Raw genomic sequence first — 72,089 nt, 5'->3', positions numbered from 1 at the left:
ACATCACAAAGCTGTTTCACAGATAACTTCTTTCTTGTTTTTATCAGGAGATATTTGTTTTTTCCCTATAGGTCTCAATGGGCTCCCATGTGTCCTTTCACAGATTCTCCAAAAAGAGGGTTTCCAACCTGCAGACCTTAATATGCTCCCAAATGTACCTTCACAGATTCTCTAGTAAGATGTTTCCAACCCACTGAATCAAAAGAAAGGCTTAACTCTGTGAGATTAATCCAAGTAAAACAAAGCAGTTTTTCAGGTAGCTTTATTTTTGTTTTTTTCCTTAAAACATTACAAAGAAATTTCACTGAGAGTCTCTGTCTAGATTTGTCTGAGGATATTCTTTGTTTTTCAAGTAGACCAATATGGACTCCAAAATGTCTATTCCCAGATTCTCCAAAAAAAAGTGTTTCCAACCTCCTGAGTCAAAAGAAAGGTTTAACTCTGTGAAATGAATGCACACATCAAAAACAGTTCTACAGATAACTTCTTTCTAGTTTTTATCTGGGATATTCTGTTTTTCCCCATAGGCCTCAATGGACTCCCAAAGGTCCCTTCACGATACTACAAAAAGGGTGTTTCCAAAGTACTGAATTAAAAAATGTTTTAAATATGTGGGATATTTCCACACATCACAAAGCAATTTCACAGATACATTCTTTACAGTTTTTACCTGAGGATATTCCATTGTACTGCATAGGCCTCAATCTGCTCCAAAATGTCCCTTTGCAGATTCATCAAAAAGTGTGTTTCCAACCTGCTGAATCAAATAAAGTTTTAACTCTGTGAGATGAATCCACATATCACAAAGCAGTTTCACTGATAACTTCATTCTAGATTTTATCTGGGGATATTCAACTGTAAACATACGCCTCGATGGACTCCCAAATTTCCCTTCACAGATTTTACAGAACTGATGTTTCCAACCTGCTGAATCACAAAAAAGTGTTAACTCTCTGAGATAAATTGACACCTCAAAAAACAGTTTCACAGATAGCTTCTTTCTAGTTTTTATCTGGGGATATTCTGTTTTTCCCCATGGAACTCAATGAGCTCCCAACTGTCCCTTTGCAGATTCTCCTATAGAGTGCTTCCAACCTGCTGAATCAAAACAAATATTTAACTCTGTGAGACGAATCCACACATCACAAAGGAGTTTTACAGATAGCTTCTTTATATTTTTTATCTTTGGATATTCTGTTTTACCTTTTACACATTCATGGGCTCCCAAATATTTGTTCAAAGATTCTCCAAAAACAGTGTTTCCAACCTGCTGAATCAAAAGAAAGGTTCAACTTTGTGAGGTGAAATCCACACATCACAGGCACTTTTACAGATAGCTTCATTTTAGTTGTATCTGGTGTGTTTTGTTTTCCCATATAGGCCTCATTGGGTTCCCAAATGTCCCCTCAAAGATATTCCAAAAAAAAAGTATTTATCTTCTGCTTAATCAAGATAAAGTTTTAACTCTGTGAGATGAATCAACACACCAAAAATCAGTTTCACAAATGGCTTCTTTCTAGTTTTTTTGTCACTTTTTTTAATCACTTGGCAGAGGCTCAAAAAAGAGTGTTTCCAACCTGCTGAATCAAAAAAGGTGCAACATTGTCAGAAGAATCCACACATCACAAAGCAGTTTCACAGATAGCTTCTTTCTTGTTTTTATCTGGGATATTCAATTATTCCCCTCAACCTCTATTGGCTCCCAAATGTTTCTTCACAGGTGGTACAAAAAGAATGTTTCCATCCTGCAGAATCAAAGGAAATTCTAAGCTCTGTGACATGAATCCACATGGCACAAAGCAATTTTACAGATAGCTTCTTTGTAGTTTTTCTCTGGGGATATTTTGTTTTTCCCCTAGGTCTCAATGGGCTGCAAATGTCCCTTCACAGACTCTCTAAAACAAGTTGTTACAAGCTGCTGAATCGAAAGAAAGGTTTAACTTTGTGAGATGAATCCACACATCCCAAAGCAGTTTCACAGACAACTTCATTCTAGTTTTTATCTGGGGATATTCAGTTTTCCCCCTTAGGCCTCAATGGCCCCCAAATGTCCCTTCACATATTCTCCAAAAAGAGTGTTTCCAACCTAGTGATTAAAAATAAAACTTTAACTGTTGGAGATGAATTCACGCATCACAAAGAAGTTTCACAGATAGCTTCTTTCTAGTTTTTCCTTGAAGATATTTCTTTTTTTCCTAGGTGTCAATGGGCTTCCAAATGTCCCTTCACAGATTCTATAAAACAAATGTTTCCAAGCTTCAGAATCAAAAGAAAGTTTTAACTCTGTGAGATGAATCCACAAATCCCAATGTAGTTTCACAGATAACTTCATTCTAGTTTTTGTCTGGGCATATACAGTTTTTCCCTTAGGCCTCAATGAGCCAAAAAATTTTCCTTCACAGATTCTATAAAAATAGTGTTTCAAACCTGCTAGATGAAAAAAAAAGTTTTAACCGTGTCAGAAAAATCCACACATCACAAAGCAGTTCCACAGATAGCTTCTTTCTAGTTTTTATCTGGGGATAATCAGTTTTTCCTTATAGGCCACAATAGGTTGCAAAATGTTCCCTTGCAAATTCTCCAAAAACAGTGTATACAACCTGTTGAATTATAACAATGGTTTAACTCTGTGAGATGAATCCACACATCACAAACCAGTTTCAAAATTTTATCTGGGGATATTTAGTTTTTTCCCTTAGCCCTCAATGGGCTCCTAAGTATTTTTTTCACAGATTCTGGAAAGGGAGTGTTTCTAACCTGGTGAATGAAAAAGAAGAATTAATTCTGTGAAAAGAATCCAGACATCCCTAAGCGGTGTCACAGATAGCTTCTTTTGAATTTTTATCTGGGGAAATTTTGTATTTCCCCACTGGCTTCAATGGGCTCTCAAATGTCTCTTCACAAATTCTTCAAAAATAGTATTTCCAACGTGCTGCATCAACAGGAAAACATTTATCTCTGGGAGAGGAAAGCACACATCACAAAGCAGTTTCTCTGATAGCTTCGTTTTGGTTTTTATTTGGGTATATTCCGTTTTTCCCCATAGCAATCAACAGTCTCACAAAAGTTCGTTTGCATATTCTACAAAAGAGTGTTTTCAACCTGCTGAATCAAAAAAATGTTTAACTCTCTGAGATAAATCCACACATCAAAAAGCAGTTTCACAGATAGCTCCTTTATAGTGTTTATCTGGGGATATTCCATTTTTCACCATAGGTCTCAAACTACTCCCAAATATCCCTTCACAGATTCTACTAAAAAAGTTTTTCCAACCTGCTGAATCATAAGAAATGTTTAACTCTGTGGGATGAATTGACACATCACAAAGCAGTTTCACAGATAGCTTCTCTATAGTTTTTACCTGGGGATATTCAGTTTTTATCCATTGGCAAGAATGGGCTCCAAAATTTCCCTTAGCAGATTCTCTAAAATGAGTGTTTCCAACCTGCTGAATCAAAAGAAAGTCTTATTTCTATGAGATGAATCCACAAATCCCAAAGTGATTTCACAGATAGCTTTCCTCTAAGTTTTATCTTGGGTTATTCAGTTTTTCCCAATGGGCTACCAAATGTTCCTTTGCAGATTCTCCAAAAAGAGTGTTTCTTATCTGATGGATCAGAAGAAAGTTTTAACTCTGTGAGATGAATCTCCACAACACAAAGCAGTTTCACAGATAGCATCTTTCTGGTTTTTAACTGGGAATATTTGGTTTTTCCCCAGAGACTTCCATGACTACAAAATGTCCCTTCTCAGATTCTCCAGAAAGATCATTTCCAAATTGATGAATCCAAGGAAAGGTTTAACTCAGTGGGATGAATTCACACATCACAAAGCATTTTCAGCAATAGCTTCCTTGCAGTTTTTACCTGGGTTTATTCTGTTTATCCCCATGTGCCTCAGTGGGCTCCCTAATGTCCCTTTGCAGATTCTCCAAAAAAGAGTGCTTCCAACTTGCTTAATCAAAAATAAGATTGAACTTTGTGAGATACATCCACACATCACCAAGCAGTTTCACAGATAGCTTTTTTCAAGTTTTTGTCTGGGGATATTCAGTTTATCCTTACAGTCCTCAATAGGCTCCTAAATGTCCCTTTGCAGATTCCCCAAAAAGAGTGTTTCCAGGCCAGGCAAGGTGGCTCATGACTGTAATCCCAGCACTTTGGGAGGCCAAGGCGGGTGGATCACGAGGTCAGGAGATCGAGACCATCCTGGCTAACATGGTGAAACCATGTCTCTACTAAAAATACAAAAAATTAGCCAGGTGCAGTGGCGGGCACCTGTAGTCCCAGCTACTCAGGAGGCTGAGGTAGGAGAATGGCAAGAACTCAGGAGGTGGAGCTTGCAGTGACTCAAGATAGCACCACAACACTACAGCCTGGGAGAAAGACCGAGACTCTGTCTCAAAAAAAAAAAAAAAAAGTGTTTCCAAACTGCTGAATCCAAAAAAGGTTTACCTCTTTGAGATGAATCCACACATCACAAAGCAGTTTCACAGATAGTTTCTTTCTAGTTTTTGTTTGGATATATTTGTTTTTTCCCAATGGCATTGATGGGCCCCAAAATGTCCCTTCACAGATTCTACAAAAAGAGTGTTTGCAACCTGCTGAATAAAAAAAAATAATAATCCTGTGAGATGAATCCGTATATCACAAAGCTGTTTCACAGATGGCTCTTTCTAGTTTTTATCTGAGGATATTTTGTTTTTTGCCATAGGCGTCAAACATCTCCCTAATATTTATTTGCACATTCTCTAAAAAGAGTGGTTTCAATATGCTGAATCAAAAGAAAGATTTGACTCTGTGAGATGAATCCACATATTACAAAGCAGTTTCACATACAGCTTCCTTCTAGATTTATCTGTGGATATCCTGTTTTTCCCTGTAGGACTTGATGGGCTCTCAGATGTCCCTTCAAGGTTTCTCCAAAAACAGTGTTTCCAACATGCTGGATCAAAAGAATAGTGTACCTCTGTGAGATGAATCGACACAACACAATGTTGGGAGAAAAGCTGAGTGTTGGGAGAGAAGCCGAGGCAGGGCTTGCATGTCTGCTAGTCTTGCTTGCTCCTTGCTTTTTGCACTCCCATTATCTCAAGCAGAAATATGTTTCTCATTCAGTTGATATGCTGTTTCATTTCAACCCCCACATCCTTACCACCTGTTGGTTTGTTTGTGCACCAGTCAATAGCTTGGACTCCCAGAGCTTGGGGCCTTTGCAGTCTTTGCACTTACGATAGCCCCCTTGCCACACTTTGTGTCTCAAATTGACTTTCTCTCATTTATTTGACTCTGCCAGATGTCGTCACCCCCATGGCCTGGTTTTAGGTCTGATCACCCCAGCATTCCTGCCTAAAAAACGTGGGGTGACAAAGACCCTGATGAAGGAATGCTAGAGAGTGTGAAAGCAGAGGACACATCTTCAAAGGACACCTGAAGACATCTAACAGAATGTCGGTGGCAAGCTGAGCACTTGGAAGAATTAGGGTATAAAAGGGAGAAGGTGAAAGCAGACATTCTGCTTATTTAAATTTCTTAAGACATTTATTACAAAGAAGGGGAGTGAAAGTTAGTAATCAGAAATTTTTATCACTCTTTAGTACAGTAAAGCAGTTTTGCCAATGGTTTCCTGAACAAGTAACTATGGAGATGGATGAATGGGAGAGAATTGTAAGATATTTTTAAAAAGCGTGTAAAGATGGAGCAGAAATTCCGGTTGCCATTTGGTCAATGGGGGCACTAACAATGACAGCTCTTGAGCCATTTCAAACAGATGATGAGGCAGATTCCAATTATCAAGAGGAGGATGAGTGTGAAAAACTGACTTCACACTCTGAGCATCAGGAACAGATACTGGAGGAGATTAAAGAAAAGAAAGGCAAACTAAAAAAAAAAAGCTTGTTTTACTAGCCCGTCAGCTACACCCAGTGAATTAATTGAATGGCCACCTGCTCTCTCTCCCCTTAATGGGTGAGAAAATAAATTAGCTGAAAAACTTACTGCTCCATTAGTTAACAAAGTTAATGAGTTATGATCCAAATCAGATTATAGTTCCATTAACAAAACAAAAAATTCAACAAGCCTATATTAATTTCCAAGAATGTCTGGTTAATTTGGCCAGTTTTGTTGGCATTTTTCATAATCATTATCCTAAGTGTAAAATCTTCCAGTTTCTAAAATAAACATCCTGGATATTGCCTTCTATTACTCAAAAAGCCCCTGTTGAATGGGCCATTATTGTTTTTACTGATGGATCTAGTAATGGAAATGCCTCATTTGCAGGACCTCAACGGCAATATATTTGTTTTGTATATGTTTGTCTCCGAAAAATACATGATCTATCATGAAAACTAGCTAAAGAAATTGTGCACCACTATTCTGCCTGCCAAGTCCTGCATCTGCCACATCAGTGAACAGGAGTTAACTTAGGTGGTGGGGCAATCGATCTCTGTAGTACTATTTCTTTAAGCTTATTATCTGACTCTTGACCTTTAATTGTCCCCACGGAGGTCACTGGCCCTTTACCTCAAGGTTTGGTGGGCCTGGTGTTAGGTAGAGTATCCACTTTTGCTAAAGGAATCACCTTTCATACTGGTCTCGTTAATTCTAACTCTGTTGATGAGATTAAATTTATTGTGTCTTCCAAAGTTCCTGTTTCCATTCCGGCCAGTGAGTCAATTGCTCAATTGCTTTTACTATCTAATATCGTTTTAAACAAAGGAGATAAGACACGTGGCCCTGGGATGAGCTCAAGAGGTGAAAAGGCCGCTTATTGGATTAATATAATTTCTAAACAATGGCCCACCTGCACCGTACACATTCAAGGAAAAAAGTTTGAGGTCCTGGTAGATACTGGGGCTGATGTTTCTATTATTTCCTCTAATTTATGGCCTTCCTCCTGGCTTAAACGTTCTACTAACATGGGACCAGTAGGTGTTGAAAAAGCCAAGGAAGTTTATAAGAGCAGATTATCTTGCCTTGCATTGGCCCTGAGGGTCAAAAGGGTACAATTCAACCTTGTATCACGCCAATCCTCATTAACCTTTTGGGTAGAGATTTACTAGCACAATGTGGGGCTGAAATTACTATTCTACATAAGTCTTATAGTGCTCCCAGTAAGCATATGATGGAAAACATGGGATTTGTTCCTGGACTCAGTCTCAGTCCAAAACAGGAAGGGATTACTAAATCCCTCCCAATTACTGTAAAAGAAGAAAGGGCTGCTTAGGTTATCCTTTTTAATGGCAGCCACTGCCAAGCCTCCTGATCCTATCCCTTTACAATGGAAATCTGAGACACCCATTTGGATTCAGCAGTGGCTGCTCTCTTTATTATTATTATTATTATTATACTTTAAGTTTTAGGGTACATGTGCACAATGTGCTGGTTAGTTAACTGGAGGATTTAACACACTTGGCTTCTGACCAGCTACGACTTGGAAACGTGGAACCTTCTCTTTCCCCTGAAATTCTCCTGTGTTTCTAGTAAAAAAGGAAACAGGCAAGTGGCAGATGGTAACCAATTTAAGGGCCATTAACCCTGTAATTAAACTTATTGGGGCCATCCCACCAGGCATGACTGTCCCTCCTTTAATACCTAAAAATTGGCCTCTCATAGTTATTGATCTTAAAGATTATTTTCATATTGCTTTACATAAATTGGATTGTGAAAAATTTGCTTTTACTATACCATCTATCAATAATCAGGAGCCTGCAGCTCGTTATCAATGGAAAGTACTACCTCAGGGAATGCTAAATAGCCCTACAATCTGCCAGGTTTATGTTGGAAAAGTGCTTTCACCAGTTCGAGCCCAATTTCCCTAGGCCTATATTCTTCATTATATTAATGATATTTTAATTGCTGCCTCCACAAATAAAGGATTAATTGACTGTTATCAAATTTGAGCTGCTGTGTTACAGAGGCTGGATAACACATCACTCAGGATAAAATTCAACAGACAACTCCTGTTCAATATTTAGGAATGGTGGTTGATATACAACGTATTCAACCTCAAAAAGTTCAAATTAGGAAATATTCATTAAGAAATATAAATGACTTCCAAAAACTTTTGGGTAACATTAATCACTTAAGACCTACTTTGGGCATTCCGACCTATGTGCTGTCTAACTTGTTTTCTACACTGCGGGAAGATTCCAATCTCCACTGTCCCAGGACTTTGACCCCTGAGGCTTCACTAGAACTGGAATTCATAGAGGAAAGAATCTAGACTGCCCAGTTATCTGGAGTAGACCCTTTTCAGCCTTTTCAGCTTCTAGTTTTTGCTTCATTTCACTCCCCTACTGGGCTAATAGTACAACATAATAATTTAGTGGAGTGATGTTTTCTTTCTCATTCTGTGTCAAAAACGTTGTCTGTTTATCTGGAGCAAATAGCCATCTTAATTGGACAAGCTCAGTGTAGAATACTTAAAATTTCCAGATTTGATCCAAATTTAATTGTAGTTCCTTTAAGTCGGCTCGAAGTTCAAGCCACCTTTCAACATTCCGTACTGTGACAAATTCACTTGGCTGATTTTACTGGTGTTATTGACAATCATTATCCAAAGAGCAAATTGTTTAATTTATAAAAATGACGTCTTGGGTGGTCCCTCAATTAACCAAAGATCAGCCCATTCCTGAGGCCATTACAGTGTTCACTGATGGCTCCAGTAATGGCAATGCTGGTTATGTAGGTCTTACAAACAAGCTTATTTCTACCCCTTATACCTCTGCTCAAAAAGCAGAGTTAATTGCTGTAATTACTGCCTTACAAGATTTCCCCGAACCTTTAAATATTTTCTCTGATTCTACTTAACGTGGGAAAGAGGATACACTTGTGTTTCACCAGGAGATCATCAATCCCCTTTCTGGATACCCACTAGGAGACTCAAGCTTCTTGTGAATACTGATGACAAAAACCACAAGGAAAAGACGTTCATGTCAAAAACCACCCTCAGATGTGGTGAGATCTGTGCTGATTCCTTAGAAGCTGGCACAACAAATCACATTGGATCTGATTCAATCCTCCCTGATGGAAACACAGACCCATCTAACCAACCCCACTTCTCCTAATTTCCTTTCTTTTTCTCCTTACACACCTAAAAATCTCAACATTTCTATTAGCCTGAAAATAACATCCCTCTGTTCTTCTCTTCCTCCTCAGCACTAACTCTCACTTACAATAGGTTTTACTTTATCATTCTCCTCCTTATACTTTCTGTCTCATCAGTTTCCTCTCACAATGATTTACCTGCTACACAAAATTATTCTTATTGGGCTTAAGTGCTTTTTCCTCCACTTATTCGACCTCTTACCTGGATAGATGCTCCTGCAGAAATCTACCCTAACAATAGTGTGTGGATGCCTGGAGCCACAGATGACAATTGCGCTGCTCAACCAGGAGAAGAAGACACTGCATTTAATGTTACCATGGGCTATAAATACCCCCCTCTGTGTCTCAGACATGCTTCTGGTTGTATCCATCTAGAAACTCAAATCTGGGCTGCTTATCTTCAAGAGAGATCAGCTACAGAAAAACTGGGACATTTGGTCTCTGGCCTCTCCCTTTCTCCTTTAAAACAAATGAAAAGGGGAGTAATGGGAGACACCCCATACTTTCCATACAAACCTGCAGGAAAACCATGCCCTAAAAATTTTGAGGGCCCATCTAAAACCTTAATTTGGGAAGACTGTGTTAACTCACATGCAACAATATTAAAAAATGACTCATAGTGTTTAATAATAGATGGGGCACCAAAGGACTATTTAAAAAAACATTGCTCCTCTGGCAGAAGGGAGTGCCTGGAGGCTGCTTATTCTATTTCTTATCGAGAGAAAAAGAATCATCATTCTACTTTGCATAGGCCATTCAACTCATTCTTTCCCTTAAAATGTGAACATAAAAGACATTATCCCTCTGAGGCCTCGTAAGATATTCCCAAATCTGAGCCCAGAACACCCAGAACTTTGGAAATTGGCTATTACCATGTCTGGACTGCCAGTATGGGAAGAGGAAACTATTCTGTCTGTTGTCCCTGCTACTGTCCCCCTCTCTCAGTATCAATGTGGATCCAGACATTCTGTTTTATTTACCTCCAACCTGGCAGTTCCCATACAGAGTTGTGTTAAGCCCCCTTACATGCTCTTAGTGGGAAAGGTCAAAATTTGGATGAACAATCAAACTGTCCAATACATTAATTGTCATTTATACACTGTATTAACTCCCATTTTGACTCTAGGAAAAGTGTAACATTGATTTGAGCTCGAGAAGGAATCTGGATTCCAGTAACTTTGCCCAGACCTAGAGAATCCTCCCTCTGATACATTTAATTAATGAAGTGTTACAGAGAGTTCTAAAAAGATCTAAGAGATTTGTTTTCACTTTAATCACTGTGATCATGGGCCTAATTACAGTCACTGCAATGGCCACAACCACTGGAATGACATTACATCGATCTATTCAAACGTCTCATTTTGTTAATGATTGGCAAGCCCATTCCACCCAAATGTAGAATTCTCAACACGCCATTGATAAAAAATTGGGTAAGCAAATTAATTATTTAAGGTAGTCTGTTATTTGGCTTGGAGATTAGGTAGTGAGTCTCAAACACTGCATGCAAATGCAGTGTGATTGCAATACTTCAGATTTCTGTATCACCCCATATTTCTACAATGAGACTGATCATTCATGGGAAATGGCCAAAGGACACCTTCTGGTTAGGGAACATAGTATATCATTGGACAAAACTAAATTAAAGAAACAAATTATTGAAGGCTTTCAAGTTCATTTATCCATTGCAACTGGAGCTGAGGCGTTAGATCAGGTGGCAGAAAATCTTTCTGGACTAAACCCCACCACTTGGATTAAGTCTAATGGGGGCTTAACTCTAGTAAATTTTGGAATTATGCTTCTCTGTTTAATTGGCTTGCCTTTAGTGTGCCAGAACAGTCAAAGAATCCTGCATCAAAATCGAGAGAACAAATAAACCTTCATTACCATGGCACATTTATATAAAAAGAAAGGGAGAGATGTTGAGGGAACTCAGGTACCCTGAATGGAGGGACCTGTTGAAGCTGTGACAGAAGAACATAAATTGTGAAGATTTCATGGACATTTATTTGTTCCCCAAATTAATAATTTTATAATTTCTTATGCCTATCTTTACTGCAATCTCTCAACATACATTGTAGCTTTCATGGATGTTTATCACTTCCCCAATCAATACTCTTATAATTTCCCATACCTGTCTTTACTTTAATCTCTTAATCCCATCATCTTCATAAGCTGAGGATGTATGTCACCTCAGGACCTTGTGATGATTGCATTAACTGAACAAATTGTTCATAAAGCATGTGTGTTTGAACAATATGAAATCTGGACACCTTAGAGAAAGGAACAGTATAACAGCAACGTTCAGAGAACAAGGGAGACAACAATTAGGTCTGACTGCCTGGGAGCCAGGCAAGACAGAGCCATATTTCTCTTATTGCCAAAAACGGGTAAGAGAAATATCACTGAATTCTTTCCCCAGTAAGGAATATTAATAATTAACAGACCAGGTAAAAGAATGCATCCCCAGTGGGGGCCTCTAAAGTGGCTGCTCTGGGAGTATCTGCCTTATGCAGATGTAGATAGGGGTGAAACACGCCCTAGTCTCCTGCAGTGCCCCCAGGCTTATTAGGAGTAGGAAATTCCTGCCTAGTAAATTTTAGTCAGACCAGTTGTCTGCTCTCAAACCCTGTTTCCTGATGTTTATCAATGACAATGCGTGCACAGTGGAACAGGGAATCTCAGTAGTAATTCTAGTTTTGCCCTGGCCTTGTGACCTTGCCCTGCCCATTTGCCTCATGATATTTTATTGCCCTTGAAGCATGTATGTGATCTCTGTGACCTGCATCCTATTTTTCCACTCCTTCCCCTTTGAAAATTGCAAATAAAAACTTGATGGTTTTATGACTCAGGGGGCAAAATGGAACCTGCCTACATGTGATGACTCCCCCGGACACCCAGGTTTAAAATGTCTCTCTTTTGTACTCTTTCTCTTTCTTTCTCAGACTGGCTGACACTTAGAGAAAATAAAAAGAACCTGCATTGAAATATTGGGGGCTGGTTCCCCAACAGACCTTGAGGCCTATAAGTAAAAACAGAATATCCTCTGATAAAAAGTAAAATGAAGGCATCTGTGAAATTGTTTTGTGTTGTGTGGATTCATCTCACATAGTTAAATTTTTCTTTTGATTCAAGAGGTTGGAAGCCATTTTATGAAGGACCTACGAAGGGACATATGGAAATCCTTTGAAGCCTCTGGGGAATAACTGAATACCCCCAGATAAAAATTACAAAGAAGGTATCTGTGAAGCTGGTTTCTGATGGGTGGATTCATATCAGAGTTAAACCTATGTTCTGATTAAACAGATTTCAAACACTCTTTTTGGAGAATCTGTGAAGGGAAATTTTAGAGCCCATTGTGGCTTATGCAGAACAATCGAATATCCCCTGATACAATCTCAACAGAAGCTATCTGTGAAGCTGCTTCATGATGTGTGGATTCTTCTCACAGAAATAAATCTTCCTTTTCATGCAGCAGGTTGAAACACTCCTTTTCTAGACTCTGTGGAAAAAAAAATACAAAAATCAGGAGCCCATTGAGGGCTAAGGGGAAAAACTGAATATTCCCAGATAAAACTGTGAAACTGCATTGTTATGCGTGGATTCATCTCACTGAGTTAAACCTTTTTTTTAATTCAACAGGTTATAAACACTCTTTTTGAAGAATTTTCAAGGGACCATTTTGGAACCCATTGAGGCCTATAAGGATAAACCAATTATTCCCAGATAAAAACTAGAAAGAAGCTATCTGTGAAACTTCTTTGTGATGTCTGAATTTTTTTTTCACAGAGCTAAAACTTTTTTTTGATCTGGCAGGTTTGAAACACTATTTTTGAAGAATTTGTGAAGGAAAATTTTTGGGACCATTGAGGCCTATGGGAAAAACTGTATATACCCAGATAAAAACTAGAAAGAAGCTACCTGCAAAACTGTTTTCTGATGTGTGGATTCATCTCACAGAGTTAAATGTTTCTTGATTCATCAGGATGGAGCAGGCTTTTTGGATAATCTGGGAAGGGACATTTGGAGTTCATTGAAGCCTGAGGCGAAAAACTGAATATCCCCAGATAAAAACTGAAACAAAGCTATCTGTGAAACAGTTCTGGGATGTGTGGATTCATCTCACAGAGATAAACATTTCTTTTGATTCACAGGTTTGAAACATTCTTTTTCAAGGATCTGCTAAGGGACATTTTGAAGCCCATTGACGCCTACGGGGAAAAACCAAATGTCTCCAGATAAGACCTAGAAAGAAGCTTTTTATCAAACTACTTTGTGATGTGTGGATTCATCTTACAAAGATAAACGTTTGTATTGATTCAGCAGGTTGGAAACACACTATTTGTGTAATCTGTGAAAGGGCATTTAGGAGCACATTGAGGCCTGTGGAGAAAAATCGAATTTCCTTATATAAAAACAAGAAAGAAGCTATATGTGAGACTGGTTTGTGATGTGAGGATTCATCTCACAGAGTTAAATTCTTCTTTTGATTCAGGAGGTTGGAAACACTTTCTTTGTAGAATCTGCAAACGAATATTCGAGAGCCTATTGAGGTTTATGGGGAGAAACTGAATATCCCCAGTTAAAAATTAGAAAGAAGCTATGTATGAAACTGCTCGTGATGAATGGATTTATATAACAGATTTAATCTTTCTTTTGATTCAGCTGTTTGGAAACACACTTTTGGAGAACCTGTGATAGGATATTTGAGAGCCCATTGTGGCCTAAGGGAAAAACAGAATATCCCAAAGTAAAAACTAGCAAGAAGCAATCTGTGAAAATTCCTTGTGATGTGTGGATTCATCTCACAGGGTTAAAGTTTTCATCTCAATCAGTAGGTTGGAAAAACTCTTTTTGGAGAATAGGTGAAGGGAGATTTGGGGGTCATTGAGGTGTAAGAGGAAAAATTGAATATCCCCAGATAGAAACTAGAACAAAGTTATCTGTGAAACTGCTTTGGATGTGTGGATTCATCTCAGAGAGTTAAACCTTTCTTTTAACTCAGCAGCTTGGAAACACTTGTTTTATAGAACCTGAGAAGGGACGTTTGGAAGATCGTTGAGACCAAGGGGAAAAACCAAATGTCCTCAGAGAAAAAGCTATTTGTAAAACTGCTTTGGGATGTGTGGAATCATCTCACAGTGCTTAACTTTTCCTTTGATTCAGCAGATGGAAAGATTCTTTTTGTACACTCTGTGAAGAAACATTTGGGTGCCTATAGAGGTTCAGGATATTAATTGAATATCCCAGATAAAAACTAGAAAGAAGTTATCTGTGAAACTGCTTTGCAATGTGTTAGTTCATCTCAGAGACTTAAACAATTCTTGTAATGCAGCAGGTTGTAAAAACTCTATCTGTAGAATCTGTGAAGGGAAAATTGGGTGTTCAAATATGCCTATGGGGAAAAACTGAATATCATCAGATAAAAACTAGAAAGAAGATATCTGTGAAACTGCTTTGTGATGTGTGGATTCATCTCACAGAGTTAAACTTTTCTTTAGGTACAACAGGTTGGCAACACTCTTTTTGTAGTATCTGCAAAGGAACATTTGGGAGTCCATTCAGGCCAAGGGGAAAAAAACAAATATCCCTATATAAAATCTAGGGAGATGCTATCTCTGAAACTGCTTCCACTCTTTTTGGAGAATCTGTGAAGGGACATTTGGGATCCCATTGAGGCCTGTGGGGACAAATTGAATATCCCCAGATAAAAACTAGAAAGAAGACTTTCTGATGTGTGTATTCATCTCACAGATTAAGCCTTTCTTTTAATTCAGCAGGTTGCAAAAACTCTTTTTGTAAAATGTGCATATGAACATTTGGAAGCTTTTTGAGGCCTGTGGGCAAAAACAGAATATCTCCAGATAGAAACTAGAAAGAAGCTATCTGTGTAATTCTTTTGTGATGCGTGGATTCCTCTCACAGAATTAAATCTTTCTTTTTAATCAGCAACTTGGAAACACTCTTTTGGAGAATCAACAAGGAGACATTTAGGAGCCCATTGAGGCCTATGGAGAAAAACTGAATGTCCCCCAATAAAAACTAGAAAGACGCTATCTGTGAATCTGTTTTGTGATGTGTGGATTCATCTCACATAGTTATACCTGTCTTTTGATTCAGTATGTGGAAAACACTTTTTTTGCAGAATGTCTGCACGTACACGTGGGAACCCATTGAGGCCTATGTGAAAAGACCAAATATCCCCAGATAAGATCTAGAAAGAACGCTTTGTGATGTGTGGATTCATCTAACACAGTTAAAGTTTTCTGTTGATTCAGCAGATTGGAAAAACTTTTTTAGGAGAATCTGTGAAGGAACATGTTGTCATGAATTGAGGCCTAATGGGAAAACACTGTTTTTTGAGAATCTGCCAAGGGACACTTGGGAGTTCATTGAGGTCTATGGTGAAAAACCAAATATCCCCAGGTAAAAACTAGAAGGAAGTTATCTATGAAATTCCTTCTTGATTTGTGGGTTCATCTCAAAGAGATAAACCTTTCTATTGATTCAGGAGGTTGGAAAACTCTTTTTTGAGAATCGGCAAAAAGGCTTTTTGGAACTCATTTAGGCCTATGGGGAAAAACAGAAGATCCCCAGATAAAAGCTAGAAACCAGTTTTCTGTGAAACTGCTTTGTGAAATCAAAAGATTTTAAAGAGTGGGAAAGGACTTGAAAAAAGCACATAGAGAAGGGAAGAAAATTTATTTGCCTGTTTTGTCAGTTTGGTCATTGGTTCATGCAGCACAGTAGTTTTTTCAGACAGATGATGAGGCTGAGTTATATCAGAAGAGAGAGGAGTTTGATAATCAGCACTCTGTACCATCTCTAACAAGTAATAGCCACAGGGATAGTCCAGAAGTCATTTATGGCAATCTCCTCAGTCTCCCTAAAAGTGCTCAGAAAATTGTTCAACCCATGGCCTCTTCAGAGGAATGCCCATTATATCCACCTTCTCCTCAGCTGAGTGAGTGCTGGGAGAGGGATTCCAATACTAGGCTCTCTGAGACTCAGCTCACCACACCCATTATTGCCCAACCTGCATTTCATTATGGTTAAGGACAAATTTCCCTTAATATGGATGCCCTTCTGGGTCAAACAGTAGCCACTCCCTAAGGAAAAGTTGTGGGTGCTACATGAAATAGTTAAAAAACCTACCAGAAAAAGGACATGTTTCACCCACTTTCTCTCCTTGGAATTTCCCAGTATCTGTAAGTTTTGACAAAGTGTGGTAGATGGTGCATGCTAACTGACTTGCTAGTGGTCATCATTGTAATTCAACTGATGGGAGCCTTACAACGAGGGCTTCCATCAGCCACTATGCTCCCTAAAGCCTGGCCGCTTGCTATTATAGACTTAAAAGACTGCTTTTTACAAATCCTTTGGCAGAGGCAGATTTCAAAAAATTTACCTTTATCATCCCTGTTGTTAATAACAAAGAAACTGAAACCAGATGTCATTGGAAGGTTTAGCCCAAGGTATGTTAAGCAGTCCCAAAATTTGTCAAACTTTTGTAGGCAAAACCAGCCAGCCTCTTAGAGATCAATTTGCAGATTGTTACATCATCCATTATATGGATGACATAATATGTGCAGCAAAAAATAGAGACCAACTTATTCAATGTTATTCATCTTTACAAAAGAAAACTACAAATGCTGGGTTGCTTACAGCACCTGAAAATTTCAAACAACCACTCCTTTTCAGTATTTGGAGATGCAAGTACAGGATAGAGCCATTAAGCCTCCAAAGGTTCAAATTAGAAGAGATACTTTAGAAACCATAAATGATTTTCAAAAATTGTTAGGAGATATTAACCGGATTTGGCCCACCTTAGAAATTCCTACTTATGCTATGTCTAATCTTTCCTCAATATTGAGGGGAAATTCCAACCTACACAGTAAAAGAGAACTAACAGCTGAGGCCATAAAAAAGAGAAATTGAAGAAAAATTCCGCAAACCCAGGTCAGTATAATTGGCTCAGACTTACTTTTACAATTCTTTGTGTTCCCTACTTCACATTCCACAATGGGAGTGATTGTTCCAAATGATGATTAAGTTAAATGGTCCTTTTTGCCACATAATACCATAAAAACATTTACAGCATATTTAGATCAGATGGCAATTCTAATTGGACAGCCTTGTATATGAATTATTAAACTTTGTGTCAGTGAGCCCAATAAGATTATAGTTCAAATAAATAAAAATCAGGTTAAACAGGCATTTATTAACTCAGTTACATGACAAGATAATTTAGCAAAATTCATTGGAAGTATTGATAATAACTATCCTAAAAATAAAAATTTCCAGTTCTTGAAATTAACTACATAGGTTCTTCTGAAAATTACTCATGATGCCCCTTTGGAAGGAGCCATGACTGTTTGTAATGATGGGTCTGGTAAACAAAGAAAGAACAGTCTGGTGGAGACCACAAAATCCAATAGCTTGATCTCAATTTACTAGCATTCAGAGAACTGAGGTTATTCTGTTTATTTATTAAAGAACTTTTACAGCCTTAAGTTCACTCTGGAGCCCACTCTGTGTGCTCTTTTCTTCAACTTCAGCAATTGCTAGACAAAGATACGCATCCTATTTTTATTACACACATTTCAGCCCACAGTTCGCCACCTGGCCCATTGGCTTATGGCAATAATCAAGCAGAGCTTCAGGTTATGACATAACTGCTTGACCAAGCCACCCAATCACATCAGTTTTTCCACCAAAATTGGAAAAACTTACCTAAATAACTTCAACCTACACAGAGGCTGACTAAGCAAATTATCCTACAATGACCAGATAACCATCTCACAGGCACGTTCCCTCCTTGAACAGGTGCTAACCCTAAAGGATTGGAACCTAATCATCTGTGGCAAACAGATGCTAAACACATCCCTACATTTTGGAAATTAACATATGTACATATATCCATTGTTACCAACACTCATCTAATTATTGCACGTTAAAAATAAAAATAGAAAAAAGTAAGAAAAAGGCTAGAAGTGACAAAAATCTGAGAAAGCTATAAAAAGAATAACTAAAAAAAAAATGTAGGAAGAACGGAATGGAAATGTTAAGAAAGTTATAAGAATGTACCGTTAGTGAGAAAAGTTATAAAACATAGAAAGTTAAGGCATCTTGTAGACTGTCTGTGAAAGCCATGAAAAAATGTTATAAAAAGTAATTTATGCAAGAAAGGTGGTATAATTTTTGTTTTTGAGGTTCTAAGCAAGTTTTAAAATGATAATTGTAAAAAAAGTGTGTGTAAACATATTTGCTGAATTTAAAAAATGTATCAATTTTTCTACAAACTAAAAATTAAAATAAAGCACAAATTTTTCTGAAAACACTAACCTGCTCTTAAAGATTGTAAAATGTCTCTTGACATAGGCACCATCCCTAGAATTTCCAGTAACAGCCTGAAGACTACGTCCTAATCAAAGTATTAAAAAAATGCAAGCCAGCTTAAAAAGACCCTCCAGGAACTACAGCCACAACAATGCAGCTTCCACAAACAACTCAGGCCCCAGACATTATGCTGAAGAAGCAGAAGACTAAACTAAATAATTTATTCATTTTTAATTCTCTCATTTTCCTACTACCTATACCTGCTACACTCTAGTAAGCTCATATCTTAAGTTTGTCTTTCTTCTGCCCTGTTATTTTAGCAAACACCCTCTTCTCAGCTACCAATAACATAACTGCTTGGCTAAAATAAATTAACATGCCTCAAGTGGGATTCCTTCAGGTTGGTGGCTATGACTGTGGTAATTTCTATGGCTGTAAGTCTCCCTGTGGCTACAGCAGACCAAAATTATACCTATTGGGCATATGTCCCATTCTGGCCTTTTATTAGGTCTGTCAGTTGGATGGAAACCCCAGTTGTGGTTTATGTTAATCATAGTGTTTGGATGCCTAAGCCTAGAGATATTCATAGACCCTATGATCTAGAGGAGAAAGAAATTTTAATAAATGTGTCCGTAGGTTATCAGTTCCCCCAATCTTTACATAGGGCTGGCTATTGCTTGTCAAAAAGTATACTGACAACATTGGCTAGTTAAAATTCCAGGTCATAATCAAAGACCAGTATCCCATCATTTACTTTCTGGATGGAGCCTAGATCATTCACAGAGCTCGGTCAAATTGGAACAGTTTAAGTCCAGAAAAGAGAGGTGTCAACAACCTCAACAATGATGAGAATATTTAGAAATATTAACTTGGAAAGATTGCATCTCTGGTCACACTGAGGTACTGCAAAATAATTCCTATGGAATTGTCATTGATTGGTCCCCTAAGGGGATCTTTGCAGTTAATTGTACCAATCAAAATGATAGATGCAAAACAAAACAAAAAGAGGAACTATACTATCAAAGAGATGACACTACTTACACTAAAAAATGTGCCCATTTTCCCATAATTTGCACCAATTTTGGTATGGCTGGCCCACATCCAAAAATGACTAATCCTATAACAGGCCCTGACATCCCTAATTATGGAAGTCAATGATTGCCCAAACTCATATTTGGGTTAGAAAAGAAAATTATCTTAAGAGAAAATCTGAGAGACTTCAATTTGTGTATCAGTTTTCTTCCAACCAAACAGTACCATTTAGAGTTGTGTCAAGCCTTTTTTATCTTGATGATCAGAAATATTAATAATCAACCTAATTCTCAAACTATTACTTGCCAAAATTGTCAGCTTTTCACCTGTATTGATTCCACGTTTGGTGAAAAAACATCTGAGTTGCTGATGAGGGCTACCGAAGGCGTTTGGATACTGGTTTCCTTCAGTAGACCTTGGGAAGCCTCTCCTTCTATTCATATCATCACAGAAATGTTAAAGGGAGTGTTTACCATAGCAAAAAGATTTATTTTTACCCTTATAGCAGTCATTATGGGACTTATTGCAGTCACAGCTACTGCTGTGGCTGCTGGAATTGCTTTACACTCCTCTGTTCAAACTGCAAAATGTGTAAATAATTGGCAAAATAATTCCTCAAAATTGTGGCATTCTGAGACCCAGATAGACCTACAGTTGACAAATCCAATAAATGATCTTAGACAGACTATTTGGGGAAAAGATCACAAAATGAGCTTAGAAAATCAATTGCAAATGCAATGTGATTGGAATACTTCTGATTTCTACATAACTCCCCTTTTATGTAATGCTACCGAACATCATTGGAAAAAAGTTAGACACCCTCTGCAAGAAAGAAATGAAAATTTAACATGGATATAGCCAAATTAAAAGAACAGGGTTTTAAAGCGTCTCAGGCTCATTTAACTCTCCTGCCTGGGACTGACATTATCGCTGGAGCCACTTATGGACTTTCAAACCTAAACCCTCTTAAATGTGTATTTGTTTATATTGTTTGCTTTTAGTCTGCAAATATGGAAGATGCCTCTGGAGAAAAACCAGACACCACAAAAAAGCCTTAATAGCAATCGCAGTTTTCTTTTCTTTTTTTTTTAAAGGAGGGAAAGTTGGGAAAAAGGCTTGTGGGCTGCCTATCAAAACTGGCCATAAAAATATGGGACAATAAGTTGTGGAAAATCAAAAGAGGCCTCTGAGCAGGAAAGCTTCCTAAATGCCATCATGTTCCCACGCTCTGACTGAGACTTGCTCTCTCATCTGTAAACACTGTGTTAAAGGAGAAAGACACTCATTTGAAATATTGGAATCTAGACATATGTGCAGGCTCCTATTTAAGCCTGCTCCCACTAGCTACTCTCCATAAGTTAAAGATGTGCTGTTTGAGCACATAGGAGATTAAACCATGACTGCTATAGATTATGCCTATGAGGCACTACCACCATTTCACTGTTTTGCCCTAAATATGTGGTTGTTAGATCTAAGTGATGGTACACAATAAATAATGTTGGGACCAGAGCTCTGTGCCTTGTGCAGCCTCCTACCTTTCATCTGGCCTCCTGGCCCCCACTTTTACTCTTAACTTGTCTCTGATCAATATTGTGTCACCACAGGGCTTCAGGTACACTACAGGTGGTCTTGAGGCTGGTCCCCAACACCAGACGAAAACTAGAAAGGCACTATCTGTGAAACTGCTTTGTGATGTGTGGATTTGTGATGTGAGATGTGTTGAAAACACTGTTTTTGGAGAAAACATGAAGGGATATTTGGGAGCCCATTGGGTCCTATGGGGAAAAACTGAATATTCCCAGATGAAAATATGAAGAAGCTATGTGTGAAGCTGCTCTGTGATGTGTGGATACATTTCACAGAGTTAAATCTTTCTTTCAACTCAGCACACTGAAAACACACCTTTTGGAGAATCTGTGAAGGGACATTTGGCAGCCCTTTGAGGCCTGCGGTGAAAAACTGAATATCCCCACATAAAAACTACAAAGATTAAAGTGAAGCTGATTTGTGACTTGTGAATTCTTCTCACAAAGTTAAGTCTTCTTTTTGATTCATCAGGTTGGAAACACTCTTTTTCTGGAACATGCGAAGGGACATTTGGGAGCCCATTGACGCCTATGGGAAAAAAGAGAATATCCCCAGATAAAACGAGGAAGAAACTTTCCGTGAAACTGATTTGTGATGTGTGGATTCATCTCACAGAGGGAAACCTTTCTTTTCATTCAGCAGTTTGGAAACACTCTTTTTCCAGAATTTGCAAACAGACATTTTGGAGCCCATTGAGGCCTACAGGAAAAAACTGAATATCCCCAGATAAAAACTAGAAAGAAGCTATCTGTGAAACTGCTTTGTAATGTGTGGATTCATCTCACCAAATTAAACCATTCTTTTCATTCAGCAGATTCAAACCACACTTTTTGGTGAATCTGCAAATGGACATTTGGGAGCCCTTTGATGCCTATGGGCGAAAACTGAATATGTCAAGATAAAAAGTTGAATGAACCTATCTGTGAAACTGCTTTGTGATTTGTGGATTCATCACACAGAGTTAAACCTCTTTTTTTGATTCAGCACATTGGAAACAATCTTTTTGAGGTAACCATGAAGAAAGATTTCAAAATCCATTGAGACTTAAGGTAAAAATAAAAGCAAATATTTCCAGCTGAAAGCTAGAAAGGAGCTATCTGTGAAACTCATTTGTGATGTGTGAATTCATCACAAAGAGTGAAACCATTCTTTTAATTCAGCATGTCCAGATAAAAACTCGATAGAAGCTATCTGTGAAACTGCTTTGAGATGTGTGGATTCATCTCAAAGAGCTAAAACTTTCTTTCGATTCAGCAGGACGAAAACACTCTTTTTAGAGTGTTTCCTCTGTGGAGGAAAATTTGGGAGCCCATTGAGGCCTATGGAGAAAAACTTCATATCCCAAGACAGAAACTTGAAAGCTGTTGAAAAACTGATGTGATGAGTGGTTTCATCTCACAGAGTTAAACCATTCTTTTCATGCAGCGGTTGGAAACACTCCTTTTGGAGTATCTGCAAAGGGACATTTGGGAGCCAAAGGAGTCCCATGGAGAAAATTGGAATAACAATGGGGAAAAACTAGAAGGAATCTCTCTGTGAAACTGCTTTGTGATGTGTAGATTCATTTCAGGGAGTTAAACATTTCTTTTAATTCAGCAGATTGGAAACACTCTTTTTGGAGAATCTGTGAAAACACTCTTTTTGGAGAATCTGGGAAAAGGATATTTGTGAGCTGATTCTGACCTATATGATAAAATGAAGTATCCACAGATAAAATCTAGAAAGAAGGTATCTGTGAAAAAGCTTTGGATGTCTGGATTCCATTCACAAAGTTGAACTTTTCTTTTGATTCAGCAGGTTGGAAACAGTCTTTTGGAGTATCTGTGAAGGGACATTTAGAAGCCCATTGAGGTCTATAGGGCAAAACAAAATACAACTAAATAAAAACTAGAAAGAAGCTATGTGTGAAACTCCTTTTTGATGTGTGGATTCACTTCACAGAGGTAAAACTTACTTTTGATTCAGCAGATTGGAAAAACTCTTTTTGGAGAATCAGTGAAGAGACATTTGGGAGACCATTAAGGTCTATGGGAAAAAACGAATATCTCCAGATAAAAACTAAAAATAAGCTATCTGTGAAACTTCTTTGTGATGTGTGGATTTATCTCACAGAGTTAAACTTCCTTGTGATTCAGGATGTTGGAAACACTATTTGTGGAGTATTTTTGAAGGGACATCTGTGAAAGCATTGAGGCCTATGGGGGAAAACCCAATATCCCCAGATAAAAACTAGACAGAGGCTATCTGTGAAATGGCTTTGTGAAGTGTGGATTCATTTCACAACTTAAAACTCTTTTGATTGAGCAGGCTGGAAACACTCTTTCTATAGAATCTCCAAGAGGTTATTTGGGATCCCATAGAGGCCTATAGGAAAAAACAAACATCCAAAGATAAAAACTGGAAAGAAGCTATCTGAGAAACAGCTTTATGATGTGTGGATTCAACTCACACAGCCCATTGAGGCCAATGAAAAAGAAAAAGATTATCCCCAGATAAAACTAGAAAGAACCTATCTGTGAAATATCTTTCTGATGTGTGGGTTCGTCTCATAGAGTTAAACCTTTTCACTCATTCAGCATGTTTGAAATACTTTTTTTCTAGAGAATCTCTGAAGGGACATTTGGGAGCCCATTGAGGCCTTTCGGGAGAAGCTGAGTATCCCCAGTTAAAAACTAGAAAGAAGCTATCCACGAAATTCTTTAGTGAGGTGTAAATTCATCTCACAGAATTAAAAGTTGCTTTTGATTCAGTAGGAAGCAAACACTCTTTTTTGAGAATCTGCAAAGAGACTTTTGGGAGCACATTGGAGCCTAGGAGAAAAACCATATATCCCCAGATAAAAACTAGAAAAAAACTATCTGTGAAACTGCTTTGTGATGTGTGGATTCATCTCACAAAAATAAACCTTTCTTTTGATTCAGTGGGTTGGAAACACTGTTTTTGGAAAATATGTGAATGGACATTTGGGAGCCAATTGAGGCTTATCGGTAAAAACAGAATATCCCCAATAAAAACTAAAAGAAGCTATGTGCAGAACTTCATTGTGAAAGGTGTAGACATCTCACAGAGTTAAAAAGTTTTTTTTTAATTCTGCTTGTTGAAAACAATCTTTTTGGAGAATCTGTGAAGGAATATTTGGGAGCCCATTAATGGCTATGGAGAATAACCAAATATTCCCAGATCAAAACTAAAAAGAAACTACCTGTGAAACTGATGTGATATGTGGATTCACCTCACAGAATTAAACCTTTCTTTTGATTCAGCTGGTTGGAAACACTCTTTTTGTACAACTGCAAAGGGGCATGTGAGAGCCTAGTGAGGCCTCTGGGGAAAAAACAAATATCCCCAGAAGAAAACTAGAAAGAAGCTATCCATGAAATTGCTGACGTATGGATTTATTTCACAGCATTACACATTCTATTTGATTCAGCAGGTTGGAAATATTTTGGGAGAATCTGTGAAGGGATATATGGGAGGCCTTTCAGGGCTATGCAGAGAAACAGAGTATTGCCAGATAAAAACTAGAAAGAAGCTATCTGTGAAACTGCTTTTGGATATGTGGATTCAAATCACAGAGTGAAAACTTTCTTTTGATTCAGGATTTTGGAAAAACTCTTTTTTGAGAATCTGTGAAGGGACATTTGGGAGCCCATTGAGGCCTGTGGGGTAAAAACACATATCCACAGATAAAAGCTAGAAAGAAACTCTCTGTGAAACTGCTTTGTGATGTGTGGATTCATCTCACAGAGTTAAACTTTCTTTTGATTCAGCAGGTTGGAAACACTCTTTCTGGAGAATCTGCAAAGAATCATTTGGGAGCCTATTTAGGCCTATGTGGAGAAACAAAATGTTCCCAGTTAAAAACCAGAAAGACGCTATCTTTTAAACCTCCTTTTCATGAGTGGATTCATCTCATGGAGTTAAAACTTTCTTTTCATTCAGCAGGATGGAAACAGACTTTTTGGAGAATCTGCTAAGTGACATTTGGGAGCCCTTTGTAAACTATAGGGAAATATTGAACATCCCTAGATAGAAACTAGAAAGAATCTACATGTGAAAATCCTTTGTGATGGGTGGATTCATCTCAAAGAATTAATTTTTTTTTTAATTCAGCAGGTGGAAAACACTGTTTTTGGAGAACCTGCAAAGGAACATTTGGGAGCCCATTGAGACCTATGGGGAAAAGTTGAATATACCCAGATCAACACTAGAAAGTAGCTATCTGTGAAACTGTATTGCAGTTTGTGGTTTCATGTCACAGAATTAAAACTTTCTTTTGATTTAGCAGGTTGGAAATACTCTTTTTGGGGAATCTGTGAAGGGATAGTAGGAAGCCCTTTGAGGCCAATGAGACAAACTGAATATCCCCAGATAAAAACTAGAAAGTAGCTATCTCTGAAAATGCCTGTTAATGTGTGGATTCAGCTCACAGAGTTAAATCCTGGTTTTCATTCAGCAGGTTGGAAACACTCTTTTTGGAGAATCTGCCAAGAAACATTTGAGAGCCCATTGAAACCTATGGGAAAAAAACAAATATCCCCACATAAAAACTAGAAAGACACTATCGGTGAAACTGCTTTGTGTTGCGTAGATTCCTCTCACAGAGTTAAAACTTTCTTTTGATTCAGCATTTTGGAAACACTCTTTTAGGAGAATCTGTGAAGAGACATTTGGGAGCCCATTGAGGCATAAGGGGAAAAACAACATATCCCCAGATAAAAACTAGAAAGAAGCCTCGTGTGAAACTGCTTTCATATGTGTAGATTCATGTCACATAATTAAACCTTTCTTTTGATTCAACAGGTTGGAAACACTGTTTGTGGAGAATCTGCAAATGGACATTTGGGAGCTGCTTGAGGCTTGTGGGCAAAAACAGTATACCCTGGATAAAAACTAGAAAGAAGCCATCCATAGAACTGCATTGTGTATTCACCTCACAGTGTTAAACTTTTTTTTATTCTTCAGGTTGAAAACAATCTTTTTGGAGAATCTGTGAAGGAATATTTGGGAACCCATTAACAGCTATGGAGAATAAACAAATATTCCCAGATGGAAACTAAAAAGAAAGTGTCTGTGAAACTGATGTGATGTGTGGATTCATCTCACAGAATTAAACCTTTCTTTTGATTCAGCTAGTTGGAAATACTCTTTTTGTAGAACAACAAAGGGGCATTTGGGGGCCCAGTGAGGCTGCTGAGGAAAAATCAACATCTCCAGAAAAAAACTAGAAAGAAGTTATCTGTGAAATTGCTTTGCGATGTGTGGATTTATTTCACAGTGTTACACATTCTTTTTGATTCAGCTGGTTGGAAATATTATCTTGGGAGAATCTGTGAAGGGAAATATGAGCGGTCATTCAAAGCTATGTGGAGAAACAGCGTATCCCCAGATAAAAACTAGAAAGAAGCCTTTTAATCCATCTTGAATTAATTTTTGTATAAGGTGTAAGGAAGGGATCCAGTTTCAGCTTTCTACATATGGCTAGCCAGTTTTCCCAGCACCATTTATTAAATAGGGAATCTTTCCCCATTGCCTGTTTTTGTCAGGTTTGTCAAAGAACAGATAGTTGTGGATATGTGGCATTATTTCTGAGGGCTCTGTTCTGTTCCATTGGTCTATATCTCTGTTTTGGTACCAGGGCAATGCTGTTTTGGTTACTGTAGCCTTGTAGTATAGTTTGAAGTCAGGTAGCGGATGCATCCAGCTTTGTACTTTTGGCTTAGGATTGACTTGGTGATGCGGCCTCTTTTTTGGTTCCATATGAATTTTAAAGTTGTTTTTTCCAATTCTGTGAAGAAAGTCATTGGTAGCTTGATGGGGATGGCATTGAATGTCTAAGTTACCTTGGGCAGTATGGCCTTTCTCACGATATTGATTCTTACATCTTAGATCTAAAACCATAAAAACCCTAGAAGAAAACCTAGGCAATGCCATTCAGGACATAGGCATGGGCAAGTACTTCATGTCTAAAACACCAAAAGCAGTGGCAACAAAAGCCAAAATTGACAAATGGGATCTAATTAAACTCCAGAGCTTCTGCACAGCAAAAGAAACTACCATCAGAGTGAACAGGCAATCTACAGAATGGGAGAAAATTTTTGCAACCTACTCATCTGACAAAGTGTTAATATCCAGAATCTACAATGAACTCAAACAAATTTACAAGAAAAGAACAAACAACCCAGTCAAAAAGTAGGCAAAGGATTTGAACACACACTTCTCAAAAAAGACATGTATGCAGCCAAAAAACACATGAAAAAATGCTCATCATCACTGGCCATCAGTGAAATGCAAATCAAAACCACAATGGGATACCATCTCACACCAGTTAGAATGACAATCATTAAAAAGTCAGGAAAAAACAGGTGCTGGAGAGGATGTGGAGAAATAGGAACATTTTTCACTGTTGGTGGGACTGTAAACTAGTTCAACCATTGTGGAAGTCAGTGTGGCAATTCCTCAGGGATCTAGAACTAGAAATACCATTTGACCCAGCCATCCCATTACTGGGTATATACCCAAAGGATTACAAATCATGCCGCTATAAAGACACATGCACACATATGTTTATTGCAGCACTATTCACAATAACAAGGACTTGGAACCAACTCAAATGTCCAGCAACGATAGACTGGATTAAGAAAATGTGGCACATATACACCATGGAATACTATGCAGCCATAAAAAATGATGAGTTCATGTCCTTTGTAGGGACATGGATGAAACTGGAAACCATCATTCTCAGCAAACTATTGCAGGGACAAAAAAACAAACACTGTATGTTCTAACTCATAGTTGGGAATTGACAATGAGAACACATGGACACAGGAAGGGGAACATCACACTCTGGGGACTGTTGTGGGGTGGGGGGGAGGGATAGCATTAGGAGATATACCTAATGCTAAATGACGAGTTAATGGGTGCAGCACACCAATATGGCACATGTATACATATGTAACAAACCTGCCCATTGTGCACATGTATCCTAAAACTGAAAGTATAATAATAATAAAATAAAAAAAAGAAAAAAGGCAAAACTAAACTATGATTTAGGTTTGCATTCATCAGTGGCAAAAATATTTTTTAAACAGTGTAGTACCTGTAATTTCTTTTATGATATATTATCTAGCACAGAATATGTTCTCACATATGCTTATTAGATTGAAGTTACTTTAGGCTCTTTGACATTTTATGGTTGAAATTGATGAAAGGATTTTTTCTGCCCTGCTTTACTCTTTAAAAATTAATGATTTATAGTTATCTTTCTGTTATAGTAAAAGTTAATTCTTGAAAAAAAAACTAGAAAGAAGCTATCTGTGAAACTGCTTTTGGATATGTGGATTCAACTCTCAGAGTTAAAGCTTTCTTTTGATTGAGGATTTTGGAAACACTCTCTTTGGAGAATCTGTGAAGGGACATTGGGGAATCCATTGACGCCTGTGGGGAAAAACTCAATATCTGCCGAAAAAAGCTGGAAGGAATCTGTCTGAGAAACTGCTTTGTAACGTGCAGATTCATCTCACAGAGTTAAACCTTTCTTTTGATTCAGCTGGTTGGAAACATTCTTTTTGGAGAATCTGCAAAGAAACACTTGGGAGCCTGTTTAGACCTGTGTGGAGAAACTGAGTATTCCCAGCTAAAAACAAGAAAGACACTATTTTTGAAACCTCCATTTGATGTGTGGATTCACCTCACAGAGTTAAAACTTTCTTTTCATTCAGCAGGTTGAAAACACACTTGGGATAATCTGCTAAGTGACATTTGGGAGACTATTGAAATCTATAGGGAAATATCAATTATCCCTAGATAGAAACTAGAAAGAAATTATCAGTGAAAATATTTTGTGTTTTGTGGATTCATCTCAAAGGATTAAAGATTTTTTTTTCAATTGAGCAGGTTGAAAACACTGTTTTTGGAGAATCGGCGAAGGAACATTTGGGAGCCCATTGAGACCTCTAGGGATAAGTTGAATATACCCAGATCAGCATTAGAAAGTAGCTATCCATGAAACCGTATTGTGATTCGTGGATTCAGGTCAAAGAACTAAAACTTTATTTTGTTTTAGCAGGTTGGAAACACTCTTTTTGGGGAATCTGTGAAGGGATATTTGGGAGCTCATTGAGGCCAATGGGGCAAAACTGAATATCCCCAGATAAGAACTAGAAAGTAGCTATCTCTGAACCTGCTTTTTGATGTGTGGATTCATCTCACAGAGCTAAACCTTTTTTCTTTTTGATTCAGCACATTGGAAATACTTTTTCTGAAGATTCTGCAAGGGGACATTTGGGCATCAACTGAGGTCCATGGGGCAAACCCAAATATTTGCAGACAAAAACTAGTAAGAAACTATCCGTGAAACTGTTTTGTGATATGTGGATTCATTTTATACAATTAAAACTGTCTTTTGATTCATCATGGATGGAAATTTTTTTTGGAGAATCTTTGAAGGGACTTGTAACAGCCTACTGAGGCCTATGAGGAAAAACAGAATATCCCAGTTAAAAACTGGAAATAAGCTATCTGTGACACTGCTCTGTGAAGTGTAAGTTTATCTCAAAGAATTAAACTTTATTTTGATTCTGTAGGTTGAAAACACTCTTTATGGAGAATCTGATGGGACATTTGGGAGCCCTTTGGCACCCATGCTTATAAACTGATTATCTTCAGATAAAAAATGGAAGAAAACCGTCTGTAAAACTGCTTTGTGATGTGTAGATTCATCTCAAACAGTTAAACCATTCTTTTGATTCAGTAGGTTAGAATCATGCTTTTTCGAGAATCTACAAAGAGACATTCAGGAGTCCATTGATGCATATGGGGAAAAATCAAGTATCCTAAGATAAAAATTAGAAAGCAACTGTCTATGAAAGTTATTTGTAATCTGTGGATTCATCTCACAGAATTAAACCATTGCTTTGATTCAGCAAGTTGGAAACACATTGTTCTAAGGAACCTGTAAAAGGACATTTAAGAGCCAATTTAGGCCTATGGGGAAAAGCCGAATATCCCAAGATAAAAACTAGAAAGAAGCTATCTGTGAAACGGCTTTGTGATATATGGATTCTTCTCACAGAATCAGCCTTTTCTTTTGACTCAGGAGGTTGGAAACACATCTATTTGGAGAATCAGCAAAGATACATTAGAAAACCCATTGAAGCCTATAGTGAAAAATCAAATATTTCCAGATAAAAACTAGAAAGAAGCTATCTGTGAAACTGTTTTGTGACGGGTGGATTTATCTCACAGAGTCATACATTTCTTTAGATTCAGCAGGTTGGAACACTCTTTTGGAAATATGTGCGAAGGGACATTTCAAAGCCCATTGAGGGCTACAGGGAACAACTAATATTCCCAGATGGAAATTAGAAAGAAGCTATCTGTGAAACTTATGTGATGTGTGGACTCACTTCACAGAGTTAAAACATTCTTTTGATTCAGCTTGTTGGAAACACTCATTTTGGAGAATCTGTGAAGTGACTTTTAAAAGCCCATTGAGGCCTAGGGGGAAAAACAGAATATTCCCAGATAAACACTTAAAATAAACTATCTGTGAAACTGCTTTGTGATGTGTGGATTTATGTCACAGAATTAAACCTTTCTTTGATTTAGCAGGCTAGAAACAGTCCTTTAGTAGAATTCATGAAGGGACATTTGGGAGCACATTGAGGCCTGTTTTGACAAAAAGAATATCCCTTGTTAAACACCAGAAGGAAGCCATCTGACAAACTGCTTTATGATGTGTGGATTCATCCCACAGAGTTAAACGTTCCTTTTGATTCAGGAGATTGGAAACAATCTTTTTGAAGCATCTGAAAAGGGACATTTGGGAGCCCATTGAGGTCAATGCAGAAAAACCTAGAATCCCCAGATAAAAGCTAAAAAGAAACGATCTGTGAAACTGCCTTGTGATTTGTGGATTCATCTCACAAAGTGAAACCTTTCTTTCAGTTCAACAGATTGGAAACACTGTTTGTGGAGAGTCTGCATAGGAACATTTGGAGCCCATTGAGGCCTATGGGGCAAAACTGAATATCCTCAGATAAAAATTAGAAAGAAGCTATCTGTGAAACTGCTTTGTGATGTGTGCACTTATGTCACAGAATTAAACCATTCTTTCAATTCAGCAGGTTTCAAACACTCTTTTTGGACAGTATGAGAATGGACATTTGGGAGCCCATTTAAACCTATGGGCAACAGCCAAATATCCCCACAAAAAAACTAGAAACAAGCTCTCTGTGAAATGGCTTTATGATGTTGGGATTCATTTCATGGAGTTAACCCTTTTTTAATTTTTTTGATTCATCACGTTGAATACACTCTTGTTGGAGTAACTGTGAAGGGACATTTAGGAGCCCACTGAGGGCTAAGGCGAAAAATAGAATATTTCCAGATGTAAACTAGAAAGAAGCTGTCTATGAAACAGATGTGATGTGTGGATTCATCTCACAGAGTTAAACTTTTCTTTTTATTCAGCAGTTTGGAAACATTCTTTTTGGAGAATCTGCTAACGGACATTTGGAAACCCATTGAGGACTCTAGGGAAATACTTAATATCCCTAGATAAAAACTATAAAGAAGCTATCTGTGCAAATGCTTTGTGATAAGTGGATTCTTCTTAGAGAGCTAAACCTTTCTTTTGATTAAGCAGATTGAAAACACTCTTTTTGGAGAATCTGCAAAGGGACATTTGTGAGCCCATTGATGCCTATATGTGAAAGCTGAATATTCCCAGATCAAAACTAGAAAGTAGCTATCCATGAAACGGCTTTGTGAGATGTGGATTCATCTCCCAGAATTAATACTTTCTTTTGATTCAGCAAGTTGGAAACACTCGTTTAGGAAAATCTGCAAAGGGAAATTTGGAAACCCCTTTAGGCCTATAAGGGAAAACAATATCTCCAGATAAAAACTAGAAAGAAGATATCTGTGAAACTCTTTTGTGATGTCTGTATTCATTGCACAGAGTTAACACTTTCTTTTGATTCAACAGGTTGGAAATATATCTTTTTGGAGAATCTGAAAAGGGATATTTTGGAGTCCGTTGAGGTGTATAAGAAAAAGCTGAATATGCTTAGATAAAAACTGGAAAGAAACTATATGTTAACTGCTTTGTGATGTGTAGATTCATCTCACAGAGTTAAAACGTTCTATTGATTAACCATGTTGGAAACACCTTTTTCAAAGAAACTGCAAGGGGATATTTTGGAGTCCATTCAGGCCTAAGGGAAAAAACCAAATATGCCCAGATAAATACTCAAAAGAAGCTATCTGTGAAACTACTATTTCATTTGTGGATTCATCTCACAGAGTTAAAACACTCTTTTGATTCAGCAGGTTGGAAACACTTTTTGGAGAATAAATGAAGGGACACTTGTGAGACCATAGTGCCCTATGGAAAAAAAAAAAAAGATTACCCCAGAAAAAAACTAGAATCTGTCTGTGAAACTGCTTTGTGATGTGTGGATTTATCTCACAGACTTAAAACTTTCCTTTGATTTAGAAGGTTGAAAACACTCTTTTTATAGAAACTGTGAAGGAACATTTGGGATCCCATTGAGGCCTATGTGTAAAAACCTAATATCCCAAGATAGAAATTCAAAGAAACTATGAGTGAAACTGACATAATGTGTGGATTTATCTCACAGAGTTAAACCATACTTTTCATTCAGCAGGTTGGAAACACTCTTTTTGGAGAGTCTGTGAGGGGACACTGGGAACCCACTGAGACCTATGGCGAAAAGCTGACTATCCCAAGATAAAAACTAGAAAGAATCTATCTCTGAAACTGCTTTGTGATTTGTGGATTAATCTCACAGAGTTAAACTTTTCTTTTGATTCAGCAAGTTGGAAACACTTTTTTTTTGAGAATCTGTGAAGGGACATTTGGGAACCCATTCCAGCCTATGGGAAAAAAAAAATACACTGATAAAACCAGAAAGATGCTATCTGTGAAACAGCTTTGTAATGTGTGGATTCCTCTCACAGAGGTAAACCTTTCTTTCAATTAAGCAGGTTGGAAACATTCTTTTTGGAGAATCTGTGAAGGGACATTTGGGAGCCCATGGAAGCCTATGAGGAAAACCCAAATATCCCCAGGTAAAAAACTAGAAATAACCTATCTTTGAAACTGCTTTGTGATGTGGGGATTCATCTCAAAGAGGCAATCCTTTCTTTTGATTCAGCAGGTTGGTAATACTCATTTTGTAAAATCTGAAATGATATATTTGGGCCCATTGAAGCCTTTGGGCAAAACCGAATATCCTCATACAAAAACTAGAAATAAGCTATCTGTGAAACTGCTTTTTTAATTGTGGATTCAACCCAGAGAGCTAAATGCTTCTTTTGATTCAGCAGGTTGGAAACACTCTTTTTGAAGTATCTGAGGATGAACATTTGTGAGCCAAATAAGGTCTGTGGGGAAGAAAAAACGGATACCCCAGATAAAAACTAGAAAGAAGAGATCTGTGAAACTTCTTTGTGGTGTGTGGATTCATCTTACAGAGTTAAACTTTTTTTTGATTCAGTACATTGGAAACACTCTTTTTAGAGTATCTCTGCAGAATCATTTGGGAGCCCATAAAGGCCTATGGAATAAAAACAAATATCCCCAGAGAAAAACAAGAAAGAAGCTCTCTGAAACTACTTTGTAGTGTTTGGATTCATCTCACAGAAGTAAAACTTACTTTCAATTCAGCAGGATGGAAACATTCTTTTTGGAGAATTGGCCAAGGGACATTTGGAAGCCCATTGAGTCTTATTTGGAAAAACCCAATATTCCCAGTTGAAACCCAGAAAAAACTATTTGTAAAACTGCTTTGTCATGTATGGATTCATCCTAAAGAAGTTATCTGTGAAAGGCCTGTAGGGAAGTACTGAATATCCCTATATAGAAACTAGAAAGAAGCTATGCTAGAAATTGCTTTCTGAGGTGTGGATAAATCTCACAGAGTTAAAACTTTCTTCTGATTCAGCAGCTTGGAAATACTCTATTTGGAGAATGTGCAAAAGGACATTTTGGAGCCCAGTGAGGTCTGTTGGAAAAAAACTGAGTTTCCAAAGATTAAAAACTAGAAAGAAGCTATCTGTGAAACTGTTTTCTGATATGTGGATTCACCTCACAGAGTTAAAACTTTGTTTTGATTCAACAGGTTGGAAACACTGTTTTTGTGTAATCAGCAAGGTGACATTTGGGGGCCTATTGAGGTCTATTGGGAAAAACTGAATATCCCCAGATAAAAACTAGAAAGAAGCTCTCTTTGAAACTGCTTTCTGATATCTGGATTCATTTCAGAGAGTTAAAACTTTCTTTTCATTCAGCAGGTTGAAAACACCCTTTTTGGAGAATCTGCAAAGGGATATTTCACAGCCCATTGAGGCCTAAGGCAAAAAACCGAATATGTACAGATAGACATTCCAAAGAAGCAATCTGTGACATTGTTTTATGATGTGTGTATTCATTTCAGAGAGTTAAACAATTCTTTTGATTCAGCAGGTTGAAAACACTTTTTGGAGAATATACGAAGTGACATTTGGGAGCCCATAAAGGCATATGGAAAAAAATGAATATCCCCATAAAAAACTACAAAGAACCTATTTGTGAAACTGCTTTGTGATGTGTTCATTCATCTTACAGAGTTAAACATTTCTTTTGACTCAGCTAGTTGAAAACACTCTTTTAGAGAATCTGCAAAAAAACATTTGGGAGCCATTTGAGCCCTATGGGGAAAAATTGAATATCCCAAGATAGAAACTCGGAAGAAGCTGTGTGTGAAACTTATGTGATGTGTGGATTCAACTCACTGAGTTAAATCTTTCTTTTGATTCAGTACGTTGGAAACTATCTCTTTGGAAAATGTGTGAATTGACAATTTGGAGCCCACTGAGGCCTATGGGAAAAAACAAAGTATCCCCAGATAAAAACTAGAAAGAAACTCATGTGAAATTCCTTTTTAATGTGTGGACTCATCTCACAGAGTTAAAACATTCTTTTGATTGTGCAGGTTGGAAACACTCTTTTTGGGTAATCTGCAAGGGGACTTTTAGGAGACCAGTGAGGATATAGGGAGAAACAGAATATCCCTAGATAAAAACTAGAAAGAATCTATCTCACAAACTGTTTGTGATTTGTGGATTCATCCCACAGAGTTAAAATTTCCTTTTGATTCAGCAGGTTGGAATCACTTTTTTTGGAGTATCTGCCAAAGGACATTTGTGAGCCCACTCTGGGCTATGGGGGAAAAAAACCAATATCTCTAGATAACAACTAAAAAGAGGCTATCAGTGAAGTTAAACCTTTGAGATGTGTGGATTTATCTTGCAGCATTAAGCCTTTCTGTTGATTCTTCAGTTTGAAACCACACTCTTTACAGATCTGTGAATGGACTTTTGGGAGCCCATTGAGGCCTAGGGTGAAAACTGAATATCCCCAGATAAGAACTAGAAAGAAGCCATCTGTGAAACTGCTTTGTGATGTGTGGATTCCTCTCACAGAGTTAAAACTTCCTTTTGATTGAGCAGTTTGAAAACACTCTTTTTGGAGGATTTGCAAAGGGATATTTTGCAGCCCAATGAGTCCTAAGGTAAAAAAAAAAGAATATGTCCAGATAAAAACTTGAAGGAAGCCTTCTATGAAACTGCTTTGTGATGTGTGGATTTACCTCACAGAATTAAACCTTTTTTTTTTTTTTTGATTCCACCATTTGGAAACACTTTTTGTGGAGAACCTGTGAAGGGACATTTATGAGTCCATTAAGGCTCAGGGTGCAAAACTGAATATCCCCAGATAAAATCTAGAAAGAAGCTATCTGTGGAACTGCTTTTTGATGTGTGGATTCATCTCACAGAGTTAAACCTTGTTTTTGATTCAATAGGTTGGATACACTCTTTTTGGAGAATCTGTGAACGGACATTAGGAAGCCCATTAAGTTCTATAAGAAAAAAGAGAATACCCCAGAAAAAAAAACTAGAAAGATATCTGAGAAACTTCTTTGTGATGGGTTGATTCGTCTCACAGACTTAAGGTTTAGTTTTGATTCAGCACGTTGGAAACACTCTTTTTTGGAGAATCTTCGAGGAAACATTTGGGAGCCCTTTGAGGCCTATGGGGAAAAACCAAATATCCCTAGATAAAAACTAGAAATAAGCTATCTCCGAAACTGATTTTTGATGTGTGGATTCATCTCACAGAGTTAAAACTTTCTTTTGCTTCAGCATTTTGGAAACCCTCTTTTTGGAGAATCTGTGAAGGGACATTTAGGCACCTGTTGAGGCCTATGGGGAAAAACCCAATATCTGCAGATAAATGCTAGAAAGAAACTATCTGTGAAACTGCTTTGTGATGTGTGCATTCATCTCACAAAATTAAATCTTTCTTTTGATTCAGCAGGTTGGAAAAACTCTTTGTGGACCATCTGCATAAGGACATTTCGGGGTTCATTGAGGCCTATGGGGAAAAACCAAATATCCCCAGATAAAAACTAGAAAGAAGCTATCTTTGAAAGGACTTTTTGATGTGTGGGTTCATCTCACAGAGTTAAAACTTACTTTGATTCAGCATGTTGGAAGCACACTTTTTGTAGAATCCACTAAGTGACATTTTGGCACCCAATGAAACCGATAGGGAAATAGATAGAAACAAAAGAAGCTGTATGTCAAACTGCTTTGTGATGTGTGGGTTCATCTCAAAGAATTAAACCTTTTTTTAAATTTACCAGTTGAAAACTCTTTTTGGAGAATCTGTGAAGGGACATTTGGGAGCCCTTTGAGGCCTATGAGGAAAAGCTGAGTATCCCCAGATCAACATTAGAAAGTAGCTATGCATGAAACTACATTGTGATTTGTGGATTCATATCATAGAGTTAAAACTTTCTCTTTAATTAGCAGGTTGTAAACACTCTTTTTGGAGAATCTGTGAAGGTACATTTGGGGACCCTTTAAAACATATGGGGAAAACCCAGTATTCCCAGGTAAAAACTAGAAATATTGCATATGTGAAACTGCTTTGTGATGTGTGGATTCATCACAAACAGTTAAATCTTTCTATTGATTTAGCAAGTTGGAAACACTCTCTGTGTATAATCTCCAAAAGGACATTTGGGAGCCCATTGAGGTCTACAGGAAAAAAACAAATATACCTGGATTAAAACTACAAAGAAGCTATGTGTGAACCATCTTTTGGATGTCTGGATTCATCTCACAGAGATAAACCTTTCTTTTGATTCAACATGTTGAAAACACTCTTTTTTCTAGAATCTGCGAAGCGACATTTGGAAACCAATTGAGGCCTTGGGGAAAAGCTTAATATCCACAGATGAAAACTAGAATAAAGGAACCTGTGAAACTGCTTTGTGATGTGTGGATTCATCTCACAGAATTAAATGTTTCTTTTGATTGACCAAGTTGGAAACACTCTTTTTGGAGAATCTGCAAAAGGACATTTGGGGGCCCCTTGAGGCCTGTGGGGAAAAACCCAATATCCACAGACAAAAGCTAGAAAAAAAGCTATCTGTGAAACTACTTTGTGACTTGTGGATTCATCTGACAGAATTAAATATTTCTTTTGATTAAGCAGGTTGGAAATAGTCTTTTTGGAGAATCTGCCAATGGACATTTGGGAGCCGACTGAGGCCTATGGGTAAAAAAAGAATATCCCCAGATAAAAACTAGAAAGAAGCTATCTGTAAAACTGCTTTGTGATGTGTGGATTCATCTCACAAAGTTAAAAGTTTATTTTGATTCAGGAGGTTGAAAACACTCTTTTTGGAGAATCTGTGAAGGAACTTTAGGGAACCCATTGATGGCTATGGAGAAAAACCAAATATTCCCACATAGAAACTAAAAATAAGCTATGTGTCAAACTGGTGTGATGTGTGGATTCTTCTCACAGAGTTAAATGTTTTTTTTTTAATCATGGGGTTGGAAACACTCTTTTTGTGTAAATGCAAAGGGACATTTGGAAACACATTGAGACCTCTGTGGAAAAACCGAATATCCTCTGTTAAAAACTAGAAAGAAGCCATCTGTGAAAGTGCCTTGTGATGTGTGGATTCATCTTACAGAGTTAAACCTTTCTTTTCATTCAGCTGGTTGGAAACATTCCTTTTGGAGAATCTGTGACAGGACATTCAGGAGCTCATTCAGGCCTGCAGAAAAAAAAAAATATCCCCAGATAAAAATTAGAAACACGCTATCTGTGAAACATCTTTGTGATGTGTGGATTCATCTCAAAGACTAAAACCTTTCTTTTGATTCAGCAGGTTTGAAACACTCTTTTTCGGAGAATCTGTGAAGGGTCATTTGGGAGCCCTTTGAGGTCTATGGAGAAAAACCAAATATTCACAGATAAAAACTAGAAAGGAGCTATCTGTGAAACTTCTTTGTGATGCCTGGATTCATCTCGCAGATTTAAACCTTTCTTTTGATTCAGCCTGTTGGAAACACTCTTTGGAAAATCTGTGAAGGGACATTTTGGAGCCCATTGTACCTATGAGGCAAAACTGAATTACCCCAGAAAAAAACTAGAAAGAATCTATCTCTGTAAATTCTTTTAGATGTGTGGAATCATCTAACAGTGTTAACAGTTATTCTGCAGCCCATTAACACATATGAGATGAAACTGAAAATCCCCAGAAAAAAAATAAAAAGAAGCAATCTGTGAAGCTGCTTTGTAATGTGTTGATTCTCCCACAGAGTTAATCCTTTACTTTGATTTGGCACGTTGGAAACACTCTTTTTGGAGACTCTGTGAAGAAAAATTTGGGATACCATTGAACCCTATTGGGAAAACCCAAATATCCTCACATAAAAACTAGAAAGAAGCTATCTGTGAAACTGCTTTGTGATAAGTAGATTCATCTCACAGAGTTAAAACTTTCTTTTGATTCAACATTTTGGAAACACTAATTTTGGAGAATCTGTGAAGGGACATTTTGGAGTCCATTTTGGCCTAAGGGGAAAAACCAAATATCTGCAGATAAAAGCTAGAAAGAAGCTATCTATGAAACTGCTTTGTGATGTGTGGTTTCATCTCTCAGAATTAAACCTTTCTTTTGATTCAGCAAGTTGACAACACTCTTTTTGGAGAATCTGCAAATGGATATTTAGGGGGTTAATTGAGGCCAATGAGGAAAAACCTAATATCCTGTGATTGAAACTCTAAAGGAGCGATGTGTGAACCTGATGTGATGTGTGGATTCATTTCACAGAGGTAAACCATTCTTTTTTTCCAGCAGGTTGGAAACACTCCTTTTGGAGAATCTGTGAGGGGACATTTGGGAGCTCACTGAGACCTATGGAGAAAAACAAAATATCCCCAAATAAAAACTAGAAAGAATCTATCTATGAAACTGCTTTTTGATTAGTGAATTCATCTCACAGAGTTAAACTTTCCTTTTGATTCAGCAGGTTGGAAAACCTTTTTAGGAGAATCTGTGAAACAATATTTGGGAGCCCATTCCAGTCTATGGGAAAATAAATAAATATTCTCAGTTAAAAACTAGAAAAATCTATCTTTGAATCAGCTTTGTGATATTTGGATTCCACTCACAGAGTTGAAACTTTCTTTTGATTCAGTAGTTTTTAATCACTCTTTTTGGAGTATCTATGAAGGGACATTTGGGAGCCATGGAAGCCTATGGGGAAAACCCAAATATTCTAAGATAAAAACTAGACAGAACCTATCTGTGAAACTGCTTTGTGATGTGTGGATTCATCTCACAGTGTTAAACCTTTCTTTCGATTCAGAAGGTTGGAAACAATCTTTTTGTAAAATCTGTGAAGAGACGTTTGGGAGCCCATGGTGGCCTATGGGGCAAAAGTTAATATCCCCAAATAAAAACTAGATGTAGGCTGTCTGTGAATCTGCTATTGATATGTGGATTCATCTAAGAGAGTTAAATTTTGCTTTTGATTCATCAGGTTGTAAACGCTGTTTTTGGAGAATCTGTGTTGGGACATTTCAGAACCCATTGAGGCCTATGGGGAAAAACACAATATCCCCAGATGAAAGCTAGAGAGAAGCTATGTGTGAAACTGCTTTGTGATGTGTGGATTCACCTGGCAGATTTAACCCTTTTTTTTGATTCAGCAGGTTAAAATCACATTATTGGAGAACCTGCTAATGGACATTTTGGAGTCCTTTGATGTCTAGGGTGAAAAACAAATATCCTCAGAGAAAAAGTAGAAAGAAGTTATCTTTGAAAGTGCTTTGTGAAGTGTGGATTCTTCTCACAGAATTTAAACTTTCTTTTGAATCAGCAGTTTGGAAGAACTCTTTTCAGAGAATCTGCAAAAGGATGTTTTGCAGCCCAATGAGGCCTGAGGGAAAAATTTAGTATGACCAGATAAAAACTCGAAAGAAGCTATCTGTGAAACTGCATTGGGAAGTGTGGATCCATCTCACAGTGTTAAACATTTCTTTGCATTCATCAGGTTGAAAACAGTCTTTTTCGAGAGTCTGCAAAGCAAAATTTTGGAGCCTGTTGAGGCCTATGCATAAAAACGGAATATCCCAATATAGATATTTGAAAGAAACTGTGTGGAACTGATATGATGAGTGGATTCATTGCACAGAAATAGACCATTCTATTGATTCAGCAGGTTGGAAACACTCTTTTTGGTAAATCTGTGAGGGACATCTGGAAGTCCATGGAGTGCCATAGGGAAAATCAAAATGTCCCCAGAGAAAAACTAGAAAGAAGCTCTCTGTGAAACTGCTTTGTGATGTGTGGATTCGTCTCACAGAGTTAAATTTTTCTTTTGATTCAGTAGGTTAGAAACACTTTTTGTGCAGAATCTGCAAAGGGACATACAAAACTAACAAGAAGCTATCTGTGAAACTGCTTTGTGATTTGTGGATTCACCTCACAGTGGTAATCATTTCTTTTGATTCCACAGGTTTGAAACACTCTTTTTCTAGAATCTACGAAGTGACATTTGGGAGCCAATTGAGGCCTATGGGGAATAAAACTAAAAAGGAGTTATCTGTAAAACTGCTTTATGACGTTTTGATTCTTTTCACAGATGTAAAACTTTCTTTTCATTCAGCAGGTTGGATTCATCTCACATAGTTAAACTTATCTTTTGATTCAGCAGGTTGGAAACACTCCCTTTGGAGAATCTGCCAAAAGGATATTTAGGAGCCCATTCCAGCCTATGTGATAAAATGAAATATCCATTGATAAAAATGAAAAAGAAGCTATCTGTGAAACATCTTTGTGATGTGTTGATTCCACTCACAGAGCTAAACCTCTGTTTTGATTCAGCAGGGTGGAAACACTATGTAGAGAATCTGTGAAGGCAATTTTGGAGCTCATTGAGGTCTATGGAGCAAAAATCGAATATTCCCAGATAAAAACTAGAAAGAAGCTATTGGTGAACCTTCTTTTTGATGTGTGGATTCATTTAACAGAGATAAACCTTTCTCCTGATTCAGCAGATTGGAAACACTATTTTTGGAGAATCTGTGAAGGGACATTTGGGATCCCATTAAGATCTATGGGAAAAAATGGAATATCCCCAGATAAAAACTACAAAGAAGCTCTCTGTGAAACTGCTTTGTGATGTGTGGATTCATTTCAAAGAGTTAAAATTTGCTTTTGATTCAGCATGTTGGAAACACTCTTCACAGAGAATCTACAAAATGACATATAGGAGGACTTTGAGGACTTTGGGGAAAAATCAAATATCCCCAGAAAAAAACTGAAAAGAAACTATCTGTGAAACTTCTTTGTGATGTGTGGATTAACCTCACAGAGTTAAACTCTTCTTTTGATTCCTCAGGTTTGAAACATGCTTTTTTTGGAATCTACGAAGTGACTTTGGGAAACCCATGGGGCCTATGAGGAAAAACGGAATATCCCCAGATAAAATCTAGGAAGTCTATCTGTGAAACTGCTTTATAATGTGTCAATTCATTTCACAGACTTAGGACTTTCTTTTGATTCAGCAAGTTGGAAACACTCCTTTTGTAGAATCTCTGAAAAAAACACAAGTGCCCTTTGAGGCCTATGGGAAAAACCAAATATCTCCAGAATAAAATGAGAGAGAAGCTAAGTGTGAAACGTATTCATGATGTGTGGATTCACCTCACAGAGAAAAACCTTTCTTTTGATTCAGCATGTTGAAAACACTTTTTTTTTTTAGAATCTGCCAACTGATATTTGGGAAGAAATTGAGGCCTATGGGGAGAAGCCAAATATCCACAGATGGAAACTAGAAGGAAACTACCTGTGAAACTGCTTTGTGATGTGTGGATTCAACTCACAGAGTTAAACTTTTATTTTGATTCAGGAAATTGGAAACACTCTTTTTGGAGAATCTGTGAAAGGAGATTTGAGAACCCATTGAGGCCTGTGGGGCAAAATCAAATATCCACAGATAAAAAGTAGAAAGAAGTTATCTGTAAATCTGCTTTGTGATGTGTGGATTTATCTCACAGAGTTAAACTATACTCTTGATTCAGCAGGTTAGATACAGTTTTTGGATAATATGCAAAGTGACATTAGGGAGCCCTTTGAGGCCTATGGGGCAAAACTCAATATTGCCAGAAAAATTCTAGAAAGACTCTATCTGAGAAACTGGCTTGCAATATGTGAATTCATGTCACAGATTTAAACCTTTCTTTTGTTTCAGCAGGTTGCAAACACTCTTCTTGAAAAATTCTGCAAAGGGACATTTGGGAGCCCATTGAGGCCTGAGGGAAAACAGAATATCCCAAGATAAAAACTAGAAAGAAGTTATTTGTGAAACTGCCTTGTGATGTGTGGATTCATCTCACAGAGTAAACCCTTTCTTTTGACTCAGCAGCTTATAAACCCTCTTTTTGGAGAATTTGCAAAAGGACACTTGAAATAATTTTGAGGTCTATGGAGAATAACTGAATATCCCCAGACAAAAACTAGAAAGAAGCTGTCAGAGAAACTACTTTGCAATTTGTGGATACATCTCACAGAATTAAGCCTTTCTTTTGAATTAGCAGGTTGGAAACACTCTTTTTGTACAATCTGTGAAGGGATATTGGGATCCCATTGAGGCCTATTGGGAAAAAAAGTCATATCTCCATACAAAAACTAGAAAGAAGCTATCTGTGAAACTACTTTGTTACGTTTAAATTTCTCTGATAATGCTAAACTTTTCTTTTGTTTCAGCAGGTTGCCAACCCTCTTTTTGTAAAATACTGCAAAGAGACATATGGGAGCCCATTGAGGCCTATGATAAAAAAACAAATAACCCCAGATAAAAATTAGAAACAAGCTACATGTGAAAGTGCTTTCTGATGTGTGGATTTGTCTCACAGAGTTAAAGCTTTCTTATCATTCAAAAAATTGGTAACACTCTTTTTGGAAAGTCTGCTAAGGGACATTTTGAAGCCTATTGAGGCCTAAGGGGAAAAACATTATATCCCCAGATAAAAAATAGAAACAAGCTATCTGTGAAACTTCTTTGTGATCTGTGGATTCATCTCATATATTTAAACCTTTCTTTTGATTCAGCAGGTTGGAAGCACACGTTTGGGAGAATATGTGATGGGACTTTTTGGTGTACATTGGGGCCTATAGGGAAAAACCGAATATCCCTAGATAAAAAACAGAAAGAAGCTATTTGTGAAATGACTGTGTGATGTCTGGATTTATCTAACAGCCTTAAAACTTTTTTTGGTTGCATCAGTTGGGAAAACTCTTTTTGCAGCATCTGTGAATGCACATTTGGGAGCCCATTGAGGACTACAGGAAAAACAGACTGTCCCCAGATGAAAACTAGAAAGAAGCTATCTGTGAAACTGCTTTGTGATGAGTGCGTTCCTCTCATACAGTTAAAAATTTTATTGATTTAGTAGGTTGGAAACACTTTTTTTTATTATACTTTAAGTTTTAGGTTACATGTGCACAAAGTGCAGGTTAGTGCCATGTTGGTGTGCTGCACCCATTAACTCATCATTTAACATTAGGTATACCTCCTAATGCTATCCCTCCCCCTTTCCCCATCCAACAACAGGCCCCGGTGTGTGATGTTCCCTTTCCTGTATCCATGTGTTCTCATTGTTCAATTCCCACCTATGAGTAAGGACATGCAGTGTTTGGTTCTTTGTCCTTGTGATAGTTTACTGAGAATGGTGGTTTCCAACTTCATCCCTGTCCCTACAAAGAACATGAACTCATTCTTTTTATGGCTGCATAGTATTCGATGGTGTATATGTGCAATATTTTCTTAATGCAGTCTATCATTGTTGGACATTTGGGTTGGTTCCAAGGCTTTGCTACTGTGAATAGTGCCACAATAAACATAAGTGTGCATGTGTCTTTATAGCAGCATGATTTATAATGCTTTGGGTATATATCCAGCAATGAGATTGCTGTGTCAAATGGTATTTCTAGTTCTAGATCCCGGAGGAATCACCACACTGTCTTCCACAATGGTTGAAGTAGTTTACAGTCCCACCAAGGGTGTAAAACTGTTCCTATTTCTCCACATCCTCTCCAGCACCTGTTGTCTCCTGACTTTTTAATGATCACCATTCTAACTGGTGTGAGATGGTATCCCATTGTGGTTTTGATTTGCATTTCTCTGATGGCCAGTGATGATGAGCATTTTTTCATGTGTTTTCTGCCTGCATACATGTCTTCTTTTGAGAAGTGTCTTATCCTTCGCCCACTTTTTGATGGGGTTGTTTGTTTTTTTCTTGTAAATTTGTTTGAGTTCATTGTGGATGCTGGATATTAGCCCTTTTTCAGATGAGTAGATTGTAAAAATGTTCTCCCATTCTGTAGGTTGCCCATTCACTCTGAAGGTAGTTTCTTTTGCTGAGCAGAAGATCTTTAGTTTAATTAGATCCCATTTGTCAATTTTGGCTTTTGTTGCCATTGCTTTTGGTGTTTTAGACATGAAGACGTTGCCCATGACTCTGTCCTGAATGGTAGTGCCTAGGTTTTCTTCTAGGGTTTTTATGGTTTTAGGTCTGACATGTAAGTCTTTAATCCATCTTGAATTAATTTTTGTATAAGGTGTAAGGAAGGGATCCAGTTTCAGCTTTCTACATATGGCTAGCCAGTTTTCCCAGCACCATTTATTAAATAGGGATTCATTTCCTGATTTCTTGTTTTTGACAGATTTGTCAAAGATCAGATGGTTGTAGATATGTGGCATTATTTCTGAGGGCTCTGTTCTGTTCCATTGATCTATATCTCTGTTTTGGCAGCAGTACCATGCTATTTTGGTTACTGTAGCCTTGTAGTATTGTTTGAAGTCAGGAAGCGTGATGCAGCCAGCTTTGTTCTTTTGGCTTAGGATTGACATGGCAATGCAGGCTCTTTTTTGGTTCCATATGAACTTTAAAGTAGTTTTTTCCAATTCTGTGAAGAAAGACATTGGTAACTTGATGGGGATGGAATTGAATCTATAAGTTACTTTGGGCAGTATGGCCATTTTCACGACATTGATTCTTCCTACCCATGAGCATGGAATGTTCTTCCATTTGTTCGTACCCTCTTTTATTTCATTGAGCAGTGGTTTGTTGTTCTCCTTGAAGAGTTTCTTCATGTCCCTTGTAAGTTGGATTCCTAGGTATTTTATTCTCTTTGAAGTAATTGTGAATGGGAGCTCACTCATGATTTGGCTCTCTGTTTGTCTGTTATTGGTGTATAAGAATGCTTGTGATTTTTGCACACTGATTTTGTATCCTGAGACTTTGCTGAAGTTGCCTATCAGCTTAAGGAGACTCTGGGCTGAGACAATGGGTTTTTCTAGATATACAATCTTGTCATCTGCAAACAGGGACAATTTGATTTCCTCTTTTCCTAATTGAATACCCTTGATTTCCTTCTCCTGCTTGATTGCCCTGGCCAGAACTTCCAATACTATGTTGAATAGGATTGGTGAGAGAGGGCATCCCTGTCTTGTGCCAGTTTTCAAAGGGAATGCTTCCAGTTTTTGCCCATTCAGTATGATATTGGCTGTGGGTTTGTCATAGATAGCTCTTATTATTTTGAGATACGTCCCATCAGTACCTAATTTATTGAGAGTTTTTAGCATGAAGCGTTGTTGAATTTTGTCAAAGGCCTTTCCTGCATCTATTGAGATAATCATGTGGTTTTTGTCATTTGTTCTGTTTATATGCTGGATTGCGTTATTGATTTGCATATGTTGAACCAGCTTTGCATCCCTAAGATGAAGCCCACTTGATCATGTTGGATAAGTTTTTTGATATGCTGCTGGATTCGGTTTGCCAGTATTTTATTGAGGATTTTTGCATTGATATTCATCGAGGATATTGGTCTAAAATTCTCTTTTTTGTTGTGTCTCTGCCTGGCTTTAAGGATGATGCTGGCCTCATAAAATGAGTTAGGGAGGATTCCCTCTTTTTCTATTGATTGGAATAATTTCAGAAGGAATGGTACCAGCTCCTCCTTGTACCTCTGGTAGAATTCGGCTGTCGATCCATCTGGTCCTGGGCATTTTTTGATTGGTAAGCTATTTATCATTGCCTCAATTTCAGCTCCTGTTATTGGTCTATTCAGAGATTCAACTTCTTCCTGGTTTAATCTTGGGAGAGTGTACGTGTCGAGGAATTTATCCATTTTTCTAGATTTTCTAGTTTATTTGCATAGAGGTGTTTATAGCATTCTCTAATGTTTGTTTGTATTTCTGTGGGATCGGTGGTGATATCCCCTTTATCATTTTTTATTGCATCTATTTGATTCTTCTCTCTTTTCTTATTAGTCTTGCTATGGGTCTATGAATTTTTGTGATCTTTTCAAAAAACCGGCTGCTGGTTTCATTGATTTTTTGAAGGGTTTTTGTGTCTCTATTTCCTTCAGTTCTGCTCTGATCTTAGTTATTTCTTGCCTTCTGCTTGCTTTTGAATGTGTTTGTTCTTGCTTCTCTAGTGCTTTTAATTGTGACGTTAGGGTGTCTATTTTAGATCTTTCCCACTTTCTCTTGTGGGTATTTAGTGCTATAAATTTCCCTCTACACACTGCTTTGAATGTGTCCCTGAGATTCTGGTATGTTGTGTCTTTGTTCTCATGAGTTCCAAAAAACATCTTTATTTCTGCCTTCATTTCGTTATGCACCCAGTAGTCAATCAGGAGCAGGTTGTTCGGTTTCCTTGTAGTTGAGCATTTTGCGTGTTTCATAATCCTGAGTTATAGTTTGATTGCACTGTGGTCTGAGAGACAGTTTGTTATAATTTCTGTTCTTTTACATTTGCTGAGGAGTGCTTTACTTCCAACTATGTGGTCAGCTTTAGAATAGGTGTGGTGTGGTGCTGAAATAAATGTATATTCTGTTGATTTGGGGTGGAGAGTTCTGTAGGTGTCTATTAGGTCCACTTGGTGCAGAGCTGAGTTCAATTCCTGGGTATCCTTGTTAACTTTCTGTCTCGTTGGTCTGTCTAATTTTGACAGTGGGGTGTTAAAGTCTCCTATTATTATTGTGTGGAAATCTAAGTCTCTTTGTATGTCTCTAAGGACTTGCTTTATGAATCTGGGTGCTCCCGTATTGGGTGCATATATATTTAGGATAGTTAGCTCTTGTTGTTGAACTGATCCCTTTACCATCATGTAATGGCCTTCTTTGTGTCTTTTGATCTTTGTTGGTTTAAAGTCTGTTTTACCAGAGACTAGGATTGCAACCCCTGTCTTTTTTGTTTTCCATTTGCTTGGTAGATCTTCCTCCATCCCTTTATTTTGAGCCTACGTTTGTCTCTGCAAGTGAGGTGGGTTTCCTGAATACAGCACACTGATGGATCCTGACTCTTTATCCAATTTGCCAGTCTGTGTCTTTTAATTTGAGCATTTAGACCATTTACGTTTAAGGTTAATATTGTTATGTTTGAATTTGATCCTGTCATTATGATGTTAGCTGGTTATTTTGCCCGTTAGTTGATACAGTTTCTTCCTAGCCTAGAGGGTCTTTACAATTTGGCCTGTTTTTGCAGTGGCTGGTACCAGTTGTTCCTTTCCATGTTTAGTGCTTCCAACAGGAGCTCTTGTAGGGCAGGTGTGGTGGTAACTGAATGTCTCAGCATTTGCTTGTCTGCAGGGGATTATATTTCTCCTTTACTTATGAAACTAAGTTTGGCTGGATATGAAATTCTGGGTTAAAAATTCTTTTCTTTTTGAATGTTGAATATTGGCCCCCACTCTCTTCTGGCATGTAGAGTTTCTGCTGTGATATCTGCTGTTAGTCTGATGGACTTCCCTTTGTGTGTAACCCGACCTTTCTCTCTGGCTGCCCTTAACATTTTTTCCTTCAATTTTGGTGAATCTGACAATTACGTGTCTTGGAGTTGCTCTTCTTGAGGAGTGTCTTTGTGGCATTCTCTGTATTTCCTGAATATGAGTGTTGGCCTGCCTTGCTAGATTGGGGAAATTCTCTTGGTAGATTGGGGAAGTTCTCCTGGATAATATCCTGCAGTGTTGGCTAACTTGATTCCAACCTCCCTGTCAATTTCATGTACACCAATCAGACGTCAGTTTGGTCTTTTCACATAGTCCCATATTTCTTGGAGACTTTGTTCGTTTCTTTTTATTCTTTTTTCTCTAAACTTCTTTTCTCGCTTCATTTTGTTCACTTGATCTTCCCTCACTGATACCGTTACTTTCAGTTGATTGACTTGGCTACTGAGGCTTGTGCATTTGTCACGTAATTCTTGTTCCTTGGTTTCCAGCTCCATCAGGTCTTTTAATGACTTCTCTGCATTGGTTATTCTAGTTAGCCATTCATCTATTTTTTTTTCAAGGTTTTTAACTTCTTTGCCATGCGTTCAAACTTCCTCCTTTAGCTCGGAGTAGTATGATCATCTGAAGCCTTCTCTCAACTCTTCAAAGTCATTATCCGTCCAGCTCTGTTCCATTGCTGGTGAGGAGCTGTGATCCTTTGGAGGAGGAGAGGAGCTCTGATTTTTAGAATATCCAGTTTTTCTGCTCTGTGTTCTTCCCATCTTTGTGGTTTTATCTACCTTTGGTCTTTGATGATGGTGACGTACAGATGGGGTTTTGGTGTGGATGTCCTTTCAGTTTATTAGTTTTCCTACTAATGTTCAGCACCCTCAGCTGCAGGTCTATTGGACTTTGCTGGAGGTCCACTCCCGACCCTGTTTGCCTAGGTATCAGAAGTAGAGGCCGCAGAACAGCAAATATTGTTGATCAGCAAAAGTTGCTGCCTGATATTCCTCTGGAAGTTTTGTCTCAGAGGATTACCTGGCCTTGTGTGGTGTCAGTCTGCCTCTACTGGGGGTTGCCTCCCAGTTAGGCTACTCGGAGGTCAAGGACCCACTTGAGGAGTCAGTCTGTCCGTTCTCTGGTCTCCAGCTGCATGCTGGGAGAACCACTACTCTCTTCAAAGCTGTCAGACAGGGATATTTAAGTCTGCAGAGTACTCTGCTGCCGTATTTTTTTATTATGCCCTGCCCCCAGAGGTGGAGTCTACAGAGGCAGGTAGGCCTCCGTGAGCTGCATTGGGCTCCACCCAGTTCGAGCTTCCCCTCAACTTTGTTTACCTACTCAAGCCTTGGCAAAGGCTGGGGCTCTCCCCCAGCCTCACTGTCTCCCTTCGGTTTGATCTCAGATGCTGTGCTAGCAATGAGTGAGGCTCTGTGGGCTTAGAGCCCTCTGAGCCAGGTGTGGGATATAATCTCCTGCGGTGCCCTTTGTTAAGATCATTGGAAAAGTACTTTATTAGAGTGGGTGTGACCCAATTTTCCAGGTGCCATCTGTCACCCCTTTCTTTGACTAGGAAAGGGAATTTCTTGTCCCCTTGCACTTCCCATGTGAAGTGATGCCTCTTCCTGCTTTGGCTCATGCTTGTTGCTCTGCACCCTCTTTCTGACCCTCTCCACTGAGATGAACTTAGTACCTCAGTTGGAAATGCAGAAATCACCCCTCTTCTGCATCACTCATGCTCGGAGCTGTAGACGGAGCTGTTCCTCTTCGGCCTTCTTGGCTCCACCCACCCGGAAACACTTTTTTAACAGAATCTGCAGAAGGATGTTTCAGAGCCCGTTGAAGCTTGTGGTGAAGAACCAATTATCTGCAGATAAAAACTGAAAAGAAGCTATCTGCGAAACTGATTTGTGATGTGTGGATTCATCTCACAGATTTAAAACTTTTTTTGATTCCACATGTTGGAAACACTCTTTTTAAAGAATCCATGAAGGGACATTTAGAAGCCCATTGAGGCCTAGGGGAATAAACTGAATATCCCTACCTATAAACTAGGAAGAAGCTATCTGTGAAACTGCTTTATGATGTGTGAATTTATCTCACAGGGTTTGTTCTTTGTTTTTATTCTGCAAGTTGGAAGCAATTTTTTTGGAGAACCTGTCAAAGGACATTTGGGAGCCCATTAATGCTTATGAGGAAAAACAATATCCCCATATAATACTACAAGGAAGTTGTCTGTGAAACTGCTTTGTGATATGTGAATTCATCTCACAGGGTTTAACCTTTTTATTTTTTGACTCAGCAGGTTTTAAACACTGTTTTTGGAGAATCTGCAATGGTACATGTTGGAGCCTATTGAGGCCAATGTGGAAAAACTGAATATTCCCAGATAAAAACTAGAAAGAATCTCCCAGTGAAACTGATTTGTGATGTGTGGATTCAACTCACAAAGTTAAATTGTTCCATTGATTCACCAGATTGAAAACATTCTTTTTGTAAAATCTGTGAAGAGACATTTTTGAGCCCTTTGAAGCCTTTAAATAATAATAAAAAAAATCCCCAGATAAACCTAGAAAAAAGCTATCTGGGGAATTGTTTTGTGAAACGTGGGTTCAACTCACAGAGTTAAACATTTCATTTTATCCAACAGGTTGGCACACTGTTTTTGGAGAATCTGTGAAGAGACATTATAGGGCCCATTTTAGACTATAAGGAAAAAACAAATATTCCCAGATAAAAACTAGGAAGAAGCTATCTGTGTAACTGCTTTGTGATATGTCGATTCATCTCACAGAATTATACCTTTCATTTCATCCAGCAGTTTGAAAACACTCTTTTTAGAGAGTCTGCAAAGGGACATTTGAGAGTCTATTGAGGCCTATAATTAAAAGATGAATATCCCCAGATAAAAACTATAAAGAAGCTATCTGTGAAACTGATTTGTGATGCGTGGATTTATCTCACAAAGTTAAACTTTTCGTTTGATCCAGCAGGTTGCAACCCGTCTTTTTGGGGAATCTCCCAAGGGACATTTGGGAGCCCCTGAGGCCTATGTGGAAAAACAGACTATCCCCAGATAATAGCTACAAAGAAACTATCTCTGAAACTGCTTTGTGATGTGTGGATTCAGTTCACAGAATTAAACATTTCTTTTGATACAGCAGATTGGAAAAGCTCTTTTTAGAGTATCTGTGAATAGACATTTGGGTGCCCTTTGAGGCCTATGGGAAAAAAATATCACCTGATAAAAGCAAGAGAGAAGCTATCTGTGGAACTGCTTTGTGATGTGTGCATTCATCTCACAGACTTAAACCTTTTTTTGATTCAGCAGGTTGGAAACACTCTTTTTGGAGGATATGTGGAGGGACATTTGGGAGCTGACTGAGGCCTAAGGGCATAAATCAAATATCCGTAAAGAAAAACTAGAAATAAGCTACCTGTGAAACTACTTTGTTATGTGTGGATTCAACACACAGTGATAAATATTTGTTTTCCCTTAATAGGCTGCAAACACTCTTTTTGGAGAATGTTCAAAAGAACATTTGGGAGCCTATTGAGACCTATGGGGAAAAAAATTATCTTAAAGAAAAACTAGCCAAAAGATATCTGTGAAACTGCATGCAATGTGTTGATTCATCTCCCAGAGTTAAAATTTTGTATTGATTCAGCAGCTTCAAAACACTCTTTTTGGACAATCTGTGAATGGACATTTGAAAGTGCATTACGGCCTCTGCAGCAAAACTGAATATCCCCAGATAGAAACTAGAAAGAAGGTGTCTATGTAACTGCTTTATGATGTGTGGATCCATCTTACACAGTTTAACCTTTCAGTTGATTCAGCTGGTTGGAAATACCATTTTAGAGAATCTGCAAAGGGACATTTTGAAGGCCAGTGAGTCCAATGTGAAAAAACTGAATATCCCCACATAAAAATGAGAAAGAAGCTATTTGTGAAACTTCTTTGTGATGTGTGGATTCACCTCACAGAGCTAAACCCTTATTTTTGGTTCAGCAGATTGGAAACGCTTTTTTTGGAAGATCTACGCAGAAATATTTATGAACCCATTCATGCCTATTAACAAAAACTAACATCCCTGCATAAAAACTAGAAATAAGATATCTGTGAACTGATTTTTAATGTGTTGATTCAACTCACATACTTAAATCTTTCTTTTGATTCAGCTGGTTGGAAACTGTCTTTTTGGAGGATCAGCAAAGGGACTATTCGGATCCCCTTGAGGCCTATGGGGCTAAACTGAATATCCACAAATAAAATAAGAAAGAAGCTGTCTGTGATATTGCTTTGCAATATGTGGATTCATCTCACAGTGTTAAGCCTTTCTTTTGATTCAGGAGGTTGCAAACACTTTTTTTGGAGAATCTGTGAAGGGACATTTGGGAGATTATTGAGGCTTATGTGGTAAAAGAGAATATCCCCATATGTAAACTGGAAGAAGGTATCTGTGAAAGTCCTTTGTGATGTGTGGATTCATCTCAAAGAATTAAAACTTACTCTTAATTCATCCGTTTGGAAACACTCTTTTTAAAGAATCTGCAAAGGGACATTTGGGAGCACCTTGAGGTCCATTTGGAAAAACTGAATATCCCCAGGGAAAAGCTAGAAAAAATCTATCTGTGTCACTATTTTATTATGTGTGGATTCAACATACAGAGTTAAACCTGTGTTTTTATTCAGTAGGTTGGAAAGACTCTTTTTGGAGAATCTGCAAAGAAACATTTGGGAGTTCTTTGAGGGCTACAGGGAAAGACAAAATATCCCCAGATAAAAAATAGAAAGAAGCTACCTGTGAAACTGATTTGTGATGTGTTGATTCATCACACCAAGTTAAAGCATTCTTTTTATTCAGCTGGATACAAACACTCTCTTTGGAGCATCGTTGAAGGGAAATTTGGAAACCTATTGAGGCCTTTTGGAAAAAACAGAATACCCTAGATAAAAACTAGAAAGAATCTCTCTGTGAAACTGATTTGTGATGTGTGGATTCATCACACAGAGTAAAACCTTTCTTTTGATTCAGAAGTTTGGAAACACTCTTTTAGTATAATCTGTGAAGAGACATTTTGGAGCCCATTGAGGACTATTGGGAAAAATCAAATATCCTTAGATATAAACTAGAAAGCAGCTAATGGAAACTGCTTTGTTATATGTGGATTCCTCTTACAAAGTTAAACTATTCTCTTGATTCATCAGGTTGGAAACTCTCTTTTTGTACAATCTTTGATAAGACATTTAGGAGCCCATGGACTCTTATGGGGATAAATGGAATATCCCCAGATGAAAATTAGAAAGAATATATATATGTGTATATATATATGTGAAACTGCTTTGTGATGTGTGGATTCATCTCACAGAGTTAAACCTTTCTTTTGTTTCAGCAGGTTGGAAGCACTCTAATTGGAAATTCTGCAAAATGATATTTGGGAGCCCATTGAGGCATATGGTGAAAAACTTAATACCTCCAGATAAAAACTAGCAAGAAGCCTGCCATGAAACTACTTTGGAATGTGTCGATTCAGCTCACAGAGTTAAACCTTTATTTTGATTCAGCGGGTTGGAAACAGTCTTTTTTGAGAATCTGTGAAGGGACATTTGGAATCCCTTTGAGGCCTACGGAAATAAACTGAATATCCCCAGATAAAAACTAGAAAAAACTATCTGAGAAAATGCTATGTAATGTGTTGATTCAACTCACAGAGTTAAACATTTCTTTGGGTTCAGCAGGTTGGAAACACCCTTTTTGGAGACTCTATGATGGGACATTTGAAAGCTCATTGAGACCAATGGGGAAAAATCGAATATCTCCAGATAAAAACTAGAAAGAAGCTATCTGTGAAACTGCATTGTGATGTTTGGATTCATCTCATGCAGTTAAACCTTTCTTTTGATTCAGTTGTTGGAAACATTCTTTTGGTAGAATCTGCAAAGAAACATTTTGTAGCCTATTGTGGCCTGTGGGGAAACATTGATTATCCCCAGATAAAAATAGAAAGAAGCTATCCGTAAAATTGCCTTTTGATGTGGGGATTCAGCTCACAGAGTTAAACCATTCTTTTGATTCAGCAGAATGGAAACCCTGTAATTGTAGAATCTGTGAAATGACATTTGAAAGCCATTTTGGCCTATGTCAAAAAACCGAATATCCCCAAATACAAACTACAAAGAACCTATGTGTGAAACTGCTTCATGATGTGTGGATTCATCTCACAGAGTTAAGCCTTTCTTTTGATGTAAAAGGATGGAAATGTTCTTTTTGTAGAATCTGCAATGTGACATTTGGGAGTCCATTGATGCTTGTAAATAAAACCCATATATCCCCAGATAAAAAGTAGAAAGAAGCTATCTGTGAAACTGCTTTGTGATGTGTGGATTCATCTCAGAGTTAAATATTTTTGTGATTCAGCAGGTTGTGAAAACTTTTTTTGGAGAATCTTCGAAGGGTCATTTGGGAGCCCAGAGAAGCCTATGAGGAAAAACTGAATATCCTTAGAGAACAACTAGAAAGAAGCTGTCTGTGAAACTGCTTTTTGACATGTGGATTCATCTAACAGAGTTACAACTTTATTTTAATTTAGCAGGTTGAAAATACACTTTTTGTAGAATGTGTGAAGGGACATTTTGGAGTCCATTGAGGACTATGGGAAAAAAGAGAAATTTCCATACAAAAGCCAGAAAGAATGTTTGTGTTTAACTTTCTTTGTGATGTGTGGATTCATCTCACAGAGTTAAAACTGTCTTTTGATTGAGCAGGTTGGAAAAATTCTTTTTGGAGAATTTGCGAATGGACTTTTGGGAGCACAAATAGGCATATGCAGAAAAAAAAAATCACCAGATAAAAATTAGAAAGAAGTTATCTGGAAACAGCTTTGTGATGACTGGATTCATCTCACAGAGTTAAACATTTGTTTTGATTCAGCAGGTTGGAAACATTGTTTTTAGATAATGTGTGATGGGGCATTTTGGAGCCTATTGAGGACACTCTGGAAAAACAAAATATTCCCAGATAAAAACGAGAAAAACAGCTATCTGTGAAACTGCTTTATGATTGAGGATTCATCTCACAGAGTTAAATCTTTTGTTGATTTAACACGCTGGAAACACTTTTTTGGAGAATCTGCAAAGGACATTTGGAATCCCATTATTATAAGGCCTATGGAAATAAACTGAATATCTCCAGATTAAAAAAAAAAACTAGAAAAAAGCCTTTTTGTGAAACAGCTTTGTGATGTGTGGATTCATCTCACAAGGTTAAACATTTCTTTTGATTCAGCTGGTTGGAAACATACTTTTTGGAAAATCTGTGAAGGGAAATTTGAAAGCCCACTGAGGCCAGTGGGGAGAAACTGAATACGCCCAGATAAAAACTAGAAAGAAGCTCTATGTGAAACCACTTTGTGATGTCTGGATTCACCTCACAGAGTTAAACCTGTTTTTTCTTCTTTTTTTGATTCAGCAGGTTGGAAACTTTATTTTTGTAGAATCTGTGAAGAAATATTTGGGAGCCTATGGAGGTCTATGGGGAAACACAAAATATCCCTGATAAAAACTAGAATGAACGTATCTGTGAAACTGCCTTTTCAGGTGTGAATTCAGTTCACAGAGTTAAACCTTTGTTTTGATGCAGCAGGACGGAAACACTCTAATTGGAGAATCAGCAAAATGTCATTTGAAAGCCCCTTGGGGCCTGTGTCAAAGAACAGAATATCCCCAAATAAAAACTAGAAAGAAGTTGTCTGTGAAACTGCTTCATGATGTGTGGATTCATCTCACAAACTTAAAACTTTCTTTTGATTCAGCAGGTTGGAAATACTTTTTTTGGAGTATCTGCAAAGGGATATTTGGAAGCCCATTGAGGCTTATGGAGAAACACTGAATATCCCCATATAAAAACTAGAAAAAGCTATCTGTGAAAATGCTATGTAATGTGTGGATCCATCTCACAGAGTTAAACCTTATTCTTTTGATTCAGCAGGTTTCAAACACCTTTCTTGGAGAATCAGTGAAGGGACATTTAGGGGCCAATTGAGGCCTATAGGAAAAAACAAAATATCACCAGATAAAAGCTAGAAAGAAGCTATCTGTGAAAGTGCTTTTTGATATGTGGATTAAGCCCACAGATTTAAACACGTTTTTAATTCAATAGGTTGGAAACACAGTTTTTGGAGAATCTACGAGGGAAAATTTTGGAGTCCATTGTGGCCACCGTGGAAAAAATTAATATTCCTTGATCATAACTGGAAAGAAGTTATCTGTGAAACTGCTCTGTGATTTGCAGATTAATCTCAGAGTTAAATCTTTCTTTTGATCCAGGAGGATGGAACCGTTCCTTTTGTAGAATCTGGAATGGGACATTTGGGAGCTCATTGATGGCTATATATAAAAACTGTATATCCCCAGGAAAAAAAAAACTAGAAATTAACTGTCTGTGAAACTCGTTTTTGATTTATGGATTCATCTCACAGAGTTAAACATTTGTTTTTATTCAGCAGGTTGGAAACACACTTTTTTGTAGAATATGCAAAAGAACATTTTGGATCCCATTTAAGACCATGGGGAAAAACCGAATATTTCCATATAAAAACGAGAAAGAACCTTTCTGTTAAACTGCTTTGTGATGTGTGGATTCACCTCACAAAGTTAAAACTGTCTTTTGATTGAACAGGTTGGAAATACTCTTTTTGGAGAATATGCAAATGGACATGTGAGAGCCCAAAGAGGCATACATGGAAAAACAGTATATCCCCAGATAAAAATTAGAAAGAAGCTATCTGGAAGTGGCTTTGTGATGAGTGGATTCATCTCACAGAGTTAAACCTTTCTTTTGATTCAGCAGGTTGGAAACATTACTTTTGGAAAATGTTTGAAGTGATGTTTGGCAGCCATTTGAGGCCTATGGGGATAGGCTGATTATTCTTTAAGGAAAACTAGGTAGAAGCAATCTGTGAAACTCCATTGTGATGTGTAGATTCATGTCCCGGATTTAACTTTGTATTAATTCAGCAGGTTGGAAGCACTCTTTTAGGAGAACCTGTGAAGCTACTTTTGAAATCTTATTGAGAACTATGCAACAAAACTGAATATCCGCAGATTAAAACTAGAAAGCTTTTTTTGAAATTGTTTTGTGATATGTGTATTCAACTCAGGGAGTAAAACCTTTCTTTTGATTCAGCAGGTTGGAATCACCCTTTTTGAAGAAATGGTGAAAAGACATTTGTGAGCCCATTGAGGAAGATGGGAAAAAAGAGAATATCCCCAGATAAAAAAAAAAAAAAGAAGAATCTGTCTGTGAAACTGCTTTGTGATGTGTGGATTCATCTCACAGAGTTCACCATTTTTTTTGATTCAGCAGGTTGCAAACACTTTTTTTGGAGGTTCTGTGAATAAACATTGGGGAGCCCTTTGAGTCTTATTTAAAAACACGAATATCCCCACATAAAAACTAGAAAGAATCTATATGTAATGCGGCTTTGTGATGTGTGGATTCACCTCACAGAGTTAAACCTTTCTTTTAATTCAGTAGATTGGAAACACTTTTTTTGTCAAATATTTGAAGGAGCAATTTAGAGCAGAATGAGTCCTATGGGAAAAAAAAAAAACAGAGCATCCCCAAATAAAAACTGGGAAGAAGCTATCTGTGGAACTGCTTTCTGATGTGTGGCTTTATCTGATAGAGCCAAATTTTTCCTTTGATCCAGTAGGTTGGAAACACTCTTTTTAAGCAATCTGCAAAGGGACATTAGGAAACCCATTGAGGCCTAAGGGGAAAAGCAGATTATACCCTGTTAAAAACTAAAAATAATCTATCTGTGAATCTGCTTGGTGATGTGTGGATTCATCTCACAGAATGAAACTTTCTTTTCATCCAGCAGCTTGGAAACACCCTTTTTGGAGAATCTATGAAGAGACATTTAGGAGCCCATTTATGCTTGTAAATGAAAACAAAATATCACCAGATAAAAAACTAGAAAGAAGCTACATGTGAAAGTTCTTTGTGAGGTATAAGTTGATTTCACTGATTTCGCCTTGCTTGGATTCAGCAGGTTGGGAACTCTCTTTTTGGAAAATCTGTGAAGGGACATTTGAAAGCCCAATGAGGCCTATGTGGAAAAATTTAATATCTGCAATGAAAAGTAGAAACAATCTATCTGTGAAAATGTTTTTTGATATGTGGATTCACCTCACAGTGTCAAAACTTTCTTTTGATTCAGCATGTTGGAAACACTCTTTTTGGAGAATCTGTGAAGAAACGTTTGCAAGCCCATTGAGGTCTATGGAAATAAACTGAATATTTCCAGATAAAAACTAGAATAAATCTATCTTTGAAACTGCTTTGGGAGGTGTCGATTCATCTCATAGAGTTAAACTTTGTTTTGATTCAGCAGGTTGCAAACACTGTTTTTTGAGAACGTGTGAAGGGACATTTTGAGCCCACTGAGTACTATGGGGAAAACAGAATAATCCCAGATAAAAGCAACAAATTAGATATCTGTGAAGCTGCTTTGAGATGTGTGGATTCATCTCACAGAGTTAAACCTTTCTTTTCATTCAGCTGGTTCAAAACACTTTTTTTTGGAGAATCTGAGAAGAGACATTCGGGAGCGCATTGAGGCCTATGTGGAAAAACAAAACATACCCAGGTAAAAACTAAAAAGAAGCTATCTGTGAATATGCATGTGATGCTTGGATTAATTTCACAGAGTTATAAGTTTTTTTGATTCAGCAGGTTGGAAACACTGTTTTTGGAGAACTTGGGAAGGGAAATTTTGAAACCCATAAAGACCTATGTGGTAAAATTGAATACCTGCAGTTAAAAACATGAAAGAAACTATGCAAAACTGCTTTGTGATATGTTAATTCATCTCACGAAGTTAAAACTTTCTTTTGATTCAGCATGTTATAAACACTCTGTAGGGAGAATCTGCGAAGACACATTGGAGCGGATAAGGCGTATGGAACAAAATCAAATATCCCCAGAGAAAAACTAGAAAGTAGCTATCTGTGAAACTGCTTTGTGATGTGTGGATTCATCTCACAGAGTTAAGGTTTTCTTTTGATTCAGCAGGTTCAAAACACTCTTTTTCTAGAATCTGTGAAGGGACGTTTGGCAGACAATTGAAGATTATGGAGAAAAACAGAATATCCCCAAGAAAAAACTATAAAGAATCTATCTGTGAAACAGCTTTGTGATGTTTGGATTCATCTCAAAGAGTTAAACCTTTCTTTTGACTCAACAGGTTGAAAAAACTCTTTTTGGAGAATCCACAAAGGGACATTTGAGAGCTCATTGAGGCTCATGGGAAAAAACTGAATATCCACTGATAAAAACTTGAAACAAGCTTTCCGTGAAACTGCTTTGTGATGTGTGGATTCATCTTACAGAGTTAAACGTTTTTATTGATTCAGCAGTTCAGAAATGCTCTTTTTGGAGAATCTGCCAAGAGACATTTTGGAGCCCATTGATGCCTAGGGGAAAAATTGTATATCCTCAGATAAAAACTAGAAAGAAGCTATCTGTGAAACTTCTTTGTGATGTGTGGATTCATCTCACAGAATTAAAGTTTTCCTTTGATTCAGCCAGTTCAAAAAACTCTTTTTCTAGAATCTGTGAAGGGACATTTGGGAGCCCATTGAGAACTATGGAGAAAAAGTGAATATCCCCCGGTAAAAACTAGAAAGAAGCTCTCTGTGAGACTGCTTTGTGATGTGTGGATTCATCTCACATAGTTAAAGCTTTATTTTCATTCAGCAGAGTGTAAACACTCTTTCTAAACAATCTGCAAAGGGACACTTTGTAGCACTTTGAGGCCTATGGGGAGAAACTTAACATCCTCAGAAAAACTGGAAAGAAGCTATATGTGAAACTGTTTTCTGATGTGAAGATTCATCTTACAAAGTAAACCTTTCTTCAGATTCATCAGATTGCAAACAGTCTTATTGGAGAGTCTGTGAAGTTTCATTTTGGAGCCCATTGAGCCTTCTGGGGAAAAACTGAATAGACACAGATTAAAACTAGAAAGAAGCTATCCATGAAACTGCTTTCTGATGCATGGATTCATCTCACAAAGTTAAATCTTTCTTTTGAGTCAGCAGGTTAAAAACACTCCTTTTGGAGAATCTGCGAAGGGACATTTGGAAGCACATTGAGTTTATGGGGCAAAATTGAATATCCCCAGATAATTGCCTAGAGGGCAATTACCAGTGAAACTGGTTTGTGATTTGTGGATTAATCTCAAGAGTTAAACTCTTTTTGATTTAGCATGTTGGATACACTTTGTGGAGAATCTGTGAAGAAACATTTGGGAACACAATGAGGCCTAAGGAAAAAATTGATAATCCCCAGATATAAACTAGAAAGAAGCTATCTGTAAAACAGCTTTTTGTTGTGTGGATTCATCTCAAAGAGTTAAAACTTTCTTTGCATTCAGCAGGGTGGAAAGACTCCTTCTAGACAATCTGTGATGGGCCATTTTGTAGCCCATTGATGCTTATGGGGAAAAACCTGATATCCCCAGATAAAAACTAGAAAGAAGCTCTCTGTGAAAGTACTTTGTGATGTGAAGATTTATCCCACAGAGGCAAACCTTTCTTTTGATTCAACACTTTGCAAACAGTCTTATTGGAGAATCTGTGCAGCTTCATCTCAGAGCCCATTTTTGCCCTGTGGAGAAAAACAAAATAGACCTAGATAAAAGCTAGAAAGAAGTTATCTGTGAAACTGCCTTGTGATCCGTGGATTAATCCCACAGAGTTAAACTTTTCTTTTGATTCATCAGGTTGGAAACACTCCTTTTGAAGAAGCTGCACAGGGATATTTTGAAGTCCATTGAGGTTTATGGGGAAAAATTGAATATCCTCAGATAAAAACTAGAAGGCAGCTCCCGGTGAACTTGCTTTGTGATTTGAGGATTCATCTCACATATTAAACTTTCTTTTAGTTTAGCAGGTTGGAAAAACTCTTTTTACAGAATCTGCAAAGAAATATTTGGGAGCCCAATGAGGCCTAGGGAAAAAACAGAAAATCCCCAGACATAAACTAGAAAGAAGCTATCTGTGAAACAGCTTTGTGATGTGTGGATTCCTCTCACAGAGGTAAACTTTATTTTGATTCAGCAGATTGGAAACACTCTTGGTGTACAACGTGTGAAGGGACACTTTGGAAGCCATTGAGGCTTATGGGGAAAAACAGAATATACACAGATTAAAAACTCGAAAAAGCTGTCCATGAAACTGCTTTGTGATGTGTGGATTCATCTTACAGTGTTAAACTTTTTAATTGATTCATCAGGTTGGAAAAAGTCTTTTTGCAGAATCTGCAAAGAAACATTTTGGAGTCAATTGAGGCCTACGGAAACAATTGAATATCCTTAGAAAAAAATCAAAAAGAAGTTATCTGTGAAACTGCTTCTTGAGGAGTGGATTCACCTTACAGAGTTAAACTTTTCTTTTAGGTTCAGTAGGTTCAAATCACTCTTTTTGTAGAATCTGTGAAGGGACATTTGGAAGCCCATTGAAGCCTGTGGAGAAAAACCAAATATACTCAGATAAAAACTAGAAAGTTTTCTGTGAAACTGGTTTGTGATGTTTCAATTCCTCTCACAGAGGTAAACCGTTTTTTTCACTTAGCAGTTTGGAAACATTCTTTGTGTAGAATCTGTGAAGAGACATTTTGGAGCCCATTGATATCTAGGAGAAAAATGAAATATTCCTAGATAAAAACTAGAAAGAACATATCTGTCAAACTGCTTTGTGATGCCTGGATGCATCTCAAAAATTTCAACATTTCTGTTGATTCTGCTGGTTGGAAATGTTCTTTTGGTAGAATCTCTGAAAAGACATTTGGGATCTCTTTGAGGCCTGTGAGAAAAAACTGAATATCCCCAGATAAAAACTGCAAAGAAGCTATCTATGAAACTGTTTTTTAATGTGGGGATTCATCTCACTGCGTTAAAACTTTCTTTTGATTGAGCAGGTTGGAAACACTTTTTTTGTAGAATCTATGTAGGGATATTTGGGAGCCCATTGAGGCCTATGGGAAAAAAACCAAATGTCTCCAGATGAAAACTAGAAAGAAGCTATCTGTGAAAGTGCTTTGTGATGTTTGGATTCATCTCACAGAGTTAAACCTTTCCTTTTATTCTTCAGGTTGGAGACCCTCTTTTCAGTTAGTCTGCGAAGGGACATTTCAGAGTCCATTGTGGTCTATGGAAAAAAAAAAAATATCCCCAGGTAAGAACTAAAAAGAAGCTATCTGTGAAACTCTTTTATGATGTGTGGATTAATCTCACAGTGTTAAACCTTTCTATTGATTCTCTAGATTGAAAGGACTCTTTTGGAGATTATGTGTAGGCACGTATGACAGCCTATTGGGTCACATGGGGATAAACAATATTCTTATATAGAAACTAGAGGGAAGGTGTCTGTGAAACTGCTTGAATGTGTGGATTCATCTCACAAAGTTAAAACTGTATTTTGATTCAGCAGGTTGGAAATTCACTTGTTACTGAATCTGCAAAGGGACATTTTGGAGCCCGTAGAGGTTTATGGGGAAAAACAAAACATCTGCAAATAAAAACTGGAAAAAAGCTATCTGTGAAACGGCCTTGTGGTGTGTGGATTCATCTCACCGATTTAAACGTTTCCTTTGATTCAGCAGGTGGAAACACTCTTTTTGTAGAATCAGTGAAGCAACATTTCAGAGGCCATAGGGACCTATAGGGGAAAACCTAATATCTCCATACAAAAACTAGAAAGGATCTATCTGTGAACCTGCTTTGTGAAGTATGGTTTCATCTCAAATAATTAAAGTTTTCTATTTATTCAGCAGGTTGTAAACACTCTTTCTGGAGCATCTTTGAAGGGACATTTGGGAGCCCATTGAGGGATATGGAGAAAAATTGTATATCCCCAGATAAAAACCAGAAAGGAGATATCTGTAAATCTGCTTTGTGTTATGTGTGGATTCATCTCACAGTGTTAAACCTTTCTTTTGTTCAGCCTGGTTGGAGACATTCAATTTGGAAATCTGTGGAAAAACATTTAGGAGCGCATCAAGGCCTATAAATAAAAACTGAATATCTGCAGATAAAAACTAGAAAGAAGCTATTTGTGAAACTTCTTTGTGATGTGTGGATTCATCTCACAGAGTTAAACCTTTGTATGAATTCAGCAGGTTGTAATCACTCTTTTTGTAGAAACTGTGAAGAGACATTTGGAAGCCCATTGAGGCCAATAAAAAAATAAGAAAACATCCCCGATAAAAACTGGGAAGAAGCTATCTGACAAACTGTTTTGTGATGTGTCATGTGAACTCAGAGAGGTAAACCTTTCCTTTGATTCAGCAGGTTTGAAACACTCTATTTGAAGCATTTGTGAAGGGACATTTGAGAGCTCATTGAGACCTATTGAGAAAAAATGGAATATCCTTAGAGAAAAATGGAATATCCTCAGATAAAAACAAGAAAAGAGACATCTGTAAAACTGCTGTGTGATGTGTGGATTCATCTCACAGAGTTAAACATTTGTTTTGATACAGCAGGTTGAAAACCTTCTTTTTGTAGAATCTGCAAAGGGATATTTGTGAGCCCATTGAGGCCTATAAGTTAAAACCAAATATTTCAAAATTAAAACTAGAACGAAGTTGTCTGTGAAACTTTTTTGTGATGTGTGGATTTGTTCAACATCATTAAAGCTTTCTTTTGATTCCACACGTTGGAAACACTCTTTTTATAGAAACTGTGAACAGTCATTTGGGAGCCCTTTGAGGTCTATGCAAAAAAGCAAAATATTCCCAGATAAAAACTAGAAATAAGCCAGCTGTGAAACAGCTTTTTGATGTGTGGATTCATCTCAAAGAGTTAAATCTTTCTTTGGATTGAACAGTGGAAACACTCTTTGTGGTGAATCAGTGAATAGACATTTGTGAGCCCATAGGAGTCTATGGTGATAAAACAGAATATTTGCAGATAAAAACTAGAAAGAAGCTAACTGTGAAAGTGCTGTGGAATACATGTATTCATTTCACAGAGTTAAAACTTTCTTTTGATTCAGCAGGTTGAAACTGCTCTTTTTTTTTTAATCTGCAAAGGGATATTTTGAATCCCTTTGAGGTTTATGGGGAAAAACAAAATATCCACAGATAAAAACAGGAAAGAAACTAACTGTAAAACTGTTTTATGATGCGTGGATTCAGCCCACCGATTTAGACCTTTTTTTTTGATTCAGCAGGTTGGAAACTCTCTTTTTGTAGAATCAGCAAAAGAACATTTGGGAGGCCATAGGGACCTACGGGAAAAAAACTGAATATCCCCCATATAAAAACTAGAAATAAGTTATCTGTGAAACTGCTTTTTGATGAATATATTCATCTCACATGGTTAAACCTGTGTATTTATTCAGCACATTAGAAACACTCTTTCTGAAGGATCTGTGAAGGGACATTTGGGAGGCCATTGAGGAGTATGGGGAAAATCATATATCCCCAGATAAAACCCAGAAAAAAATCTATCTGTAAAACTGCTTTGTGATGTGTGGATTCATCTCACAGTGTTAAACCTTACTTTTGATTCAACAAGTTTGAAACACTCTTTTTGTAGAATCTGTGAATGGACATTTTGGAGCCATGGGTGTCTATAGGGATAAAAATAATATCCCCAAATAAAAACTAGAAAAGAGTTATCTGTGAAAGTGCTTTGTGATATGTGGATTCATCTCATGGAGTTAAAACTTCCTTTTGATTCAGCAGGTTGGACATACTTTTTTTGTGGAATCTGCGAAGGCACATTTTGTAGCCTGTTGGTGTCCTTTGGGGAAAAACTGAATATTCCCAGATAAAAACTAGAAAGAACTTATCTGTGAAACTGCTGTGTGATGAGTGTATTCATGTCACAGAGATAAATCTTTCTTTTGGTTCAGCAAATTGGAAACACTCTTTATGGAGAATCTGCAAAGAAACATTTTGAAATCCATTGAGGCCCAAGGGGAAAAGTAAATATTTCCAGATAATAACTAGAAAGAAGCTATTTGTGATATGTGGATTCATCTCACAGAATTAAAACTTTATTTTGATCCAACAGATGAGAAACACTTTTTTTTGTGGAAGCTGCGATGGGACATTTTGGAGCCCATGTAGGCCTGTAAAGAAAAACAGAATATCCACATATAAAAACTAGAAAGAATCTATCTATGAAACAGCTTTGTGATGTGTGGATTCATCTCAGAGTTAAAAATTTCTTTTTCTTCAGCAGGGTAGAAACATTCTTTTTGTAGAATCAGTGAAAGGCCTTTTGGGAGACCACTGGGGCCCTTGGGGAAAAACCGAATATCCCCAGATAAAAACTTGAAAGAAGGAATCAGTGAAACCACTTTGTGATGTGTGGATTCACTTCACAGAGATAAGCCTTTCTTTTGATTCAGCAGGTTGGAAACACTCTTTCTGTAGAATCTGGGAAGGGCCATTTGGGAGCCAATTTTGGCCTATGCAAAAGAAAAACGAATATCCAAAGATAAAAACTAAAAGAATATTTCTATGAAACCACTATGTGATGTGTGGGTTCATCCAACAGAGTTAAACCTCTCTTTCGATTCAGCAGGTTGGAAACACTCTTTTTGTAGAATCTGTGAAGGGAATTTCAGAGCCCCTTGTGGACTATACAGAAAAACTGAATATCCTTCGATAAACACTGATGGAGCTATTTTTGAAAATGCTTTGTGATGTGTGGATTCATCTCACAGAGTTAAGCTTTTCTCTTGATTCAGCATGTTCGAAACACTCTTTTTGGAGCAGCTGTGAAAAAATATTTGGAAGCCCATAGAGGTCTATGTGAAAAAACTGTATATCCCCAGAAAGAAACTAAAAAGAAGCTATCTATGAAACTGCTTTGTGATGTGTGGATTCATCTCACAGAGTTAAGCATTTCTTTTTATTCATTTTATTTATTATTTTTGAGAAGGAGTCTCACTCTGTAGCCCAGGCTGGAGTGCAGTGGTGCGATCTTGGCCCACTGCAAGCTTCAACTCCTGTGTTCATGCCATTCTCCTGCTTCAGCCTCCTGATTAACTGGGACTACAGGTGCCCAACACCATGCTCTTCTAATTCTTTTTTTTATTTTTAGTAGATACAGGGTTTTACCATGTTAGCCAGGATGGTCTCAATCTCCTGACCTCATGATCCACCCATCTTGGCCTCTCAAAGTGCAGGGATTACAGGCATGAGCCACAATGCTCAGCCTGGAAACACTCTTTTTTAGAATGTGTGATGGGTCATTTGGGAGCTCATCAAGGCCTACAGGAAGAAATGAAATATCCCCAGATAGAAAGTAGAAATTATCTGTCTGTGAGACTCCTTTGTGATGTGTGGATTCACCTCACAGAGTTAAGTATTTCTTTTCATTCAGCAGGTTAGAAAAACTCTTATTTGTTATTTATTTATTTGAGATGGAGTCTCACTCTGTAACCCATGCTGGAGTGCAGTGGTGCAATCTTGGCTCACTGCAAGCTCCACCTCCTGGGTTCACACCATTCTCCTGCCTCAGCCTCCCAAGTAACTGTGACAACAGGTGCCCACCATAATGTCTGGCTAATTTTTTGTATTTTTAGTAAAGACAGGGTTTTATAATGTTAGACTGAATGGTCTCGATCTCCTAACCTCATGATCCACCCGTCTCGGCCTCTAAAATTGCTGGGATTACAGGCATGAGCCACCATGCTCAGCCTGGAAACACTTTTTTAGAATCTGTGGTGGGTCATTTGGGAGCTCATTGAGGCCTGCAGGAAAAAATGAAATATCCCCAGATAAAAACTAGAAAGTATCTGTCTGTGAAACTCCTTTGTGATGTGTGGATTCATCTCACTGAGTTAAGCCTTTCCTTTAATTCAGCAGATTTTAAACACTCTTTTTGTAGAATCTCTGAAGGAATATTTGGGAGCCCATTGAGGTCTACAGAAAAAAGTAGAATATCCCCAGATAAAAACTAGAAAGAAGCTATCTGTGAAACCACTTTGTGATATGTGGATTCATCTGACAGACTTAAACTTTTCTTTTGATTCAGCAGGTTGAAAACACTCTTTTTGAAATATGTGGGAAGGGACTTTTGAGAGTCCATTCAGACCTATGGGAAAACAGAACATCCACAGATAAAAACTAGAAAGAAGCTATCTGTGAAACCGCTTTGTGATGTGTGGATTCATCTCACAGAGTTAAACCTTAGTTTTGGTTCAACAAGTTGGAAACACTCATTTTTGGTATCTCCAAGAGGACATTTTTGAGCCCATTTTAGGCCTATGGGGAAAAACTGAATATCCCTGGATAAAAACTATAAAGAAGCTATCAGAGAAACTGCTTTGTGATGTGTGTTTTCATCTCACAGAGTTAAACTCCCCTTTTAATTCAAAAAATTGGAAATACTATTTTTGTAGAATCTGCGAAGGGGCATTTGGGAACCCATTGAGGCCTATGGAGATAAACTGAATATCCCCACATAAAAATTTGAAAGCAGCTATCTGAGAAAAGCTTTGTGATGCATTGATTCATCTCATAAAGTTTAACCATTCTTTTGACTCAGCAGGTTGGAAAGACTCTTTTTGGAGGATTTGCAAAGGTACATTTTGGAGCCCTTTGAGACCTATGTGGGAAGAGTGAATATCCCCATATTAAAACTGGAAAGCAGCTGTCTGTAAAACTGTTGTGATGTGTGTAATCACCTCACAGACTTAAACTTTTCTTTTGATTCAGCATTTAGGAAACACTCTTTTTTGTATGATCTTGGAAAGTACATTTGAGTGTCAGTTGAGGCCTACAGGGAAAAAAACTAATATCCCCAGATAAAAACTAGAAAGAAGCTATCTGAGAAACTGCTTTGTGATGTGTAGATTCATGTCACAGGTTTAAACCTTTCTTTTGAATTAGCATGTTGGAAACATTCTTTTAGAGAATCTGTGAAGGGACAATTTTAAGTCCATTAAGGCCTACAGCAATAAAATGGAATATCCCCAGATGAAAGCTAGAAAGAAACTATCTGTGAAACTGTCTGTGATGTGTGGATTCATCTCACAGAATTAAACCTCTCTTTTGACTAAACAGGTTGAAAACACTCTTTTTGGAGTATCTGAAAAGGGACATTTGGAAGACCTAAGTGACCAATAGGGAAAACAGAATACCCCAGACAAAAAGTAGAAAGAATCTTTCTGTGAAACTGCTTTGTGATATGTGGATTCATCTCATAGAGTTAAAACTTTCTTTTAATTCAGCAGGTTGGAAACGCTGTTTTTGGAGAATCTGCATAGGGAAATTTTTGAGCGCTTTGAGGCCTATGGAGAGAAACTGAATATGTCCAGATAAAAACTAGAAAGAAGGTGTCTGTGAAACTGCTTTGTTATCCTTGGATTCATCTCACCAAGATTAACCTTTCTTTTGATTAAGCAGGATCAAAACAGTATTTTTGGAGAATCAAGGAATGGACATTTGGGAGACTATTTAGGCCTATGAGAAAAAAACTCAATGTCTCCAGATAAAAACTATAAAAAAAATCTATCTGTGAAACAGCTTGCTGATGTTTAGATTCATCTCACAGAATTAAAACTTTCTTTTGATTCATCAGATTTGAATCACTGTTTTCAGAGGAACTGGGAAAGGCCATTTTGGAGCCCATTGAGGCCTACGAAAAAAAAATTGAATATCCCGAGTTAAAAACTAGAAAGAACTATCTGTGAAACTTCTTTGTGATGTGTGATTTTATCTCACAGAGTTAACCCTTTTTTTTGATTCAGCAAGTTGGAAACCTTCTTTTTGCAGAATCAGTGAATGGATATTTGGGAGTCCATTGAGGCCTATGGAAAAAAAAAAAGTGAATATCTCCATATAAAACTAGAAAGAATCTTTTTGTGAAACTACTTTGTGATGTGTGGATTGATGTGACAGAGTTAAATCTTCCTTTTGATTCAGCAGTTTGGAAACACTCTTATTGGAAAATATGAGAAGGGACAATTGGGAGCCCATTGATGCCTATGTAGAAAAGCCAAATATCCCCAGACAAAAACTCAAATGGATCTATCTGTGAAACCATTTTGTGATGGGTGGATACATCTCACAAAGTTAAACAATTCTGTTTGTTCAGTAGGTTGGAAACATTGTTTTGAAGAATCTGCAAAGGGATATTTGAGAGCCTATTAAGGATAATGGTAAAAAACAAAAATATCCCCTGATAAAAACTAGAAAAAAGTTCTCTGTGAAACTGCTTTTTGATGTGTGGATATATGTCACAGAAATAAAGCTTTCTTTTGATTCAGCAAGTTGGAAACAGTCTTTATGGAGAATCTGCAAAAAGACATTTAGGAGCCCATTTTCCCTGTGGGGAAAAGAAGGAATATCCTTAGATAAAAAGTAGAAAGAAGGTATCTGTGAAACTGCTTTGTGATGTGTGGATTCATCACACAGAGTTAAACCTTTCTTTTGATTCAGCAGGTTGGAAACACTCTTTTTGGAGAATCTGCAAAGGGACACTAGGGATCTTATTGAGACTTATGGGGAAATACCAGATAGCCCCACATGAAAACTAGAAAGAAGCTATCTGTGAGACTTCTTTGTGATGTGTGGATTCATCACAGAGAGTTAAAGTTTAATTTTTATTCAATAAAGTTAAAACACTTTTTTTGGAGCATCTGCAAAAGGGATATTTTGGTGACATTGAGGCCTAAGGGGAAAAATGATTATCTGTAGATAAAAACTAGAAAGAAGCTATCTGTAAAATGTTGTTGTGCTGTTGGTCTCATCTCACAGTGTTAAATCTTTCTTTTGATTCAGCAGGATAGAATCACTCTTTTTGGAGATTCTGCAAAGGGACATGTGAGCTTACTTATGCCTATGGTGAAAAACAGTCTATCCCCAAATAAAAACTGGAAAGAAGCTTTCCGTGAAACTGCTTCATTATGTGTGGATTCATCTCAAAAAAAAAAAAAAAAACCTTTGTTTTGATTCAGCAGGTTGTAAACACTCTTTTTGGAGAATCTGCGAAGGGACATTTGGGAGCCATTGAGCCCTAAAGGGATACACGAAATATCCCCAGATAAAAACTGGAAAGAAGCTATCTGTGAAACTGCTTTGTGATTTGCGAATTTATTTCACAAGAATAAACCTTTCTTTTGATTCAGCAGTTTGGAAACAATCTTTTTGTAGAATCTGTACAGGGATCTTTGGGAGCTTATTGAGGCCTCTAGGGAAAAACAGAATATCCCTAGATAAAAAGTAGAAAGAAGCTATCTGTGAATCTGCTTTTTGATGTGTGCATTCAACACACAGAGTTAAACATACTTTTATTCAGCAGGATGGAAACACTCTTTTTGGAGAATCTTTGAATGGATATTTGGGAACCCTTTGAGGGGTATGGGAAAAAATCGAATATCCCAAGATTAAAACCAGGAAGAAGCTTTCTGTGAAACTGCTCTGTGATGTGTGGATTCATCTCACCGAGTTAAAACTTTATTTTTGATTCAGCAAGTAGTAAACACTCTTCTTGGAGAATCTGTGAAGGGACATTTGAGAGCCCATTGAAGCCTATGGAGAAAAACAGGATATCCCCTAATATAAACTACAAAAAAGCTGTCTGTGAAAATGCTTTTTGATGTGTGAAATCATCTCAGAAAGTTAAATCTTTCTTTTGATTTGGCAGGCTGAACACACTCTATTTGGAGAAACTGTGAAGGCACATTTGGAAGCCCATTGAGGTCCATGGGAAAAACGAAATTTCCCAAGATAAAAACTAGAAAGAAGCTATCTGTGAAAATGCTTTGTAATGTGTGGATTCATCAGTCAGGGATAAACCTTTCTTTTGATTCAGTGGGTTGGAAACACTCTTTTCAGAGAATCTGCAAAGAAACATTTGGGATCTTATTGAGGCTTAGAGAGAAAAACTGAATGTCCCCAGATACAAGGCAGAAAAGAGCTATCTGTGAAACTGCTTTTTGATGTCTCTATTGAGCTTACATTGTTAAACCATTATTTTCTTCAGCAGGTTAGAAACACTCTTTCTGGAGTATCTGCGAATGGACATTTGGGAATGCTTTTTGACTTATGGCAAAAAACTGAATGTCCCCAGATTAAAACAAGAAAGAAGCTATCTGTGAAAATAATTTGAGATGTGTGGATTCATCTCTCAGAGGTAAAGCTTTCATTGGATTCAGCACGTAAGAACCAATCTTTTTGTAGAGTCGGTGAAAGGACATTTGGGAGCTGATTGAACCCTATGTGAAAAGCTGAATATCCCTAAATAACAACTATGAAGAAGCTACTTGTAAAACTGTTTTGTTATGTGGAGATTCATCTAACAGAGTTAAATCTTTCTTTTGATTCAACAGGTTGGAAACACTCTTTTTGTAGAATCTGTGAAGGGATATTTGGGATCCCATGAAGGCCTATTGGGAAAAACTGAATAGGCCCAGATAAATACTAGAAAGAACTATGTGTGAAACTGCTTTGGGATATGTGAATTCTTCTTATAGAGTTAAATCTTTCTATGATTCAACAGTGTTGAAACACTGGTTTTCTAGAATCTGTGAAGGGATATTTGAGAGTCCATTGTGGCCTATGTTGAAAAATCAAATATCCTCAGAAAAAACTAGAAAGAAGGTTTCTGTGAAATTGTTTTGTGATGTGTGGATACATCTCATGTATTTAAACCTGTCTCTAGATTAAGAGGTTGAAAACACTGTTTTTGAGAATCAGCGGAGGGACATATATGAGCCCAATGAGGCATATGTGGAAAATTGAATATTCTCAGATGATAACTGCAAAGAAACGTTCTGTGAAACTGCTTTGTGGTAAGTAGAATCATCTCATAGAGGTAAAACTTTCTTTTGATT

This window comes from Pongo pygmaeus, chromosome 8, assembly GCF_028885625.2.
Source record: "Pongo pygmaeus isolate AG05252 chromosome 8, NHGRI_mPonPyg2-v2.0_pri, whole genome shotgun sequence".
NCBI classification, from domain to species: domain Eukaryota; kingdom Metazoa; phylum Chordata; class Mammalia; order Primates; family Hominidae; genus Pongo; species Pongo pygmaeus.
Note: the sequence above shows the minus strand (reverse complement) of the source record.